Source organism: Chrysemys picta, chromosome 1 (genome assembly GCF_011386835.1).
Source record: "Chrysemys picta bellii isolate R12L10 chromosome 1, ASM1138683v2, whole genome shotgun sequence".
Lineage (NCBI taxonomy): Eukaryota > Metazoa > Chordata > Testudines > Emydidae > Chrysemys > Chrysemys picta.
In genome coordinates, this window is record NC_088791.1 from 58,356,750 (window position 1) to 58,428,838 (window position 72,089).

Genomic DNA, 72,089 nt, shown 5'->3' on the forward strand with positions numbered 1-72,089 from the left:
CCAAGCTAGTTTTAATCCAGCTAGCTCTGGTACTGGAGCAATGAAGCTGTGGCAGTGTGCACTTCAGGGCAGGATGTAAAAGCCTGCCTGGAGCCCTAGGGATTTACTTAGGTGGCTAGCCTGCACTGAAGCCCATACTTGGGACCCTGAGTAGGTGGAGGATCCTAGAGATCGGTCTCCAGCCCGAACCCCAGTGTTTACACAGCAATTTTTTGCCTGGCAGCCCGAGCCCCAGCAAGCCCAAGTCAGCTGACCCAGGCCAGCAGTGGCTGTGCCATGGGTCTTTTATCCCTATGTAGACACACCCCTAGACTCGTGTATGCTGGAAAAAATCGCTGCTTTACCTCTGCTGGTATAGGTAAAGCAGTACAATGCCCCAGCATGGACATAGTTATGTTAGTAGAGATGATTCCTGTTCAGGAACTGAAATAAATTATATTGGAATAAGGAATTCTTATACTGGTATAACTGCATTGACACTAGGGGTTTTACTTGTATAACTGTTTCAACATCATACCCCTAACAGACATATTTATGTAAAACTTTTAAGGGTAGATGAGACCCTGGAGCCACAGCCTAGGGGGATGGGATCTGTGGTGTCTGTAAGCCTTGTGACACTTGTGCCATCCTCCTGCTGGGCTTCTCCAGAGACTGAGAAGTCCTTACATAATTTAGCTCTGGGAGCCCGTTATGACAGTGTCCACCGGCTTGCAATGGGATCTTCAGAAGAGACACTCAGGCTGTTTTATTTTTGTTCCAGTCCCTGCACTAGGAGAATCCTTTGCAGTAACCAAACCAGTAACCCTTTACACCACTCTGGCCCCCTCACCCAGGATGTAGGTATCTGAGCAGGGTTGAGGATCTCATCTGGTTTCTGCTTTCTTGGTGAAACTTTTTTGATTGGCTTCTAGTAATTGCTAAACAGAAACCCAAACAAAACTTTTGACCACATTTCAGAGTCAATAACGCGTGTATATCAACTTGTCTGAACACACCTGCTTTGTTTTGTTTTTTCTATGCCCTTGAAACCACGTTACGGCCTGAGAAACTCAATAACTTGCACAGAGAAGCTTTGAACTCTCTCGCTACATTGGTGTTTGGAAGTGATCACACCTTCTAAACTAAGGGTTGATGTTATGGGATTGTAATCTTCTTGTGTCATGGTAAAACCCACAGGAGCATGAAAAGAGGGGAGGAGTTGAAGTCCAGGAGGTTCATTTTGCAGAATTTCCTTATAAAAGTCTCCTTGATGTGATGGGCTTACGGTTTGCAGAGAGAACTGGGTACAGAGAGAACAGCGAGCCTCTTGGGGCTCTTTTTATCTCTCTGAGGTGATGTTTACACTGCAATCACACTCACATGCAGACTCATCTGTAGATCATGTACCTGAGCTATTTTAATCTAGCTAGCTTGGATACTGGAGCAGTGAAGCCGCAGCACCATAGGCTTCAGTGCAGGCTAACCACCTGAGTAAATACCCAAGACTCCAGGCAGGTTTCTACATCCTGCCCTGAAACTTGTGCTGCCACAGCTCCACTTTACCCAAACTAGCTAGATTAAAGCAAGCTTGAGTATGTGTATACGGGCTGCATTCACACCCTGTGGCTGCGGTGTATACGTAGCCTAAAGTATCCTCTTATCATCACCACCCTAATATCAGAGGGCTTCACAATCTTGGACATATTTATCCTCCAACACCCCTGTGAGTTAGGAAAGCACTATTATCCTATATAGTGTTATTATTACTAATCTAGTATTATCTTATTAATTATTATTTATCAGCCTATTAAATCAATAGATTTAAAACCCATAGGCTTCTAATTTCAATTTATATTTCAATGGAAATACAGGCACAGATACTAAAAGAGCCAGAGAAACAGCAGTTAGAAGTGGTCTCCTTCATTCCCCTCTCATTTCCCTCACCCCCCTTCACATTCCATGCTGTATTCTGATACTTCACATCCTGGGGAGGGGGCCAGAGGCTGTTTCAGCAGCTAGTGTCCTTCTTTAGGCAGGCTGCTGACTGTGTTGCCTGCGTCACATGCTGCTCAGTTCTTGAAAACTCAAGTGAGCTTAGAGTGTCATGTAAAATTTGGATGCAAATGAAAATCCACAGGGACAAGCAAAGAGGATTCTGCCTTCTGTGCTTGCCGCCCACCACAAGGGACAAAGAGTAAAACTCTCTGAAAATAGAGGCTAAATTTAGTGATGAGAGATCTGCCAAGAGGCCTTTTTGAAAGCTTTAAAACAGAGAGGATCTAATAAAGCTGGATGGAGAGAAAGAGTTCTGTATGAGGAAAGCTTGAGACTGTTTGGTTTGGAGAGGACGTGAATAAGAGGGGGCCTGATATATGAATTCAAAATAATGAATGGTAGAGGGAGAGCAAACTGGGTTCTCCCATGTTCACTTTTTGCATCATACAAGTAGGAGGGGACATTGGGGGGAGGGATAACTCAGTAGTTTGAGCATTGGCCTGCTAAACCCACGGTTATGAGTTCAATCCTTGAGGGGGCCATTTAGGAAACTGGGGTAAAAATCTGTCTGGGGATCAGTCCTGCTCTGAGCAGGGGGTTGGACTAGATGGCCTCCTGAGGTCTCTTCCAACCCTGATATTCTATGAAAAGCAACAAATTTAATGACAAAAGGAAATACTTTGTACATAATGCACAATCAATCTCTGGAACTCATTGCCATTGGGTACCATTGAGGCCAACAGCTTAGCAGGATTCAAAAAAGTATTAGACATCTATGTAGATAATTAGAACAGCCACAGTTCAATAGATACATATATAAATAAACCCTCACATCAGGGCGTTAGCCAACTGCTCACAGGATGGGGGTAGGGTGACCAGACAGCAAGTGTGAAAAATCGGGACAGGTGGTGTGTGTGTGTGGGGGGGTAATAGAAACCTATATAAGAAAAAGACCCAAAAATCGGGACTGTCCCTATAAAATCGGGACATCTGGTCACCCTAGATGGGGGGGTTAGGAAGAAGAGTCTGCTGTGGGCAAGTTACTTCATAATTGTGCATTATGTGGTTTCTTACTCCACCTTCTGAAGCAGCTGGTATTAACAAGTGTCCAAGACAGGAGACTGGACCAGGTAGGCCATTGCTCTGATATAGTTTGACTAGTCCTATGTTAATGCTTGGCTAATTATGCACCTTAGAGCTAAACTGTGTCTTTTATGATGTTGGGAATGATGATGTGGTGCAATGTTCCAGCAAAGTCTCTGGAGAGCACTGAGCTTGATTCTTCACTCCCTTGTAAGTTTGGATATTGGCTGGGAGACACTTCCATTCCACAGAGTCCACTGCAACAAAGCAAAGCCAATTGCTGATCTGAGACATAACGACCACCTGTTTAAAAGAGGGATGGTGTCAGAGTTGTATTCTCCAAGACAGCCTGTCTGCATCATTTAGCAGTCTAAAAACCAATGGTGCCACTTTGCAGACTGCCATTGTAATGAAGGCTGGGCAGAAGTTATGGACATGGACATTGTGACCCAGATTATAATTCTATGATAGGTTAATTTATTGTTTTATCTGAACTTTATTTTATAGGCTTAGTATATTCAGGCCTCTCTTGCTTTAGTTGCATGTTTGTGCTTATGAACACGCATCTTAGACATTGTGTATTGTTTGCACAGATTGCTAGGTTTATAGGGCCGATCCAATTCCCACTGAAGATGACAGAGGTCTTTCTTGTGATTTTTTTTAAATTGAATTTTAATCAGGCCCATAATATTTTATCACTCTGTTCATTTGGGCTTAGAATGTGGGTTGTGGATTTAAGCCTGGTGAATTTTGCAAAGTCCAAATACAAACATGAGGAAACATTTCTTTTCTTCGCTTATGTGATCAGAGAATTATTGCTCAGCAGCTACACCCCTTAAAATATGCACTGGGAATCATGTTGAACATCGGGGAGCAGAGGAGAACTACAATCAGTCACTCTTTTCCTTATATCTCTTAGGAAAACAATCAAAGACTGCAAGGCATGTGTGTCTTAAAAGCATTATGGTAGTGAATTTTAAGTGCACAAAAATTCAAAGCCATAGTAACTTGGCCACATTGTACATAGCAGTACCATATATTTCTGCTTAGAAGCGGTGGCTTTTATTAAATTTAATTACTTTTCCATGCTGTGGCTTTAAATCAAGAGCAACTTCAAAACAAAGGTGGTTTATATTAATATAACAGTTCTCCCCTGTGGCTTGCATAGTAAAGGTGTAGCTATTAAATGAGGGTGGATTTTATTAAACAATGTGAAGAGCAACTACTCCATGAGAACAGTTAGTTACTGAAGGTGGCTTCTAGAGAGAGACTTTTTGGATTAAATTTAGAAGAAGTATCTGAGTCCATAACAAATGTGGTGGTGGTCCACTCCTTTCCAGTATGATTTAAGGCATACATTTTAACAATATGGATAGTAAAAGAAACTACACAAGTGGGTTGAATTACAATTGCTGTGGGAACCATAATTTTTAATTTCCTGACTTCTGTGGGTATGGATTCTCAGCCATAATGCTGCTTTGTGTTTGTTTTATTTTGCACTGATGTATCAAATATATGATATAACAATATTCCAGACTAAAAAGGGGTTATGTGGCTCTGGTCGAGTAAAGTGAAAAACGATGCTCTTTTTCATAAGTATGGGCATATGGCATCAGTATTGCTTCTTCATGTATAGTCAACTTGTTAAAACACTTTGGGCCAGCCCCTCAGCTAAATGGGTCTGGCTCCATTGACTTCAGTGGCACAAGGCCAGTTTTCAGCAGCTGAGGCTCTGTCCCTTTAGAGGAGGTCTGGGATTGGTGAGCAAAGCAGAGTCTAGTTGAATCAGTTCTAAACAACTAAAATCCTATTTTTAATCTGAAAGAACAGTTGGAATGACATGTTCTTTGCTATCATGGTCTCTTTTTTTTTTGTCTTTACTCCAACTCCTAATATCTAAGAACATGAGAATGGCCATACTGGGTCAGACCAAAGGTCCATCTAGCCCAGTATCCTGTCTACCGACAGTGACCAAAGCCAGGTGACCCAGAGGGAGTGAACCTAACAGGTAATGATCAAGTGATCTCTCTCCTGCCATCCATCTGGCCTGCATGCACCTCCTGTACGCACAGGGAATCAAAATGTAAACAAGCACAGAGAGTTTTAGATGCGAGTGTATTTGTATGAAGTATAGTTTAAAAATTAAAGTAAATGATTTTCCTTTTAAATTATGTGAAACTTGGTGATGACAACACAAAACAGGAAAAGCAATGGCTTTGTATGATGTAATTTAATATAGCTAGTTGTCATTTAAGAAATACAGATCTGATTGATACATCATTTTTAATGTTCAGACTTTAATTCACATAGTAGTAAAGTGTGAATGCACATATTTAATCTTGTCAGTGGCATTTTAAATGCTTTTCTATTTTAAGTAACATGCTTTAAAAGTTCTGCTCCCTTAGTTCACACTGTTATTGTCTGCTCCAGTTGTTGACTTAGTAGCTTTTCTGATGTAGTCTGGGAATGAGTTCCTTTGGACATTCACATTATCTTATTACAATATACACCACAGATTATTTATACTGGAGGTTAATGACATTAACTCAGAGGAATTCACTGGACAATGCATTTACAAGATATTATAAAAATGCTGTTTTCAGCTATGGAAATAAGAGTAAAATAGCATTAATTCTTAAGATACTTAAGCTCTATACCTTATTTATTTTTTGATACGCTTTATAACTGAGTTGGACTGCTGACTCTATCCAGCTAAAAAAGTATAATAAATAAATAAATAAATAAACTAAAATAGCACAAAGTGCTCTCCAGGGATCTGATGAGTGGTTCAGTACAAATATCCATGTTTAATATCCTTTGAACTCCCAATTGCCTTAATTTTGTTTTGTTTTGTTTTTAAAAATAAAATCTAGAGAAAGGAATAGAAATGGGGCCAGTATCTGAAATGACTAGCTAGACATGCAGATCTGACTAATATGAAAACCAAAAACAAACCAAGGCTCTAAGGACCAATTTTTCAAAAAACTAAAGCACCCTTGCTATTCCAGAGACTTGGTGGGTGAGGTAATATCTTTTATTGGACCAACTTTTGTTGGTGAAGAGACAAGCTTTTGAACTTATACATAGCGCTTCCTCGGGTCACATCTGTATAAAGCTCGTCTCTTTCACCAACAGAGGTTGGTCCAGTAAAAAAATATTCCCTCACCCACCTAGTTTTTTTTAATATCCTGGGACCAACATGGCTACAATAGGACTGCGAGCAACAATCTGATATGCCAAACATTTTTTAGATTAAAATACAAGAAGAAAAAAAAATCTCCCTACCCTCTCTCACCAAGAAAATACTATTAAGGCAATACAGAGCTTTTTTTAAAGCTAAAGAAGCAAAAAACTACATACTTTCCTCCCAGACAATGGAGCAGCAGTAGAATCACTCTATGGATACTATTGCTGCCTTGAGTCTGCAGTATTTATGTGGGTGCTGTGCTTCCTACACAGGGGAAATGGTTGGTTCATGTGCATATTTGTAAATCAACTGACCCTGTTCTATTCTTCCCTGTAGCTATGCCCAAAATGTCCTCTTCTTCTGTAATCTTTCCTTTTCTGCAGGAATGTGTTCATTTTGGAGCCTATTAAATGATAGCATTTTTTTTCTGACACATCATACCATTTAAAAAATTCATTTTTTCATACCACTTGTAGCATCCTGTATTACTTAAGGCCTCTAAACCAGAATGTAGAGAATGTATAGTATAAAGTATGAATACTGCAGTTTTAGCAAAATGTCAAATACCCTAACAAGGAAAGAGTTTTAGTTGGATGGCATATAGTCAGTCAAAAATGGGGCCTCTGGGGTCCCCAAAAATGATGCTGGAATCTGTGGTTATCACAGATTTTTGAAAACCAGTGGTTTGAAAACCATTTATAATGAAAATACTTGTCTGTTTCTGGAGACTTAATTAGAGGTGTCAAAATACTCTAATAATTTCTGTAACTCAGGGAATCTGTTCCTACATGGCAATCTTTATAGGAAGCAGCTGTGCTGTGTGAGGCCTTCAGGCTACTGCTTACATGTTTGAAAATGCCCACATTTTTGGCATATTTTTCACTTTACAATAGTTGGGGCCTTGAAGAAGAGAAACTATTATTCCAGCTCTTCAGCTTTATTTTTGAATATTTCCTCATAAAAGTCTGGAATGAATTGGGAACAAGTAAAACAAATCTATTGGCTAGCCAGGAAAGCTGTAAATGGTTAACTCCCCATTGTGCTGTTGAAGACTAGTGTAGACAAGAAGAAGGATTCTATCATTAAAAAAAGGGAGTGTCTGAATGCATTATATACACTGAAACTTAAAAAATCCCCAGAGAATTGGAAAATTACTTATGCATAGATATGAAACAAAAGTTGCCTGAGGCGACTCCACCTTTTGTTCTGGGAGAGTATTTAGTTAAAGCATGATTGGCATAGAAACACCAACATCATATGATACAGCATGCCAAATGTCCTTTAAACACACCCCTCCCCCATCAGCGTACAAAGCGTACAGGGTAATGTGTCTAATTATCCAGACGCAGCAACACAAAATTCACTAAAGGCCTGGATACCAATAAGTGTCTTTGGTTGAATTTCAGTTGATAAGAAAAAGGAGGGGGACTGCACTCCATAATATATTAACCCCCAAAGTTGTAGTGAAGTAAATAAGTTATTTTCCCCTCCATTTCTTTCTGTATTGCGTCTCTCCCGATGCTATTCACCACCAGAGCATCAACAGGTTCCCTCTAGAGGTGTGGCAGAACCATACCATCCCCTTTCCCCAACGGACAGGACTCTTTTGTGTCTATTCAGTGCTGGGGTCTCAGCAACTCTAGCAGGTTCCATCCAGGACAGGGGAAAGGCCACGTGTGAGTCACAGAGAGATTCTCAGGAGGCCACTCCTTTCTGAAGCAATAGTAGACTTTTATCCCAGAGTTGAGTAGAAGTTCATAGACAGCTACAAAATCAATATAGGAGGCTGAAAATGTTCAAATCTTTGACTAAAGATTTTCATAGAAAAATACTCTTTTAAAAAAAAATCAGCTCTAAAAACCAATCCCATTGCCAGAGCCATTCACCAACATGATGACAGCAGGTTCTGTCTGGGATCAGGGGACTTATACCATAAAACAAGACCCCTTACCTTACCCTCATAGCTCAGAAAGCACACTCCTTTTATCAGTCCCCAACACAGCTCCATAGATATGAGTAGGTTCTGTCCAGGAGTGGGGATGTGCCTTAAAACAAGCTGTCAAGGCTGTATCCCCACTTTGAACTTTAGGGTACAAATGTAGGGGCCTGCATGAAAACTTTTAAGCTTAACTACCAGCTTAGCTCTGGTCCGCTGCCACCATCCCAAGGCTAATTTCCTTCCCTGGGTAGCCTTGAGAGACCTTCACCAATTCCCTGGTGAATACAGATCCAAACCCCTTGGATCTAAAACAAGGAGAAATTAACCATTCCCCTCCTTCCTCTCACCAACTCCTGGTGAATCAAGATCCAAACCCCTTGGATCTTAAAACAAGGAAAAATTAATCAGGTTCTTAAAAAGAAGGCTTTTAATTAAAGAAAAAAAGTAAAAATCATCTCTGTAAAATCAGTATGGAAATTAACCTTACAGGGTAATTAAACTTAAAGAGCTCAGAGGACTCCTCTCTAGTCTCAGGTTCAAAGTACAGCAAACAGAGATAAACACTCTAGTAAAAGGTACATTTACAAGTTGAGAAAACAAAGGAAAACTAAGACGCCTTGCCTGGCTATTTACTTACAAGTTTGAAATAGGAGAGACTTGTTTAGAAAGATGTGGAGAACCTGGATTGATGTCTGGTCCCTCTCAGTCCCGAGAGCGAACACCTCACAAACAAAGAACACAAACAAAAGCCTTCCCCCCCCCCAAGATTCGAAAGTATCTTGTCCCCTTATTGGTCCTTTAGGTCAGATGCCCGCCAGGTTACCTGAGCTTCTTAACCCTTTACAGGGAAAAGGATTTTGGAGTCTCTGGCCAGGAGGGATTTTATAGTACTGTACACAGGACAGCTGTTACCCTTCCCTTTATAGTTATGACACAAGCACCTACCCCTCCCCCGTGGTACAGATCTTGTTGATTTGGGAGAATTTGGGGATGATTTTTGGAATTCTGTGGAAGGACACTGTAAGTTTTGGGAGCATTATGCTGAACTTGTATCTCCAGTCAGCCTCTCCCACCTGCCTGCAGTACCTTGCTAGATTGCCACTTCATTGCAACCCGGATTCCCAATGGAACACTTGTTCTGTGAAAGATGGGTGGGTGGGTTGGTCAGGTGCTAATTTGTGGTTTGTACGCTTCAGTGCAACACTGCTGGCTAATCAGGTTACCATTACCCAAGATTACTCATCGAGAAGGCCCCCCAGCTTGTCTTGTGTTGCTGAGACGTGTCTGGGTGATTCAACTGGCCTTTTATTGGCTAAATTCTCCCTAGTCAGGTTCTTGGTTCAGCATCCTTGAAGATTTACCTGCCCAGATCTCCTATGGTTTGAAACATGCCTGGTTGGGCCTAAATTAAAAGAGTTTCGTTGAGATGCTTTGCTGTCTCACTAATAAGAAATGGAGTTTAGTGAGCACACATGTTCTCTGAATGTCAGATATAGTCTACAACTTGCAAATACTAATCAAGTCAATCCAAATAATGCCAACATAGAAAGTGCCCTGAAAAGATGACTTTATGCATTCAAAGCAGTTGATTGGGTGAAATTATGCCATGATTTACAGCTCAGGTATTGATGTTAACAGGGTTACACAAGGAAGTTGCAGCACCAGTTAAGTATTTACTATACCCCTTTCATGCAGTGGGAACTGCTAATACTTTTTGATTTTGTCAAAGAGGCAATAACATTACCTGAGTTGAATGAGCAATTTGGAGTTCTACTCTCTGTTTCTTTTAAAGAGTCAAATGGGCCAGAATGAGAGAGAGAGAGAGAGAGAGAGAGAGAGCACAACCCTGGGAATGACTATAGCCTGGTGAATAGGGCACTCACCCAGAATGTGAGGGATCCAGTCCCTCTGCTCCAATGACTCTAATTATGTATTTACAGTCCAACAGCTTCAACAGGAGAGATTGAGTGAGGCTCCTCCCCCCCACGTGAGAGTAGACTTTAGCCTAATGGCTAAAACACTCATTCTGATTGGTGGCACATCCTAGGTTAGTACCCTAACCACTGGGCTAAAAGTTATGAAATCCTCCTCCTCACCTGTCCCAGGTAGTTTTGTGTGAACTCACCTGAGGAGCCTGATCCAGTAGGCTGCCTCTCAGCACACCTATGGATCAGGTCCCACCCACAACTTAGGTGGTCAAAAGTCTATCTTCTCTTGGTTTGTGAATCTCTTGGGCTTAGGCAGGGAGTAGGTGCCTAGAGGGAGGCAGCAGTGCACTTGCTCAGGCAGAAACAGACACGTAGGTAACTTTTACTGCAAAAAACTTAGGCACTGAGGAGTTTAGGTGCCTACAGGATTCAACAGGAGTTTTGTCCATTGCAGTGGAGCCTTAAAAAGGGACTTATGCACTTAACTCTTTTTAGGTCCATAGCTGTCAGTGTATCCCCCTCCAGCTTGCTGCTGTATAAAGGTGCTCTTTCTTCTTATATAATTGCTTGCAAACAGAAAGGGGGCAAGAGTGCTGACTTTGTGAATATTTTTTATAGCAGCATTGGGAATGTTGGTGCAGTCCAGACAGCAGAGTGAGCAGGCGTCTAGAAGAGTTATTGGGCAAGCAAATCAGTGTTGTGGCTCTGTATATGGTTTAGGTAGCTGAATTTTAAATTCGCTACCAAAAGTTTTACAGCAGACACAGCTTACTGAACTGAGCAATAAAACAGTTACAATGTGTAAAAGTCAGCTTGGGATAATAGCCTTTTTATTTATACACCTCTATCTCCCTGTGATTAATGGCAAATGAACTATTACATTTTGCTTAATCTTCATCCTGTTCTGCCCTTTTCTCCATATTATCAGAAGACTTGTTCTAGGCATACATAGTCTATAGGGAGAAGTTGCTTTTCATTTTCATTATTAGCTGAAGACCAAGAATTCAGGAGAGGTGACCACAGAACATTAAAAGCCCATTCACAATAAACACTTGAGGGTGGGCATTTGTAATAGTCCATATACAGCAAGTCAGCTCAATGAATGTACTTAGTGCTGGCCATCTGGCCATACCCTCTCCAGGGCTTTTCCATGTTAGGACAATCTGGAAGCATTTTTCTGCTCTGGTGCCAGGGCTACCAGCAATGGAACTTGTAGTGAAGACAGGAGGCAGATGGTATTATGACTGTTGCTTAACTCAGATCTCAGGCACCCCTACATCTGCTATAGTCAATAGAGTGATGAAAATGCCAGCAGCACCTTGTCTATACTACTGTCACCACCAGTGGAGATGCACTGTTGGTTGCTATTGTGAGAAATATTTTTAGGAACAATTCCCTAGTGTAGGCAAGATGAAAGAGGGTTTTTTTGTTTGTTTCCTTTTAAGGCACTTGGAATTCTCCACCTTCAGAGATTCTGGCAGAATCCACTTTACTGAGATCGAGGAAACTATGGACAATAATTTAAGAGGCGAGTGGTCTCTTAGCATGTTAGTGGGGATTACCTGTAATGATTCTTGCTGCTTATTATGGTGCTGTATTGCACAGCCCACCTTTGAACATTGTTCAGTGACACAGTGCTTGGTGCTGGTGGTGCCTGGCTATGAGGCTTACCCAATATTACAACGGTGGGTAATTTTAGAGCAGAAATGGCTGGTGTATTTAACTTAAACTTGTCTATTTTTAATTTTCTAGAGTAATCACACTTCTGTTGCTGCTTCGTTTGAATAGATTGTGACCTAAGTCTCTACAGTTTCCTTTCTGGTTTTCATACAGTGCAACAAGATCCCTTTCTGCAACCCCATACCTTTTCCCCCAACAGCTGCCTCTTATAGTATACGTACCTGTTAATATTTGCCTTTGTCTATGTCCCTCTGTGACTTGGGTTCTGGAAACTGTTATATTGAGTATGCTTCAACTCTGATTAATATTCTGCTCTCAGTCCCAGTTATGGGATTATGTTGGTTGCCAAAGTACAAACAAAGTTGGTTGATTTCAGTACAGTAACTCCTCATTTAACGTTGTAGTTATGTTCCTGAAAAATACAACTTTCAGTGAAACTATGTTAAATGAATCCAATTTTCCCATAAGATTTAATGTAAATGCGGGGGGTTAGGTTCCAAGGAAATTTTTGGGGCAGACAAAAGGCATTATATACTGTACTGTACTGAGGTTGGGAAGTGCCCCTGGCTTACCCCACAAAGGCACAGCCCACTGCAGGCAAGGACGCTAGGAAGCACCTTCGCAGCAGCAGCTTCCTTGGTGAAGAACAGACGTCGACTTTGCCGGGGGGTGCTCCTGGCCCACCTCTTCCTGTCCCTGCTCCTCTCCAGGCCCACCTCTTCCCACCCCCACTCCACCTCCTCTCTGGAACACGCCGCATCCCCGCTCCTTTTCCCCACCCCGAAAGTCCTAAGCTCCGCCAAACAGCTGTTTGGCGGTTCTTAGGACTTTCTGAGAGGGAGAGGGGGAGCGGAGACGTGGAACTTCCCCGCTCCTCCTCCTCCCTCCCAGCGCTTTGCGCTTAGGACTTTCTGGGAGGGAGGAGGAGGAGTGGAGACACAGCACTTCCCTGCTCTTCCCCCTCCCTCCCAGAAAGTCTTAAGCCTAGGAAGCAGTGGAAGGAAGGGGGAGGAGGTGGAGAAGAGGAACTTGTGCAATGCTCCCTTGTAAAGATGCTGCTCTTCCACAGAATCTTACAAGTAGTGGGCAGAGCAGGCAGCCAAACGACATTATGAGGGAGCATTGCACAACTTTAAACGAGCATGTTCCCTAATTGAGCAGCGACGTAACTTTGAAACAACGTGAAGTGGGAGGACGTTAAGTGAGGAGTTACTGTATAGGGACTTCCAGGTCTTGTGAGGCTGGTCTGTTTGCTTGATTGTTTGGTAAAATTTTAATATTATATTTCACTACTAAACCTTATTGGTCACAGATTTTTTCCCCCTGCCAGTAAGAACTGATAACTGCAAGTGTCAACAGCACAACCCCCACCATCAACTATGTTAGTACAGTGATGTAATCCAGAAAATTTGGTAAAGTTTAAATCCCCAATGATTGCATTCCAAAATGCTTGCTTTCCACTGCAGTTACTGTAATGCTAACATCACAGCTTGAAACTGTTCTCCAGGGTACAGCTTCCAGGAAGAAAAACAGGAACATGAGAGGCCCAGCAGAGCCAAATTCTGCCCACTGCTCCACCCTTACAACCCCACTGATGTCATTAGATGGACAATTAGTTTGTTCTGACTTTACGGGCATTGCATGTGAAAAACAGAGGGCAGAAATTTAACCAAGTTTTCACAGGCAGCCAAGTTCAAAATTCCAGACCTATCTTCAAAATTTGCCAAACAATTTCAGCTCCTTTTTAATTTAGATGAATTGGTTTGATCTTTCAGTTTTGGAAAATCAGTCTCTTTGCTTCACATATCTGTTCTATTTTACTTCATCAAATCACTCATTCTTCTGTGTGTAATTCATTGTCTGACTACACCAGTTTGGGCCGAGACCTGAACTCTATGGGCAAAATCCTGCTCCTTGCTATTGGCCTGATCCAGCTCCTATTAAAATCAATGGAAACATGATGGACAAAATGGATGAGTGCATAAGAGGGAACAGGGAATATAAAAGCCAGCCACCGCTCTCCATATCCTTCAAATGATGTTAAAACACCATGCTGTGCACTGTAGAGGGCATGGTGTATTGTTCTAGGAGAGGTTTCCAAACCCCCATATCACATGTGCTGTTGTTCATAGCAAGTGCCATCAGGGACACATACACACTGCTGCTATTTTGAGCAGCAGCAAAGTGGTTTCCAGAGCATGTACCCGTAGTGTGTTTGTAGACACCCTGTCCAGGTTGTTAGGATTACTGCAACTGAGGCTGCACTGAGCAACTTCTCTGCACTCTGAGTTGGCTGGCCAGGGCAGGGTTTGGCCCTAAATGTCTAGATGGGGTTAATCTGACTAGATTTTCTATCACATTTCAATAATGAGAATGTAGAGGCCCAAAAAAACCTGATGTAATCTCTGAGGGGTATTTTTGTTTTATGACAGTAGTTAAATATTTGTGCTTGAATGCATTCCTTAGAAAGGGCAACCACAGCTAATCCATATTTCTCAAGTTGGACATCGTCCATAAGTTTAAAGATTCTTTACCTCACTTAGTTTTACACAACATATAATTTATAGAATTGGATCTGATAGCTTAGTTGATGGGCATTTAAAAATCTCTTTATTCACAATACTCAAACCAGAACACAGTGTTATCTGTATTGTTTAGAATAGTCTGGGTAACAATGCCTCCAGTGTGAATAGTTCTCCTTCAGAGTGCCGGGAAAGGAATGCAGATATTGACTAACTCATAGCTTTGGATAGTAATGGTTAAAAGTAGTGGAAAAGTACATAATTGCTTGCAGCCCTAAAACACCACAAAAATTACTATCCTGCAGAAAAAAATTCTGCCCTTAGGCTACTGCTAATGCAGCTTCAAAAATGGTCATAAAAACTTACTGGTTCAGACATAACAGCTGCTTGTCTATCTTTCTGATGATGATGAAAAAATTAAGGCCAGATCCTCAGTGGGTGTCAATTGGCATAACTCTATTGGCTCCAATGAAGCTATTTGCTGAGTTACACCAGCTAAAGAGCTGACCCTGATTATATTTAAATCTTTCATCAATAATATTTACTTGTCAAGGCTATAGAATTTTGCAAAGTTGCAGTTGGTGGACAAAGTATGGATGGAAAATGTACTTTTCCAGTGTTAAGTATCTGAATCCAGTGACTAAATGCTGACATCAATTTTTACACAATAAACAAAAAACAAGCACTTTTCACCCAGCTATTTTGCATGTGTTTGTTTATGTAGCAATTAGTAGATTTCATGATTGAGGATCAGGAAGGAAACAAGGTTCTGTGCAGGGAACAGCTGTCCTTATTAGATCATAGAGGGGAGAGTGAGAGATTTTAGATCTCAGGAGAGTGCTATAAAGTTCAGTGGCTTTTGTTCTTGGATAAGTGTTGGGGCTTGTCTACACATGGAAATTTACCAAAATACCTATTCTGGAATAATTATTTTGGGAAATTTCCAAGTATAGACAAGACCTTAGGTAGGAAAAAATCCTTCATTTCATTTTGGAACAGAAAAGGTTCTCACTTTGGAAGCCCTTGCTTGTGTTCCATGACTTAACTAGTGCAGTGCTCTGTTACAAGATCACATAGCTGTCTCTTTTTATGAACCATGACTTCAGAAGGATGCCTAACTGATAAATCACAGCTTTGGGAAGCAGTGTTTTGGAGCACTGTGATGACACAGCAGTGATTGGAGGAAGAAGGATGGTCTTGTGGTTAAGACACAGGGCAGTGAGTCAAGAGTCCATGATTCTGTTCCTCGTTGTGCCCCGTGGCTGTGGGTTGGGGATATAACCTATCTGTGCTTCAGTCAGTTCTACAGCTGGGCACACTTGTTTTGGCTGAAAAATTCAGGTTCATTTCAACTGAAATATTTCACGAATTTCTGTCATGACTTTTACATAAAAGTGGAAGAGCTTCCGAGAGATCCCGCCTCACAATAGCCAATAGCCCAGTGGTTAGGGTAATCACTAAGGAAGAGCTGGGTTCAAGTCCCTGATCAAGAATGGGGATTCGGATCTGGGTCTCCTAAATGAGTTCCCTGGCTATTGGGTGTAAGGCAGCTGGTACTGATGTCACCACAACCACCTTCTTCTCCTCCTCAATTTTTGTGAACCTAGCTCTTAATTTCCTTTCCTTTTATTAAAAATACCTGAAACTAAACATTTTGTTCAACCCAAAACTGTGTTTTTCCTACTTTTAAATTCACCAAAAATTCTAAAAAGTTTCAGTTGAGGTTGAACCAAATTTTTTTACTAGTTTTTCAGAACTGCCAGCAAGCCAAACGATCAGTTATTTGCCCAGCTCTAGTTAGTTCCTCAGTGTAATGGGGATAATAATACTTCTCTTAGTCCTAGGGGTGCTGTGAGGCTAAATTCACTGATGTTTATAAAATCTGTTGAGATCCTTACACGGCAGATACTTCGCAAGTGAATATAATTAACTTAATAACATGTTAATAATGAAGAACAAAATATCCTTCAAATTTCTTCTCTCTCAAAAGTCTTCAACATTGCACACTGTGAGGAATGCCTGAAAGGGGCAAACCCTTACAAACAATAAAGTTCAGACAAACTAGCTATAGAAAAACACATACAAGAGTACCCCTGATTAGAACTGTGATTATGTCTGTCTTAAATGCTGACTGTGCTTTGTACTTTTTAGACTAAAACATAGGGCAATAATGAGACTGTACACTGCCCTGAAGACAACAGGTCTAGGCCTGCCCAAAACTAAAGACCTGCCCCCTCAACTAAGGTGTGTGTGCGCGTGTGCGCGTGGCTGTGCACGTAGAGTTGGGTGTGTACTGTTACTGAGGGCCTGCTGCTACATAGCTACCATTTGGACTATTATTATGTTTTGTTCAGACTTGCTGACTTAACTGGCTCATGGTTATTACATTTTTTGATTGGTCACCTACCTGCGTGTCTTACTTTGATTTTCTTGTGTTTTGGGATTGCTGTTCTGGGGTGCATTAGAGCATAACAGGGGAACCACTAGGTCCTGGCCACCAGTAAGGACATGGGACAACAAAAGAGAAAACAGGAATGGGAGTAAGATCAAAGGTTGAAAATCAGGGAACAAGAGAACCCCCAACAGTACCCACCGCTTCTCAAAGGCGTCTAAGGAGTCAGTAATGCTGCCCAGATAGGGTTGCCAACCCTCCAAGATTATCCTGGAGTCTCCAGGAATTAAAGATTAATCTCTAATTAAAGACAATGTCATGTGATGAAACCTTCAGGAATTCATCCAACCAAAGTTGGCAACCCTATGCCCAGAGGAACTCTGCCTGTAGAGGTGATTGGATAAGGGAGTAGAAATAGGCCCCACAGTCACAGAGTATCACCCCTTGTCCAGCTTCCTCCTCTTAACTACTACTTAACAGTTAAGAGCTACTGGATCCTCCCAGCACTCTGGAGCCACACCTGAGGAGAGTCTGCTTTCCTATATCAGGGAAGGAAGGAAGGCAATGTGTGGATTAGCATTTCGCACTGTTCCTTTTTAAAGAGATAGTGCTGCCAAAGGCCTGTGTTATCTACCTGATGAAGCCAGGTGACTCATGTAAGCAGAGAGCCATCAATATCCCTGCTGTGCTCAGGGCTGCCCGGGGGGTGGGGGGTGGGGGCAAGTGGGACAATTTGCCCTGGGCCCCACAGGGGCCCCTACAAGAATGTCGGAGGCTCCCCCCCAACCTCCGCCTTCGCCATCCCCCATCCCCCGGCGCCTCAGCGCGCCGCGTCCAGGAGCGGCCCTGGACAGCACTGCAGCGGCGTGGCTCGGACGGGGCCTGAGGTCCTCCCGCTTGGAGCTGCGTGGTAAGGGGGCGGGGCTGCGAGCTCCGGCAGGCCGAGTGGCAGGAGCTCCTGGACGCGACTCACTGAGGCTCTGGGAGAGGGAGGAGGTGGGGGCAAGTGGCATGGTAAGCCCCTCTGAGCTGGGCACCCCTCAACCCCCAGCTCCAAGCCCAGCCCCTCTGAACAGGACACTCCCCTGACCCCATCCCCCCCCAGCTCCGAGCCCAGCCCCTCTGAACCGGACACCCCCTAACCCCATCCCCCCTGCAGCCCTGACCCCCAGCTCTGAGCCCAGCTCCTCTGAGCCGGGCACTCCCCTGACTCTATCCCCCTGCAGCCCTGACTCCTAACTCCGAGCCCAGCCCCTCGGAACTGGACACTCCCCCAAACCCATTCCCCCCCCCCACCAGCTCCGAGCCCAGCCCCTCTGAGCCGGGCACCCCCCGACCCAGAGCCCAGCTCCCCACCCAGCCCTGGCAACAGTAGCGCCACCACCAGGCAGCGACAGCCCATTGGCACCAACCATCACCATCACCCAGCGACAGCCCATTATGTAATTGCAAATGTATACATACCATTAAAGCATTTAATGTTTTATATAATGTATTTCGTGTATTTTCAAATTATTAAAAATTAATTTTTGAATGTATTTCACTGGTTATTTTTTACATTTCCAAATACTTGTTACTATAGTATTGCAACTTTTTTTATGGAAGGGGCCCCAAAATTGCTTTGCCCCAGGCCCCCTGAATCCTCTGGGTGGCCCTGGCTGTGCTTGGATATGTAGAAGATCAATTCTTCTCTAGCAGTAAGGACAAAATTACATGCACAATAGTGTAGTTACTTTGAGCAGTCATTTGGGGGCAGCATAAATGAGAAAACATTATCAATGAGAATAATGCTGGGCTTTTACACAGAAACACATTGAACATGCCACAAGAGCATAGTTTACTACAACACAGGATTGTTACTGTGCTAAAAATAAATATAATATTGCAAGGAAAGTACATGGACTGAACCATTACAATTTGTAGTTATGGCCCTGGAAATTCTCTCTCTCAGTGCTGTGTTTGTACTAGTTCTCCACTTTTGCAATGGTGGACGGTGAAAACTGCTGATTGTAGACACAGCCTTATTGTATTCCCTCCACTCCACTAGCTTTGACAGCCCACATATCTGCTTTTCCCACAGCTCCCTCTGGCCTTCTTCCACTGTGCTCCCTAGGAATGGAACTTTTGCCATGATCTGATCTGTAAGGCCTTTGCCTTCTCCTCCTGAAGATCCCCTCCAAAAATCCACCTCATTCGTGATAAGAAATTGCCCAATTAATGCTGAATAGACTGAGAGGCAGTCAGGTATAGTTAATGTGCATTTATTTAATAATTATAATAGACTCCCCCACACCGCCAACCAATATATAGAGAATGTCTATAAAAATGGTCCCCATTTAGATTGTGTCCCCCTCTCCTCCTTTAGTATGTTGCTTGTCAGTTGTACAGTAAGTTTTTAAGGGGCAGGGACTGTTTTTCTGAGAGGTGGGGACATTGCCTAGCACATAGAATTTGAGTAAATCATCCTTTGGTACCAAAGTGACATTACTAATCTTTGTAATTGCAATTGAGATAGCATCTACGGTATTTCCTTCTTCCTTTTTTAAAAATCTGTGGTTTTAACAACTATTTCAAAAAGTCGTGAGTTAAAGGCCCTGTTAAGCACATGGTGGTACTGTAATTTGTCTGTTTATCCTCCCTCTAACTCTGACCTCTATTCTTCCTCTTAGCTGTCAGCACTTATGGATCTGAAGCAGGCCATGTGGATCTTCAAAGGATATTGAAATTGCATTGTAATAACCTGTATCTCTGGAATGAGCCAGGCGGGGGCTGCTGATGGAACTGCGTTCTGGTAAAACGATAAAAATAGAGGTGAGTAATTAAATTTTTCATAATGGACAGGTGGTTCAGATACCATTTCAATGACAATTTCCATTCAGTAAGGGAAAACCTTTTAAATAATAACAAGGAGTCCGGTGGCACCTTAAAGACTAACAGATTTATTTGGGCATAAGTTTTCGTGGGTAAAAAACCATGTTACCTAATTTCTTACAAATCCAGTTTGCTTTCCCTATAGTCCATAGCTGGGGGGGATTGAGCCATAATAAACAAACTATATATAAATCTATGGCTGAATTGGCTGGTATATTAATAATCACATACCTACATTTATTAGTTCTAAATCAGAAGACCAGAATAGGCTCTATGCTGCAAACATTTATGCACGTGCATACACGTTACTCATGTGAGCAATCCTGTTGTGATCAATAGACATGATTTTCTTTGTCCCTTGTGCAGTCATGTACAGACGCTATTCCGTACGATAGCTGTGCTATTCTGACTTGGTAACATTTTACATCCTTTTTGCACTCACTTTCCCCAGTGTAAATGATTGCACAATGGGTCAGGCAGTGGAGAACTGGGTCCAAAGGCAGTAATCATGTGTGTTAGGATTTGTGGCTCAAAGCAATAGTAACACAGGAACCTCGGTGAAACTAAACACTTTAAAAGGGATAGTTGAATAAAACACCGTCAAAAGCATTGTGCTGTACAAAAACATTACACTTCTTTTCTTGTTCTAAGTCTGACTCATCAGCTGGTGTGTGTATACATTGTACAAAGTTTGTATTCAACAGTACAGATTTCTACAACTGTACTTATAAAAAATGTCAAGGTTAGACCAGGTTGCTACTGTGCTTTCTCCAATAATGGGCATAATAGCCTTGCAGCTGATCTGCAGCTGTAATCATTTGGCAGTAAAAACCGATTGAGCCATGGTAGTATGAACTGTGATGCAAACCCCAAGATCTGTTTGCTGCTACTTGAACACTTGTCATAGGACTTTCAAATTGCAACCAGTAATCTCCATTATGGTTATTACAGCTGGTCAGAAATTGGGTTTTTCCATGGGAAAACTTTGACTTTTTGTTTTTATATTAAAAAAGAAAACTCGGTAATTTTTGGATGAAAGCTGCTGAAAACCAAATTTATTTGGTTTTCTGATGGAAATTGAAATTATTTTGAAGATGAAAATGTTTATTTAGTCAAATAACCAATTTTCTGTCACAAAAAAAAAGTTAAATGGAAAATTATCAACCAGCCCTAATCATTATTGTTTAAAGCCAAGAGTGTGACCTAATATTTTTGTGCAGTTGGTCTGTACACTGACTCTACTCACCAGAGTAATGAACCTGATCTTTGGCACCCCTACTCCAAAAACTGGTTCCTCCCACACACTGTTGTATTGGGCTGTCCAAGGTAATGTTTCAGTGTGTATTATGAATATCCACTTTACCAACTTCTCAAACACTAGCTTCTCTGTTTATCTAATGGCGCCTCGGCTGATTTGAAGCAGGAAAGGCTCCAATGTCCAAACAATGAGCATATTCATTTTTTGTGGTGCTGTGAGACGTAGCTGAACTGCTCACAGCTGTTGTCCTCTGTGTAAAATACACAGGGCTATATTCTCTTATCCACTAATGGGAGCAGAGTCAAACCTGGTCGAGTCTGCAGACATGGGGTCATGTTGCCTGAACTGTGCTTCCTTCTTATCCTATGGAGGGCTCTCCCAGGGCATGTTGTAGGGTTCAATTTCTGTAGGTCAGGAAGGGGTAAGGCCAGGGGGATGTCCCCCCAAAGCCCCACAGGGATTCCTGACTAATCAAATGCTGATTTTTGTCAACATTATTTTATGTAATGACTCCCCAGGTAGTGTAAAATCCAAGTAAAGTTCCTGGGCAGAGATTACAAGGGAACAGATCCTGAGGGAACCGTGCTGCCATGGAGGGGTTTGTGGTGACCTGGGCATCTGTGCACATGGTCCTGAGCCTCCATCAGTGTTTTAGGCCTTGTCTACACTACAGGAGAAATTCGATTTAAGCTACGCAATTTGAGTTACGTGAATAGCGTAACTCAAATCAACATAGCTTAGATTTATTTACCGCGGGGTCCACACTATGCGACTCCCCCTACTCTTCTTGATCCAATGGAGCATAGGTGTTGAAGGGAGAGTGATCTATGGTTGATTTAGTGGGTCTTCACTAGACCCTCTAAATTGACTGCCAATGCATCGATCACCACTCATCGATTTCCCCCCCGTAAGTGTAAACAAGCCCTTAAGGTCACACATCTGCTGCTTAAGAGGCTGGATGCCCTCTCTCTGCACCATTGTGGTGGTGGCAAATCTCCTTCCCGTAAAGAGGACAATCCAAGGGATCCTCCATGAGGTCAACCTCATGGAGTTTCCAGTGCAACGAATCCCTTTCTGGGATTTCTCCTCGAAAAAGACCAGTACAGCCCATGACGAGAGGCTAGCCTCTACATTTGCAATCAGTGAAAATTGCCTGAAATTCTAGACAATCTAGAGAAGTGCTTTTCAAGGATGAGTGGACAAAAAAATGTCAATTTCTGGATCTTGGGGCACCAGCTAGTGGTATTCCCCATGATACAAGTCCCTGTAACAGGGTAACAGTGGCTCTTGAAGATGGAACAGGGCCAGTGTTCCTTTGCCTTCTCAGTACACTCCAATTTGGCCAATTAATTGGGCTTAAAAGAGGGCACCTGGGCCCTAGGTGAGGAGACCAGTGAGAGAGAGAGCTGGTGAATCAGGGCCTTGCTCAGACAGAAGGGCAGGAGATGAGAATTGCCAGAGATTGTATCTTTTGGACCTCAGAGAAGGATGAAGGCAGGAGAGCAGTCAGAGGGGTTTGCTGGCTGGTTTTCCCCAAGCTGGAGAACTTGAGTCAAGGGCTGAAAGTAGGAGGAGCAGCAAAGAAACTTACTTGTTGACATCTCCAGGGCCAGAAACCTGGACCCTGAGGAATCATGGGAGGGCCAGAGAGAGTGAAGGATGCTTCCCTGGAAGGATGCTCCCAGCCGTGAGACTGTGGCTGTTCCCTCTGGGAAGAGTGGGATTGTGCTCCAGTTGGAAGGGCTGGGGTGGCTGTCCCAGGCCTGAAGAGGACTGACAGTATCTGGGCATGGATGAAGGTGACATGTGGTCAAAGGGTCTGGGGCATTGTGAGACAAATATGTCAATTGCTCATAGTGACTGTTTGCACTGGAGGTGATGAATGGCTTTTATGTTGGGTGGATTTCTTTTTTTTTTTTGTGGTGGATTATTTTACATAAGGCTTCTAATAATAAACAAACCAGCCCTGAGGAGGGGTATTATTGAGGCAAGAAAGCTTGTGTAAAGTTACTGGGACCGAGGGAAGGAAACTGAGGCAGGGCACACCTGTCATGCTGTGACTTGTTGCAGGAGGGTGCTCCAGGCCGGGTCATGCTATGATAGTCCCATACACTGGTACAGCAAGTGCACTTAAAGACCTCTAGGACTTACACACACCACATCTGACATAATGCATATCTATACTTAGCACTTACGTAGCCCTTTTCATCTTCCAAGCCCTTCACAAACATGACCTAGTGAATGTAAATATCAGTCAACATAACTGTGTCTTGTGTAATTCCCTGCACACTTATACAAAGTGGTGGAACAGGTTCCTTGCTGCAGCCAAAGGCTTCTCAATGTCGTGGGGATGGGGAGCAGAAAGGAAGTCAGGTGTGGCTCCATGATTATCTGCCTGTCCCCAGCACAAATTAGAGCATCACGGGGTTGTTCCTATCTGAACTAGCTGGTAATGGTACCCAAGGGGATGTTCACTAGCTGAGAAAAGATGGAATATACCCATGTCTCCTCCCCCCACTCCTCTCAGTCCCTGACTAACCCATGTGGCAAGGGCTGTGTGGGGAGAGAATGGTGTGGGAGATAGCTAGGACAGCTCTTCTTTAAGGGATGTCCCTGTGTGTGCTCCACTTCAGGTGATTATGCACCCCTGTGCGTCTAGTCGGAGAATTTCAACAACAGTGCCCGATTGGGCTGCACATGCACTCTTCCCGTCTCACACTGGCAGTCGTGGTTAATAGCGCTGTGCACCCAACCTCCCTCTTCAGTTCCTTCTCAACCACCCTTGGTCTGAGTCAGAGCTCCGGCCGTGCCTCTGCACAACTTACCTTTAGATATAGGATTAGCAGTACAGTTTGGTAGATAGATTAGTTAGTTAGGAAAAAAAAACTCTTCTTCTTCTTCTCCCCATAAAAAAAATATTTTTAATTTTACATTTTGTTCACCCCTCTTGCAGGCAACTTCACTCGAGAATGCTCGGGTCTCTGAGAGGCAACTCCAGTCTTGGACGGACAGTCCCAGTGTGTCTGCTGCTTGGGGGGAAGCTCACGTATCTCAGAAGTGCTTCCATTGCCACAACCTTAAGGTCTGCATCAGGACAGCGAGGGACTTTAAACTAAAACTAGTCCTTATGGAGAAGTCTCTCTGCCCGCTCTCCGACCCGGGACCACAAACTCCTCCTGGTCACTGGTCGCCTACCTCGGCTTCTGGCAGACCTGCCTCACCGACCCTGCACTGGAGGGACCAGCCTCCCAAAAGATGGGCAAAGAAGAGAGTTACCATCTCTCCTCCAAAGGGAAATCTGAAAAAGATGCATTCTCCAAGTCTCCACATCATCAGTACTGACTGTGACATGGCTGAGTATCTATGAGTCAGTAGGATCCTTGGGTATTGCTAAAGCCAAAGACCCTAAGTGGGCAAGCTCACAAAAGGACTGCAGAGACAAGACTGCCCCTTCTACCATGACACCGACTGCAGCAGCTAAACATTCGGTACTGAGCACCTCTGCAGCGCTCAGCTTATGGCTCCATCTTCTGGCTCTCTAGCACATAGCGCAGAGACATTGGCACCAAAGCCTGCTTTACCTCCTTCAGCACAGTCATCTTCGGCACTGATTCTCCCAGCGCTGCAACAACTCCCACTACCGTAACAATCCCGGTACTGTAGCAGTTACCGCTGATGCCATCCCGCATCGCTTCCCGGACCACAGCGTCCTCTTCTGGGCACAGTCCTTCAGCTGTGCCCCGACTCTGGTATCTCCCCCCTTCCGGGGGACCAGCAGTCCTTAGTCCTGCCACTTGCCTCAGTGGCCAACTGCAATCCAAGGTCCAGCCCCTAGCCTCAGGGGAAAACTGCAGTCTGGATACTGACCACTCTCCTCATTAGCAAGTGGGATACTAGGAGGGGGGGACCCAGGCCCACCTGCTACTCTGGGTCCCGACCTAGAGACCCTATAGCCGGCAGCCATCTACTGCCCTCCTCCAACCTGCTGTTTATTTTCCCTGGGACACTTCCCCCGTAACCCTAGCCCCTCTCAGCCTTTGTAGCAAGGCCCCAGCCTGGCAGTGGTCAGACAGCAGTTCACCCTCACACTCTGCTGCCCCTGCCCAGCACTGCTCTATCTATGGTGCTTCTTCAGGCAGCCAGTCCTCCTCCCTTGCCTTCCAGGGAGAGACTCCCTTCTGCTCTGCTGAGCAGCCCTTTATATATGGCCCTTGCTGGCCCTGATTGGTTGCTCCAGCAAGCCTTCCCCCATTGATGGGCTCAATAAGCCCTTTCCTGATTTGTGGGTTCTGCGCAGCCTCTCTGGTGCTGCTTTTAACTCCTTCTCCCTGTGTGGGGCAGCCACCCCACCACATACCCACAAGACATAGGCCACTCCCGTCTCAACCTCTTATGTCGCAACAATCTGGATAAAAACATCAAATTTGAGGGTTTGGTCGAGGGTCCGAGAGACTTCCCCCAATTCCAGGTGCTGAAACCACTTTCTACCAACCATCCCTTTACAGACTATTTGACACCATTCTAACCAGCATGGAGAATTATTACTTCAGATAAATGGGTGCTGGAAATTATCAAGACTGTTTATTCCATCCAGTTCACCTTCATTCCCCCCACGCACCCACCTGTCCCTCCTCCCAGGGACACTGGAACAATGTGTATAGTGGGGGTGCTGAGAGCCATTGAACCAAACTGTAAACCTTGTATATGATAGAAACCACTTCAAGCCAGGGGCCCAGCACCCCTAGTTCCAGCATCTATGCCCCCTCCCAGCCCTCTCACGAGCACCTTCTAAGACCGGAACTAGACCATCTCCTGCAATTGGGTGCAGTAGAACCAGTACCAATACAACACAGAGGGAAGGGCTTTTATTCCCATTATTTCTTAACCCAGAAAAAGAGCGGAGGTTGGAGGCCCGTTCTCGATTTGAGAAACCTCAACAAATTTGTCAAAACATAATGGTTCAGGATGGTTACTTTAGCAACTATAATCCCAGTGCTGGAACTGGGGACTGGTTTTTGGCCCTTGACCTGCAAGACACATACTTTCACGTTGCCATATATCCATCTCACAGGTGGTTCCTCCGATTTATTTTGGGGCAAGATCACTATCAATACCAGGAACTGCTATTTAGCCTGTCCATAGCCCCCTGATTTTTTCCCAAAGTTCTAGCAGTGGCAGCGGCCCCCCTGTGCAAATAAGGGGTCATGATATACCCATAGTTAGACTATCTACTCAAGGCCCCCACTCAAGAAGAGGCCATCGAAGCCACACCAAAGACAAAGTCACTTTTTACAAAACTTGGACTCCAAATAAACATTCAAAAGTCAATGATGACACCAGTACAAGAACTAGAATTCATTTGGGTTTATCTAAACTTATTGGAGGTGACAGCCTCACTACTGCCACACAGATATGCTGCCCTAATGAATCTGATCAACGCTACAGTGAACAGCCCACAGATATCTGCCAGGACTTACCTCCAAGTATTAGGCCACATGGCAACAACCACCTATGTTGTAAAACATGCCAGACTATGCATGTGCTGCCTACAAGGATGGCTCAGGACAGTGTGCATCCCATACAAACACAGTCTGAGCAAGCCTCTCAACACACCACAAAAGGTCAAAGACTCACTACAGTGGTGGACCCACTTACACAACATGTGAGCAGGAGGCCCCTCCGGAGTCAGCATTGCACATAAACATACTGGAACTGCAAGCAGTTTACAATGCATGTTCACACTTTCTGCCCATGATTAGATCCTATACAGATCCTGACAGACAACAGCACTTGCATATTCTATATAAACAAACAGGTAGGAGCGAGATCCCACTCCCTCTGCACTGAGGCATTAAGACTATGGAACTGGTGCATCCATCACAATATCACCATATCAGCCTCCTATCTACCAGGCTGTCAGAACATCACAGAGAACATGTTAAACAGAAAATTCTCCCACGATCATGAGTGGGAAATAAATAATTTGGAAATAAATACACAACATATTCCAACAATGGGGTTTCCCAACCATAAATCTATTCACCATGAGTCAGAACAGCAAATGTCCAACATTTTGCTGCAGAGCGGGCTTGGGACCAGGATCCCTGGGTAACACCTTCCTCTTCAAATGGGATGCACCTCTCCTTTATGCTTTCCCTCCTAGCCTGTTGTTGTCCAGGGTCATACAGAAGATCAAGGCCGATCAATCCAGGGTCATTTTGATAGCCCCCACGTGGCTCAGACAAACTTGGTTCCCACACCTGCAGCAGAGGTCAGCATGTTCACCGCACATTCTCCCACATCTCCTGTCACAAGATGCAGGCCAGATCTTGCACCTGAACCTGGTGATACTTCACCTGAGGGCATGGCTTCTCCATGGTTCCAAGGCGAGGAGATGACCTGCTCAGAAGAAGTGAAGGATATCTTGTTAAACAGTAGGCGATTGACTAAATGCTCTACTTATCTCCACAAATGGAAGAGATTCCACACATGGTGCCAGAACAAACAAATCAGAGCCACTAACTCCACTCTACCACTAGTCCTGGATTATATACCTGAACTAAAAAAAATTGGGTTTTTCACTGAGCTCACTTTGTGATAGCTGCAAGCTGCACTCTATCTTCTACCATAAAGTGGATGGTTTTTCAGTCTTTGCCCATCCAATTACAAAATGATTCTTACAAGGTGTATGGAACCTCTGTCCTGAACTCAGAGTCCCAATGGCTCCATGGAATCTTAACTTAGTACTTCATTCTCTTACTGGACCTCCATCTGAACTCTTGGCTACCTGTTCACTATTAAATCTATCAATGAAAGTAGCCTTCCTTGATGCCATCACATCTGCAAGATGCATAGGAGAACTTGGACCTCTCATGGCATACCCCCAATACGTGATCTTTTTCAAGAACAAGGTCACCCTAAGACCACATCCTTAATTTCTAAAGTACCCTCTTCATTCCACCTTAACCACCCCATCCATCTTCCCTAAATTCCATAAGTACAGGCAAAAAGCGGCACTCTCTACTTTGGATGTCAGAAGAGTACTAGACTTTTATTTCGAACAGACTAAACCATTCAGGAAGGCACCAAAACTGTTTCTCTCTACTACGGAGAGATCTAAAGGAGAAGCCATATCTAAGTAGAGACTCTCTAAATGGATTTCTGAGCGCATTCACCTCTGCTACTGTCAACACGAACTGCAACTCGCCACTGAGGGCTAGAATACATTCTACCAGGTCTCTCGCCACATCGGTAACCTTCCTTAATAATGTACCTGTGCCGTTGCACCCCATAATGCTTTATAGAAATATGCTTATGAGTGTAAATATGACATAACTGGAATATGTTTTATGCTAGATATACCATGTAACATATCTTCTGCAAAAGCACCTAAGGCGGATTTGGTCAACATAGTGTGAAGGGGTTATTCAAGTAATTGGGAGTACTTGGTTAACAATGGACCTTGATAGACGCCAATCCACCTTTGAGCTTTCCTGGGAACGTCCTGTAAAAAACTGAGTTATGCATGGACATGTGATTTGCCCATGTGACTCCAAAATTCCATTTTGTAGCTGGATTCGACACAGGGGAGAGAGGGGTTTCCACCCACAAGAGAAAGTCTGTTTAAGCCGCTGGAAACCCCTCCATTTTGTCTTCAGCTGGCTCAAGAGATAGCCTCTCCATCCCAAAGAGATGCCTGAAAGAAACTGGAACAAAGGACAGTAACCACAGGGGTGTGAGTGATTGCTGGACCCAGACTAGAAGGAGGCTAGTCTGTCAAAGAAGCTTATTGGAACATCTTTGAGGGTGAGATTTACCTGCATTTAGTTTCCTACTGTATTAGGTGTAGACTTGCATGTTTTATTTTATTTTGTTTGGTAATTTACTTTGTTCTGTCTGTTATTACTTGGAACCACTTAAATCCTACTTTTTGTATTTAAGAAAATCACTTTTACTTATTAATTAACCCAGAGTATGTATTAATATCTGGGGGTCAGGGGGCAAACAGCTGTGCATATCTTCCATCAGTGTTATAGAGGGCAAACAATTTATCAGTTTACCCTGTATAAGCTTTATACAGCGTAAAATGGATTTATTTGGGGTTTGGACCCCATTGGGAGTTGCGTATCTGAGCGCTGGAGACAGAAGCACTTCTTAAGCTGTTTTCAGGTAAGCCTGCAGCTTGTGGGGGACGTGGTTCAGACTTGGATCTGTGTTTGCAGCAGGCAAGCATGTCTGGCTCAAACAAGGCAAGGTACTGAAGTCCCAAGCTGGCAGGGAAAACTGGCTCAGAGGTAGTTTAGGCACATCAGGTAGCAGTCCCAAAGGAGTTTCTGTGATCCAACCCATCACAGTACCTATTAAGGACATATGTAAAGCAGCCACTTGGGCATCAGACCACACATTCATTCAGCACTACATAATCGAGCAAGACTTGACATCCAACACTTTATTAGGCCTCATGGTCCTAGCATTGATCACAAATCCAACTCCGAAGCCCCTCCTTTCCACTGAGGGGCACTGTTCTACACTCACCTGAAGTGGAGTACCCACAGGGACATCACTCGAAGAAGAAGAGAAGATTACTCAGTTTGTGCAGTAACTGAGGTTTTTTGAGATGTGTCTCCCTGTGGGTGCTCCACTACCCACCCTCCTCCCTTTTACTTCAGAGTTCTCAGAAGGATCTCTGTGATAGAGAAAGAACTGAGGGAGGTTGGTTGTAGAGCAGTAGTTAACCACGACTGCCAGCGCAAAATGGGGATAGTACATGTGTGGCCCAACTGGACTAGAGGCGCAGGGGCGCACAATTGCCTCAAGTGGAGCACCCACAGGGACACACATCTCGAAGAATCTCAGTTACAGCACAGGGTGAGTAACCTTCTCAACTATGCCTGCTAGGGATTCCCCCACAACATGGTAACTCTCTGCAGCGGGGAGAGGACCAGATTCCATCCCATTTGCACTGCCTGCCACAAATGGAGATCTTCTCCTGCCACAATAAGAGCTACATGACTCTCCCAGGGACATCTGAACATGTTTAGAAGAAGATGGGAGAGGGATGGTCACACAAAGGGCTTGTCTACACTACCCGTCAGATCTGTGGTCAGCTATCAATCCAGTGGGCGTCGATTTATCGCGTCTAGTATAGACGCGATAAATCAACTGCTGAGCACTCTCCCAGAACAAGAAGAGCAAGCGGAGTCGACGGGAGAGCATTAGCTGTCGACTTACCACAGTGAAGACACCGTGGTAAGCAGATCTAAGTATGTCAACTTCAGCTACGCTATTCACAGTGCTGAAGTTGCGTATCTTAGATCGACCCCGCATGGTAGTGTAGACAAGCCCCAAGACTATTTATCTGGTGGATTTGCTAGCTGAACAGTGAAGGTGAACAGTTACAATTGCATGTTAACTACTGTATATCTTTTTTTTTTTTTTGGCTTCAGTTGCTATTATATCAAGTGCACAGTTCCCTCTACCAATGACACCGCATACACCGTCTGCCAAGGTTGCTGTACTGACAGCCCAGTGTCAGGAACAAAGTGTGCTGTATGGGAGTGAAGGATCTCTGAATCAGCTTAGTTCCTGGAACATGTGTGTCTCAGATTACAATTTCTGTTATGTCTTTATGTTGTGGTAACCTGTTACAAAAACCAAACAAGCACCTTCCAAGTTACAGCTTGTAGTAGTTGCTTATGTGAAACAGTAAATTCAAACAACTATGTTCACTGTTTGTATCTATGCCATTTGTCTCTATGCATATCACTCCATCTTCTAAGTCTCAAAATCTAATACACAAAAATTAAATACATGTAAACTAAAGGACCTAAAAACTTTATACTGATTCTTCTGTACTCCCACATCTATTGTTAAAATACTTTTTTACAAATAGATGTATTGTACAGATACAGGCTTGATTTCCAACTATCAGCGTAATAATAGACTGTTACTTTTTCTGTGTTCATTTATCATTTACCTTTATTGATCCATGTGTCTTCTGCTTACTACATCATTTACCTTTATAATCTCTACCTGTAAAACCTATTGTGACAGACCCAGAGCAGTGGGGTACAGGAGTCTGGTAGAGGACAAATATACTGGTCACTGGATGAGTAGTTTTCTGTTCCCTGAGTGACCAGAGCAGGGGCTGCACTAGAGTAATCAGGAACCTGCTAGAACCAGTTAAGGCAGGCAGGCTAATTAGGACACCTGGAGCCAATTAAGAAGAAGCCGCTAGAATCAATTAAGGCAGGTTAATCAGGACACCTGGGTTTTAAAAGGAGCTCACTTCAGTTTGTGGTGTGAGTGCGAGGAGCTGGGAGCAAGAGGTGCAAGGAGCTGTGCTGCTGGAGGAATGAGGAGTACAAGTGTTATCAGACATCAGGAGGAAGGTCCTGTGGTGAGGATAAGGAAGGTGTTTGGAGGAGGCCATGGGGAAGTAGCCCAGGGAGTTGTAGCTGTCATGCAGCTGTTACAGGAGGCACTATAGACAGCTGCAATCCACAGGGCCCTGGGCTGGAACCTGGAGTAGAGGGCGGGCCTGGGTTCCCCCCAAACCTCCCAATTGACCTGGACAGTGGGTTCTTCCAGAGGGGAAGGTCTCTGGGCTGTTCCCCAACCCATATGGTGAATCTCTTGAGGCAAGAAAATCTGCCAATAAGTGCAGGACCCACCAAGATAGAGGAGGAATTTTGTCACACTATTCATTGTGCCTTCTTGAATATATCCCTTCAAAGCTTAGATAAATGGTTGTAAACAAACTGACTATTGAAAAATATAATATGAATATAGAAAACATGGGTCAACAGATCCTTATGTCAGGTGCAAGAGTAAAAATCTGCATCCCCTTGAACAATTGTTTAACTTACTCATATTTCTGAAGATTTAATTAAAACACACCTAAGTTAACTATTAAAGGAGCATTTTAAAATCTACATATAGTGTACTTCATTTAAAAATTGTTCTGCAGACTTGTATGTGATTTTATAGAAAATGTCTCCTTCTATATTTTATTTTTTTGTTAAATAATTGTATGTGTTAAATTTATTGCACATAAAACTGATTACACAACTGTGCTGATCATACTAATAGCACAGGCTTTGGGCAGAGAGGCACTTTGCAATCTTCCCCCATATAGTTCTTCTAGTATAGACTAGTCCTGGGGTAAAATCCTGGCCCACTGAAGTCAGTAGCAAAACTCCCATTGAATTCAAGAAGAGGGGTGAAATCCTGACCCTGTTATACACCCTTGCTATGTAATAACATGTCTACACTTAGGTTTTGCTACTTAACTATAACATAGTTACAGCAGAAACCTTTCTCTAGCATAGATGCAGGTATACTGGTATAAAAGTGCTTCTATTGACTCACGGATTCCAAAGCCAGAAAGAACCACTGTGATCCTCTAGTCACACAGGCCATAGAATGTCTCCAAAATAATTCCTAGAGCAGATCTTTTAGACAAAGATGCAATCTTGCTTTATAAATTGTCAATGATTAATTACCCTCACTGTTAAAAAATTACACCTTATTTCCAGACTGAACTGTTTAGCTTCAACTTACAACCATTAGATCCTATTATATCTTTTGCTGCTAGATTGAAGAGCCCATTATTAAATATTTGTTTCCCCATGTGTGTACTTAAAGACTGTGATCAGGTCTCCCCTTAACCTACTCTTTGTTTAAATTAAACATATTGAGCACCTTGTGTCTATCATTAATCCTTTAATCATTCTTGTGGCTCTTCTCTGAACCTTCTCCAGTTTTTCAACATCCTTCTTGAATTGTAGATACCTGAACTGAACGCAGTATTCCAGCAGAGCTTGCATCAGTGCCAAATACAGAAGTAAACTAACCTCTTTACTTCTACTTGAGACCACAGGGTCATTCTGGCAGCTCATGTTCAGCTGTTTATCCACCCTTACTCTTAAATCTTTTTCAGAGTTACTGCTTCCCAGGACAGAGTCCCCCATTCCATAAGTATGGCCTACATTCTTTGTCCAATTTACATATAGTCATGTTAAAACACACATTGTTTGCTTGCACCCAGCTTACCAAGCAATCTGGGTCTATAGCTTATTGTGGTTTGGTATAATTGCTTCTGTACTAGGTTGTTTACTGGCATAACTATATCAGAAAAGATCACCTCCCTAATTGACACAGTTATGTCATTAAAGTTTTGTAAGTGCAGCCCAGCACCAAGTCCTAGCCTCTTCGGGGCTCCCTTCTCCAGCAGGAGCGCTACAAGGAATTGTACCAAAAGGATTGGACCATCCTTACTCTGCCTAGCTGCAAGGACTCCTGCTGTGCCTGGCAGTAGGCTGAGAGTGGAGGGAACTGGGGAGTAACTCCTTGCATTTTCTCTTGCCCTGGTGCAACAGCACAGAGAGAGAGACAGGCTATTTCTTTAATTTTGTAGAGAATTTTTAATCTGAGAATTAATCCCTTTGTTTTCTCTGGATACACTATGAGAAATAAATTTCTAAAGACTAGCTCTTAAAATTATTTGCTTATACCCTGAAAATGTTGTTTCTGTCAAATACCCCAGGCTTGACTATGAATGTGAGCAGGCAACTGGGGAACAAGCGCCATTGCCAGCATATTGAAACGTCATCAACAGCTTTCACGTAGGACCTCCTATAGAAGTGAAGTGAGAGAGGTAAGAAGCAAGACTCTGTGTTGTCCAGTAGCATCAGACTGACACTTTGCTATTCTTCAGGAGTTGCTGTTTTGGCTGGCCAGTACCCTGCCAACAGCTGGAGAGATCGTATCAGCAACATCATGCTTGGTTAAATTGGCTTTGGATGAGACCATGCCGAGTCTGTGAAAATGGGAGCCATAGCAGGGGCGGTCAGTGGCCATTTATCTTCTCTCTGGTGATTCTGATCTGTTTTCATTGTTCTAGTCTGGTAGCCTCTGGCCATGGCTGAGTAGATAAAGCTGCATAGATATAGCACATGAAAGAGAGACATGTTGTAACGACAGTTTTGTGTTTGTAGCTGGTGCGGTCAGGCAGTGACATTATCCCTGCCCAGACAATATGGAGAAAATAAAGCTGTATTAGTTCACAGCAGAGTCTAAGTGCTCGGGATACAGCCAGACATACTTGGCTCCTAGGTCAAGAGAGCACAGGCAAGCTTAATTCTGTTTCACTTTTGCAATGATGGTAATATAACCACAGTGTGAACAATGGACTTTTTAGTGTAATTGCAGCTTGTGAATGCTTTGAAATGAGAAAAATCACTGATGACTGTGCCCAATGCCCAGCTGTTATACAGTAGCCCACATGCTCCCCTCTTTTCCACAGAGCAGTTGGGCATGAATCATGCTGCAACGGGGTTTGAGGAAGTGGTGTGCAAAGGGGGGAGAGGGTGTGTTGCCAGGGCACTGCATAGCTGCCACCAGTCCTTCTGCAGAAGAGCTGCTATGTGGCCAAAATTTGTGCACCTGAAGGAGGTGTGGGGAAAGTGAGGGAGCAGTTGCAAACCTTCCATTGACTTCAGGGGTAGTTGAGGTGGTGATTTAATTGTTTTGTACCCAGTCTCGTAATGTCCAGTTTCCTTTATCTTGAAGTCTGGGTTCCCAAGTCCGCTCCTGCAATAGGTTGTTACTCATGATGAAGGGACCATGTTCTGACACTGTGCAGCCACAGTTCAGAACAAGCACTTTAATGGCCCCAATCCCCCACTGATGTAAAACTGTGTAGCTGAGGATCTGGCCCTAATGTTTATAAAAAATCTGCATTTTTCAGCTAATTGTAACAGAAGGCACTTAGTGTCTGGTCCAATGTCCATTCACCTCAGTGGAAAGGCCCCCACTACCTTCACTGGGCTTTGGATTGGACTCTAACACATTGTTTTAAAGACATTGTCTTTTCTAATATTAAAATACCCAGTTAAAAGTGAAAAAATAAGGGTCAAGTGCACCCCCATTGTGACTGAACTTTGTTACCATCTGGTGTCTGTTTGGTAGCCTCAGTCCAGGTCCCAGTGGGCAGATAGCTAAATGTCTCTCAAAAAAGAACACCACAATGGGACCTAATTGGCCGCTGCCAGTGTCTGGAAAGAGGTCCTGGATTATACTGAGATGGAGATGAGCTACCCTCTGAAACCTAAAGATAGTACTGCAGTGTCAGATTTGAACCACATTAATGGAGTGGAAACTTGTACTGCTACTTCCCAAGCTGTACCTGTTTAGTGAGTAAATAATACCTAGCTCATGTACAGTGCTTTCCATCAGTAGATCTCAAAACAGATCAATAGATCTTTAGAAAGGAGACAGGCATCATCACCATTTTACAGTTAGAGAAACTTAGAGTGGCTGGTCTACTGTCAGCCAGTAGCAGAGCTGGGATTAGAACCCAGGTCTCCTGACTTTCAGTCAGATGATTTAGGCCCTAGGAAACACTGTCTAGAGCACTTCCTTTTCCCAGGCTGTCAAGCCAACCTATTGAACAAATGCTAAATTCACACACACACACACACACACACAAATTAAAACCTCTTTTAAAATGAAAGAATAAATAAATAAAAAACATAAATCTTTCACTAAGACCATATGTGAGCTCTGAAACTATTGATTTAAATAGAAGTTCGTCTCATGTATACTGGTTTAGGGCATGGGATGACTTTTAAAGCTTCTATTGAGTTAAAGTGTGATTTACATAAAGCAAACTAACTAAAAGCACATTATGTTCTGTTTGTTATGTACTTCACCTTTAAAGCTGGCTACTGGAGGGGCAACTGTGAAGCTACCGCTATTGTGCCTGAGGTAAACTTTTACAGAGTGAGTCACTGTGCGTGTGCTATCTCTGACACTTGGCATTTATTCATTCTTCAGTAATTTTCCTGCATGTTGAGATAAATCACCCCAAAATGGAAAACACAGATATAATGTAATTTGCTATTGGAGTTTGTGGAAAACAGTTCATGACAGAACATGATTGTAATGACTGGCAATGGCTATCTGTTTGGGGACAAGTTTAAAATTAAAATAGGATTTCTCATGATAGAGGACATTTCCCCCAGGTAGAATTAGTGAGATTTTCTTTCTTTTTTTTTTTTTTTTCTTTCCATGGGGCCAGATTCTACCACCCTTCCATATGGTGAGTAACACCAGCAGAAAGACAAATTAACACATTCCATCTCAAAAACCAAGAAGCCAAACATGAACTCAACCTCAGCTGGCTTGGAATGAAATCTACTCATTCCATAAATCCTGTATACCTTGCTGGTAGTCTTGTCAGAACACTCTCCTTCAGAGCCCACATCTAGAAGGTGAGCATATGAAACAACATTCTCAGCAAGTAGGGTGCAGACTTGTCCAGTGATGGAGTGGCATTGCATGGACAGTGGGTCTGGTGAGACTCTGTACCTTGTAAGGGGAAACCACATAGTGACCTGGCTGGAGGGTTGAGTCACAAAGAAGAAGCTGCAACTCCTGGAGTGAAAGAAGGGCTGCAGAGTGAGAAAGAGCAATGGGTTGAGAGACTGCAAGGGATGGTGTTGGACTTGGAAGAGAGCTAAGCCCCAGAACCAGGTGTTACCTGCAGTAGTCCTTGTGACAGGCATGCGGATCTTGCAAGTCTGAATTATCAAGTATATTGTGTAGCCAGTAAAATATATTGCTATTTGGCATGACTAATGTTGTGGTATAAATTATTAGTAGCAGACCCCTGGAACAGCACATGGGATTTTAAAATTTCCTAGTGGCTTATCTTTGCATATATATTTTTTGCATGGCAAAATTAGGGCTAGCTGAGAGATGGAAATGAGGTGGCATGGCAATAGATGAGGAAGGATTATGTGGCAGTGAGGATATCTCCATATATTAAAAAAAAAAATCCCATCTCCTAGAACTGGAAGGGACCCCAAAAAGTCATTGAGTCCAGCCCTCTGCTTTCACTAGCAGGACCAAGTACTGATTTTTGTCCCAGATCCCTAAGTGGGCCCCTTCAAGGATTGAACTCATAACCCTGGGTTTAGCAGGCCAATGATCAAACCACTGAACTATCCCTCCCTCTATCAGGGTGGCCCCCCGGGGCTAGGTATGCATTGTTTTATAAAAGTATAGAATTCTGTAGTATTGTTTTTCCAGGGTCTGGTCTATTTCAAAACAGCTTTTGAAACACTGATCTTTAAACCTTTCTTTGAGAATGAACGAACACACACACACGCACAATCACAACTGAAATACAGCAAGCTCTGGGGTGGCTTATGGGCAACAACCAGCAGATACCATAATGTACAGCAGTGGTTCTCAAACTTTTGTATTGGTGACCCCTTTCACATAGCAAGCCTCTGAGTGCAACCCCCCTTATAAATTGAAAACACTTTTTAATATATTTAACACCATTATAAATGCTGGAGACAAAGCAGGGTTTGGGGTGGAGGCTGACAACTTGTGACCCCACCCATGTAATAACCTTGTGACCCCCTGAGGGTTCCCAACCCCCAGTTTGAGAACCCCTGATGTACAGAAATTGGGGGATAGGAAAGTTTGACCGAAGACACCTTTTAAAATCTTTTACAAAGTTCCCACTTTTTTTTTTTTCTGTAATCATTAGGGGCCTAATCTTTCACCATTCAAATGACTTTGAGTCAGAACATCAGCTGGTATATATCAACATCACTCCATTAACTTCAATGGAGCCATGCCAACTTACCCCAAGTGAATATCTTTTTTGCTGTTGACATCCATCAGAATTGGGATGGTCCCCAAAAGGCTTCCTCTCAGTGTAACTTTGGAATTAGGGATTCTTGTTGGAAGCAATTTGTAAAATGATGTGTTGTGGATGAGATGGGAACAGGGAGATTTGAAAAGGGTGGGGTGTGAGAGAGAGACTGTGATACAGGAATATTTTAAAAATTCTTTCACATGGAAAGAAACTGTCTCTATCTGAGGAATGTAGAAAGTCATGGGATCTTTATAGCTGTGGAATTTACGAAGTCCTGAGGGCTTAGTTAAGAAGTTACTAATTACCTAAAAGTACTGGGACAAACCACAGCTACTGTAAATTGGCATAGCTCTTTTGACATCAATGGAGATATGCCAATTAACATTGGCTGAGGAGCTGGCCCACTATTTTTGCTTACCAAAAACTGTCTTTCACTTTTCCTTATGGTTCCATCCCATGTTCCTAAATAGGGTTATCAGATAGCAACTGTGGAAAAAACAAGACGGGGGTTGGGGGTAATAGGTGCCTATATAAGAAAAAGTTCCAAAAAACGGGACTGTCCCTTTAAAAATGGGACATCTGGTCACCCTATCTCTAAATTATCCACTCAGTATTGAGTGTGGAATATGTTTTGATCTCTTCTGAAAGCAAAGACCTGCAGATGAGTGTTGACTGGTTCCTTGGAGAGAAAACCAATTAAAAAGGGAGTTTGCTGAACCTAGAAGGATTTGCTGTTGCATTCATAACAGTAGGTGGATTAATCTTCCTTTTCCCCACCTCTTCAAACTCCTCTTCAAAACATTCTTTCACAGTTATTTAAAACCACTGCTACCGGTAGATTTTTACATCACCTCCATGCATACCTGAATGGTTGTGCACTACTTGTGTCTGATCTGTCCTGTCTGAAAACTAGACTGTAAGTTTGCTGGGGAAGGAACTTTGTGGACTTCTTTATTTTTGAATCATCAAACTTGCTGTAAGTAGTGCATGAATAATAACCTAGCCAAATTCCAAGCCAGGGCCACCCAGAGGATTCAGGGGGCCTGGGGTCTTCTGGAGCAGAAGACGTTCTGGGGGCCCAGGCCCCACGAGAATTTTCCAGGGCCCCTGGAGCGAGTGAAGGACCCCGCTCCAGGGCCCCCGAAAAACTGTTGTGGGGGCCCCTGCGGGGCCTGGGACCTGGGGCAAATTGCGCCACTTGCCCACTCTCTGGGCGGCCCTGTTCCAGGCTGGTAACTTAAATGGAATGCTGACCTCTGAATGGAGATTGGTATCTCTGTTTAGATGCACTAGCAACTGTTAGGTCAGGTCTACACTTAAATTAGATCAATGTAGTTGTGTTGCTCAGGGCTTTGAAAAATTTTGCGCCCTGTTCGATGTAGTTAGGTTGACTTCACCCCTTGTTACCAGAAATGAAGAACCCCACCTCCCAGATAGGCCCAAGCCCCCAAATTATGATCTGCCACCTATGGTTGCATTCAGAAATTACACTAATCACTCTTAAAGGGAGTTTACCACCAGCTTTGGGCTGCATTCCCAAGCAACCCGACTCCAAGAAGACCCGCTGCGCGGACCCCACCCGTTTACCTCTTAATGGTTTCTCTTAAAGGGGTAAGCCAACAGGATTTATTAACAAGGCAGGATAATAAAAATAGAATAGCTTGGTGGTGTAAACAAGTACAAGCAGGCTTAAAGCCTAGACCCAACTAGAAACCAAATGGGCTCAAATAATATAAAAAGCTTCAACGTTACTCCATCTGGAACATCTAGGGGCAGATGCTTCCGGCACCACACTCTTTACCCATGCATTCCAATCTGCCATGAGTGGAACTATGAAAGGTAAAAATTCTAAATGAACCGCAGCCAAAGTTAACTGTAGAGGCATGATGACTTTCTTAAGCAAGTAGACGGGATTGACTAGTAACAATCATTTAACATCCTGTTTCACTACTACAGGCCCAATATTTACATTCCTTACAAACTTGTTAGATATCAGGTGCCCGTGTCATTAGATCTTACATTTATATACACACTTTCATGACAGTTAACATGAAAGGTAACATTACTTTTATCACAAAATCTATATATAATAGGGTGTTTCTTGGAACAAGTCTTGGTGAATTTTGGCATTTCATGTTGATTACATACTTAGAAGATGGGGTATACAAATAAGCAGTAACATGATTCATTATGTATTCTAAACCCATTGTGATGTTGACATTGATTATTCCAATATGCACTTTAGTGAGGAGGTTAGATTGTATATAAGAGCACTTTGCTGGCTCCAGTACTTCTATTCTCTTGGAACAACTGTCCAGAAAATCATCATTGAACTGCCATATACAGCTATTGGCAAATTTATGGACCGAGGAAAGTTGCTCTTCCTTAGAGTCGTCATAAAAAGTAGCCTTAAGAGGTCCACCATTTGCCATAAAGGCCACTAATGACTTATGGCTTGTCTCTTTCTTCCATATTAAATGGCAATAATCATTCTCCTCATAGGTGTACACAGTAATTATTCCCCTTAACAACATATTTGGTCATTTGAAATCAGTGCCATGCACCGTTTCATTCCACATATAGTTTTGTGTTTCATTTCCTTTGCAATAGTAACAATCAAAGAATGGGCTATACAGATGGATATACTTAAATACAATATAAAAAGCATGGTACATTGAGCTTGAGCTTCCTGGAATAAAAGGGAGACAGGCTAACCTTTTCCTTCTTAAGTGACCAAATCCTTTCACTCTTTTTTTTTTTTTTTTAGTTGAGTGGAATGGAACCACTTTATGGTTCTTCTCCTTTTTCCCTTAATTTTCATCTGGTAGGTGGTTGGGCTCACTTTGTTTAAGATGACAACTGGCTCAACCCATTTAGGGCTCAGTAAGTGATTTTTGTCAATAAAAATGATAAAGAACCTTATCGCCCACTTTCCACTCTTTGAATTTTAATGTATCACCCAGTCTTTTATCCATTTGTCTGGCATTGCTTTTCAATTGAGTGGCAACCTGTTTCTGCACATTGCTGATGGTGTTTAACAGCCTTGTATCCTGGTGCTAATGGCAGCTACCATCTACGACCCACACATCCTTCTCGGACTCTGTTGCATGCTCAGATGAAGTCTCCAAGTCGAATGGTGATTCCAGCTTATAAGGGTCTTTGAACGGCACTTGACACTCGTATCCTCCGTGTGAGTTAGTAGAGTTTTTAATACAACAGGGGACATACCTATCAGGTTTTCCCAGTGCCTCAATACCCATGTTAGTGGCAGCACTTCTTTTTCACACGGCAAATATCGTTTTTCAATTTTGCGTAATGCCTTCGATACAAAGGCAACTGGTTTTAGTCCCACTCCATTGTCCTGCATCAAAACTGCACTCAGTTCCTTCTCTGTCGTTGCTAATTGGAGTTGAAAGGGTTTGCTGGGTTGAGGTTATGCCCAGTGCTTGGACAAGGGCTTGCTTCAGCTGGAAAAATGCATCCCTCTCCTTTTCACCCCAAGTCCTTCCTGGCCCTTTCTCAGCAAAGCAAAAGGGGTTGTGCAACTTCAGAATACCCCTCCATGAAGTCCCGGGAAAATCCAATGAGGCCCAGAAATGATCTCAACGCTGATATGTCTTGTGGGATAGGCAATCGGCAAATTAATTTGAACCTGTTGGCATCTGGTCGATGTCCATGTATGCCCAGTTCCATTCCGAACTATGGTACTTTTTGTTGCAGCATCTGAGCTTTGGTAGGACTAATAATAAAGCTATTTTCTTGTACCTTATTTAAGACAGCATCCAGGACTCCTAAATTTTTCTCTTTAGCTACAGTGGAAATTAAGATGTCATCCACATAACTTATAATTTTTTCTTTGTCTTTAAGCTATTCCCACATTTTGGACATGAACTTGTGACACAGTGAGGGTGCGTTATGGTACTGTTGCTGAAGGTAAGTTGACGATTACTGTATGTGAAGGTGAATTTGTACCATACGCTTGGGTGTAATGGGATAGAAAAGAAAGTGCTCGCTAAGTCTAGAATGGTGAACCATTGTGCACGTGCAGCAATGGCCACCATTATTTCATGAAACTTTGCTACTACTGGGACTAGCCTTGGTGTTACTCGCTTTAGTTCTCTATAATCGACTGTTAACCGTTCAAAACCTCCGCTTTTAAAACAGGCCAAATAGGAGAGTTGCAGATGCTTGGAGTCTCAACCAATACTCCTTGGTTCATGAGAGTACTGATGGTGTCCTTGATCCCCTCCTCAGCTTCCCAAGAATACTTGGATTGCTTCTGGGGTTTGGGATCCGGACCCACAGCCATCACCTCAGCCTCAGTTCTTCCACATTAGAGCTTATTGGTAGCAAAAGCTTTAGGGTACAGGTTTGTTACCTTCATGACTGCTTCCTCCCTCTGGGTATTTCCATCTTCTCCGGGGCCTTCAAGGCTGCAACCCTGTGAGATTTGGGGACAGTGAAGCCTCATTCTCTATCCTTAACTTGGGTTAGCATTCTGTTGGGTAGGTCAACCACCAAATTCAGCCTTTTCAAGATGTCAATGCCAACAATACTGTGCCCATCTAGAGCTTGAATTCTGAATGTAGCCTCGGTAATCAATTTGCCAATTGTACATGTAATGAGTTTCAAAAAGGGGACAACGCTTTCTTTCCCACTGTACCCTTCTAGACTCTTCTTCTTGTACAGGAGATTCTTTGGCCTTTGGAGCTGCTTTGGTACAGATGAGTGGCACCTGTATCAATTAATGCTACTTGATTAATCTTTCCAAATTTTCCCTGCATGGTGATATGTACCACTGGCCTCCCCCCCCCCATTACTGATGGGTGCCACATAAGAGGGAGGTGGTAGAGCTTGGCCCTGTCAGCGCAAACTTTCCTCTTGCTCCTGCAGCTTTGGTTGTCTGGATGTACTTGCTGCTGTATCCTGCTAACTGCCCTGGAACCTTCCTTTAATCTTGTCCAATCAAAAAGAGCACCAAACCAAGCAACAAGACAGCTAGTATAAATGGAGGGTAAAAGACAACAAGAAAACAAAATGGTAGAAATCCCCAACACACCGGAGTAGATGTGGCTGGGTCGATAGAAGAATTCCATCGACCTAGCTACTGCCTCTTGGAGAGGTATATCAATTACATTGATGGAAAAACCCTTTCTGTCTATGTGGGAAGCATCTACACCACAGTGCTACAGCTACAGTGCCATAGCTGTGCCACTGTGTGTAAACATATCCCTAGCCTGTGTATAGCTGAGATGGTAATTTAGTTCCAGGTACTCTAAAACTACTGAACTGGGAGCCTTTGAAGACTCTATATAAAGCCTGGTCTACATCTAACACTTAGGTCTACCTAGCACCGTAGCTCAAAGCTGTGAAAAATTCACACCACTGAGAGATGTAGTTAAGCTGCCCTAAGCCCTGTTATAGACACCGTTCGGTTAATGGAAAATTTCTTCCATTGACCCAGCTATTGTCTCTTATGGGAGTGGATTTACTACAGTGACAGAAAAACCTCTTCCATTGCTGGAGCAAGTGTCTACATCAGTGCTACGGCAGCATAGCTGAACCCCTGTGGCTGTAATGCTTGTACTGTAGACATATTCTTTGTCTACATTTTATTAAATAACAAAAGCAAAATCAGGAAATTGCACTGAAGTTATTTTTCTTCTGGGAAATAGTCTATTATGACTCAAAAAGAGAGTTGTATTGCCACAGCAAATGTGTGAAACTATTCATTTTTGCTTTGCCATTGTGTGCTTGCAAAAACTGAAATTTAGTCAAAGGTGACCAAAGGGGGCATCTCATTTTATTGTATTCGATTTTAAAAAGTCAGTAATTTAAACGAGAAACAAATTACAGATTTGTACATGAGGGCTCCCAGGAGAAAATGAAGAAAATAATTTTGGAAGAATTGTTACCTCTGAAACTGTACCACTTAATTTTTATTTCTTGCTGCCAAAAACCTTCATATTTGTGGATAGCATAAAATTAGAGGCAAAAAGGTGTTATGGAGCTAAAAATGTTCTTTGTATCTTAATGGGAATTCCAGAACACTTGTGCAGTTTAATGGTAATGCTTACTGGAAAGTGCTGTTACTGTAATGGCCTAGGATAACAAGGGCTTAATAGTTAGCCTTGCTGTAGTGAGACTTGCAGGAGCCAGTTACTTCCTAAGAGTGTATGTCAAAGGGATAACTCTTTAGATTTTGCTCCTAAATTTAGATCTTTTAGGAATCCCAGAAGTTCAGCAAGCGTGGAATGTTGTTGTTGGAGATGGCTGAGTGAGTCTTTGAGATATGTGAGTTACTCCAATTTAAACATCCTGAGATTCAGTGGGCCAAATACTAGAGGTGAGGTGTAGCTGGGAGGAGGGGGAGGATGTAAGTTGCATGTCGCCCAGCCAGGAGTTAACTCAACAGTCGAGGAATCTAGGGGAGTTTAATTTGATGTAACATGCATGTTGAGGGATGGGGGCTGCTGGAGAGGTAGAAGTAGGTATGTGTTATATCAGCTTAGGGTTTATCTAGACTCACCTCTGAACTTGGCCCCCAGTCTCTTGATTTTGGCCGCACATGGAAAAGGCATGCAGCTCCTCCTTGCATCCCCACTGTTCTACATACCATTCCCCTTCCTCGCTTAGAATGCTCCCATAGGCTCTGTGCAGCTGTGGTGGTCTTTAGCCAGATGAATCTTCAAGAAACTCACTCCCTAAAATCTTAAGTCTTACATTTAGGAAATAAAGTTCCTACCAGTTGTGTTTGAATTCAGTAGGGCATTAAGACCCAAATCCTATCCTAGCTCCTCCTCCTCCATGGGCACAGTGAGCACCTGACACAGCAGAATTGCATCCTGGAGCACAGCCTTGCAGGGTCTCCCACCTGGTCTGCACAGAGCAGTTGTTATGGGGAGTGGGCAGGAGGATACAGTGTGACTGGAGCTGGTTGAACATTTTTGACAAAGCTTTCTCCAGCCCTGTATTTGATGGGGGTTCAGGGAATGACTCACGCTAGAACATCCAATAGCCAGGTGGTTAGGGCTCACACCTGGGATGTGGAAGACCCTGTTGCAAGAATTGTGAATAAACAAACAGGAGAGATTGAGGGAGCCCCACATCAGACTACTCCCTCAGCCCACAGAAATATCCTGCAATGTGGGAGATACAAATTCAAATCCCTTTTCCACATCAGGCAGAGCAGGGACTCAATCTTAGGACACTCACATGGGGTGTAGGAGACCCAACTACCAGGTTATTGGCCATGCTGGGGTGGGTCTTTTTAATCCCATTTTTTGGTTATATTTTTCCAAAGGGTGGGTTTCATTCTGCACTGGAATGAAAACAAATTTCGAAACATAATTTTTTTTTTTTTTTGCATAACAGAATTGTTGTTTTACACCTAGTCCTAGTCATGACACAGAACTTCTGGCCTTCCTGCCCTGTAGCAAGGGACGGGAGCACCAATAAGTAGATCAGGAATGTGCAAAACATATTGACCAAGCAAGCAACAGTTAAAATTTGTCAGCGATTTTTTTTTTGAATATCTTAAATCAAATGCAATTAATCTCCACCTCTGCACCCCGATGTTTTCAATTTCACTGTTCCTGCTGCTCTTCCTTACAGCCTTCTTTTCTCCACTACTGATTTTATTGGCTATCTATAGTCCATATATGGTGCTGTTTACAAGTAGCAATATCAGGTGCATAGACTGTTGCACTCTGTTTAATAACAAAATAGAAACGGACTGTGCTCTAAAGTGAAGTGGATAGAGCTGTTTATTTGAGAGAAATAATGTGTCAAACTTTCCTAATAGAATTAGGAACTCAAAACTCAGCTCCTCTTCTCTGGGTAGTTCAGCACAGCTTGTGATTTCTCTACCAAACCTGGGCTGAGTTTAGGGCAAACCCCTTCTTCCCTGCTAGGTGACTGTGAGGGATTTGTGTTGCTCAGGTGGCTCTATTTCCAGTAGTGCCCACCATGTTGGCTAGAGCCATCCCAACCACAGATGAAAGCATGTACCTTGTCCCATGGAACTGACAGTCATTAAAAACTACTGAAATCCAAACCTGGGGTAGAAAACTCACTTCACTGTTACCAAACCAAGTGATTTGCTGAACACCCAACAAATCAAAGCATCCACATTTTACAGTGTTCATTAAACAAGAATGGATTGCAGTAACAAGGTGTTCTGCCTTTTTAAGGGCCAGAGACCCACTAATAAGACGCAGCCAAGAAGGGGACAGGTATTCCTTGTAAAGAGCTGCAAGAGAGAGGGGACTAGAAGCCATGCAATCTGCAATGGAGGATGGTCTCTCTTAGGGACACAGAGACTTAATTTTGTGGACTCTGAGATTGGGAGCTCTGAACCGGGGACTGGAAGTAAGGGCCTTATGAATTGTTATAGCTGATCCTTCTCTGAGACCTTATAAAAAGGTCTTATTATTCTGTGAGTTTGTTTTTAGCTTCCCCTTGTCCAAATCCTCTGAAGCTAACTTATTGATGCCCCATTTGGGGAATTAAGGCAGGGCTCACCTGCAGGGCCACACCTGGTTAAGGCAGTATGCAGGGATGGCAGATGCCTTTTATAGTCACTTATTCCACCAAGCAGAAGGCAGTGATATGAATGCACATAAGCCAGTTTGTTAGTGTCCATATTCCTGCCATTTATCATGTTGATTCAGTGTCCTCTAGTGGCAACTTCTTGTCACAGTCACAAATATATTTCCCAAAGTAATGGTAAATGTAGAGTAGTGCATTGGTCTCTTCTTTGCATATATCACAGGGGACCAATGTATTACTGATTGGATCAAATATGCTGGGGAGGTGACTAGGTTGAATGTGTGCATTATTGTGTATGCATATATTCAAATCATGCTCAAATGGCAACAGTTTATGGCATTTGGTGCTTAAGGTTCTAAAGAAACTGCTGGAAGTTGTTAGGACCAAGATAGTCTCATACCTAAGCAAGCTGACCAAGATCTTCAAGAGTGGTTTGCCATGCACAGCCCAGGTATCTACCTTAGAGCAGCTGGTTTTAGATAAAATAACTTTTTCTTTAAAACCTCTAAATTGGAGAAACATTGGAATTCAGTGGGGGGTAAGGGCTGGTGTATATTTTAATGGGAATGCCACCTGTTAGGTTATATGCAGCATTGATGTAGCTGGGTTGGTCCCAGGATATTAGAGAGACAAGGTAGGTGAGGTAATATCCCTTATTGGACAGACTTCTGTTGGTGAGAGAGACAAGCTTTCATGCTTATGCAGAGCTTTTCTGTGTTAGTGCAAAAGTTTGTCTGTCCCTGAATTAATTCCTATTTGAGCAAGAGCATCTCTCTTAGAAAAATATCCAGGCTTGATTTTAAAATTTTGAGTGATGGAGACTCCACCACAGCCCTCAGTAAATTATTCCAAGTGTTAATTACTCTGTTAAAAGTTTGTGCCTTATTTCCAGTCTAAACCTGTCTAGCCAGTAAAGGAAAGTCCATGATCCAAAAGAATGTATAGTCTGAATGAGGAAGACAGACAACAGGTAGAAGGGGAAACAGACACAGAGAGGTGAAATGATTTTCTCAAGGTCACATAGTAGTTCAGCAGTAGAACCAGGAATAGAACCCACATCTCCTGAATTCTCAGGTCAAACAGACAATCCGCTCAACCACACTGCCTCTGAAGAAGCAACTGTTTCTATTCTACTTCTCTCACCCATTTTTGTCTTTCTGCTACATGCTTTTTGAAATAGAGTAACTCACACTGAACTCAGCATTCTGAGTACAGCTCAGGGTACACTATTGATTCAAATATTATTGCAGCATAATAGTTTCAATAGTGCTCTCTGTCCCTTTCTAACATATTGTTTGATTTTTATCTTTAGTGTGCAATGACTAGATGTTTTCATTGAACCAGTCACAATGATATCTAGATTAGTTTCCTGAGTGGCTACATTTAATTTTTAACTCAAATTATCCTTCCCAAAATGCATTATCTTCCATGTGTCTATATTAAATTTAGTTTACTATCATGTCATCTAATTGACTAGCTTTGTTAGAGGTCCTATAAGTTCCTTAGTCAAAACTGGAAGTGACAGAGGCAGCGGCGGCTCCAGGCACCAGCGCTCCAAGCACGTGCCTGGGGCATCAAGCCCTGGGGGGGGGGGTGCCCTGCCGGTCCCTGCGAGGGTGGCAGTCAGGCAGCCTTCGGTGGCATGCCTGTGGGAGGTCTGCCGGTCCCACGGATTCAGTGGCAATTCGGTGGTGGGTACGCCAAAGCTGCGGGACCGGCAGACCTCCCGCAGGCATGCCGCCGAATCTGCAGGACCAGGGATCTCCCACAGGCATGCTGCTGAAGGCAGCCTGCCTGCCGTGCTTGGGGTGGCAAAAAAGCTAGAGCCGCCCCTGGACAGAGGATTATTAACATTAAACATCAGCCAAAGTATAGATCCTTGTGTTATCCCAGCAACCTCCTTTCATCTGGAAAACTGACCATTCATTCTTACCCTCTTTCCGAACCAGTTAAATAACCATGATGGAGAGTTCTCTCATGCCATATCACTTAATTTCCTCAATAGCTACTTGATATGGACTATATCAAAGGCTTTTTGTAGCAGTACTATCACAAGGCACAAGAATTGTCATTCACCACCACTGATCTAATATCAGAGAGACAGGATATCAAGGTCCTGCTATACTCTGGCTTAAACTTTTATTACTTTGTTATTCTTTTTCTTGTGCATTAAATTCCGTTTTTATCTGTCCCAGAATAAAGGAAGAAAGCCTCATGCCTTCTGTAAACAATCTTCGGGGTAAATAAGAGTTTTGATTAAATGTTTTAAATCACTATTTAGACTTCAGAAAATGTCACATTTTTGAACAAATGAGTATTTCACCTAAATCTTTAAAGTGACATCAAGTGAGGGGCAAAAGGATTCTTCACACTGAAAGTCTGGACTCTACCATGATAGCCAAAGTGCTTGCCTCAAGTAATTGAGAAATATTCCCATAAACTCCTTTGATTTTCCCCGTGTAAGGTGATGACTCATCCCTGAATGAGAGCCTGAGTAAGTCACATACACTGAGGAGTTGTTCCTGGGCTAGATTCCAGCCAATCCACAAGTCAGTAACTGGTCAGGTGACTCTCAGGGAAGGTACATAGTCCTCAGAGGAGGAACAGCAGCTCAGTCTGCTCCACATCACTTTAGGTCTTAGAACCATCCCCTGCCTGATGGTGGCAACAGACTTACCAAGCCTTAACCTGATCCAGCCTTGCCCTTGCTCTAGCCCTGTTCCTAATCCTGCTCCAGCCTTGCTTTAACTCTAGCTTTGCTCCAACCCTGCTCTGGACACTTGATTACAGCTCTAACTTCCTGGGTCCAACCACCAGATCTGACCATCCCCATCATAGTTTCTGACACCCTTTCCTTAGCAGATTGTCTCTCTTGGTCCAAGACAACCTTCAGGGTTAAAGAGACATTCAGAGCTCAGTTCAGCTCATACTTGTCCTACTCCACTTGTGCAGGCCATAACACAAGGACTGATCCACCCAACCCTCTAGGTCCATCACTTGTGAGCCTCCCCTTGGAAAACTGAGTGGCTGCTGTCTCAGGGACATGGTACTTCCTCACTGCCCCCACTCAGGCTGCTGAAGAGCTGAACATCATCCCACAATCTAAGCTCTGACAAGAGTAAAACTGTCACAACAGAACATCTTTGGGGCACTGATATTTTTCTAGATCATTTAACTTGCAACAGACAGCTTCTTTTGCAGCACAAGGAAACTCTTATTGCTATATTGGTATGTCTATTTTGGTCCTCATCAGGACTGGATCTCCTAAAAAACAACAACAAAAAATGAACCCTGACTGAAGGAAAAGTCTAAGGAGACTATGAATCGCTCCTGCCCAGAATAGACATAATTTATATTGTAGCCCTACGATGCTTGACCTTTTTGCATAGGACAGCTTATGGGACAGATCCTCAACTGATGCAAATTGGCATGTATCCATTGACTTTAGAGCTACGCCAACATACATCAGCTGAAGATCTGGCCCAATACATTCCCTCTTATGTTAAAAAGATACATCAAAAGATCTAAGGATACAAAGGCTGACATATACACCAGTATGTAGCACCTGTAGGACCCGGCCAGTCTATTAGAATCAAATATAGTATAGACTTGGATTAAATCCCACATGAAAGTTGCAGACACAAGTGTTTAGAAGATGTGTTCATCTGTGTAGGCTAGACAGCTGCAATTGCTATTTTTAATGCCGATGGTAACAGGTCATTATTTATTGGGGAAGGATTAATGGCACATTATTTTTCTCTTGACATTCTCCTTAACCTTTAAGAGAATTCTAGGTCATGGTCTGCTGTCTCTTCCTGACTGACACCAGAAGTCTGATACAGAAGTTTTACAGCATAGGGAAACATTTTGGGTCTTTATTTGCCGCCACAGAAATGAAGAACTACTTCAAGGAGAAACATGTTCCCTATTTATCTGCAAAATTAAATCATTCTGCTGCCTTATCAGTAGTATCATGAAATATTCTTTTTTAAATTGGAAGCTTGTGGTTATAGGAGATAAAAACACATTTTCTTCCAAGCTGGCTACCGTAGCCAGATAAAAAATACTAGGACTATTTTTAGAACAGTGACATGGCAGAGGAATGTGAAATATTGATAGGCACAGAGAGGTTCAGTCACTTGTATTTACCCTTTTCCATATTACAGAACAAGGGGACATTCACTAAGATTAAAAAAACCAGTGATACTAAAAAGTGTGGTTTTTACATATCCCATAATTAGCCCATGGAACTCACTGCCTCAAGGTATTATGGAGACAAAGAGCTTAGTAGGAAAAAAAGAACTTAGACTGTCTATATAGAGAATAAAAACATCATTCACAATTAAAATACTAATTATAAAAATTATATTGGCTCTCATACTTCATGAATTAAAACCAGCTGCCTGAAGCTAGGGTCTAGTGTTCCATAACATAGCATAGTTGTCCATTATGGAAGTATTACACTTTCATCTGAAACATCTAATATTGGATAAACATGCTTGAAGACTGACCAGTGGGCCTGTGGTCTGATCTGGTATGATTCATAAATTTCATGGGACAGAGGGGACCATTGTAATCTTTTAGTCTGACCTCTTGCATAATGCAAGTTGTAGAATTTCATGCAGTAATTCCAGCATTAGGCTTGATAACTTGTGATTGGCTGGAGCATAATGTGATGGGTTGGGTCACAGAGACAGCCTTGGGACTGCCACCTGATGTGCTGGGACTACCTCTGAGCCCATTTTCCCTGGCAGCTTGGGATTTCATTACCCTGTCTTGTTGAGTCAGACTTACTAGCCTGCTGCAAACACAGACCCAGGTCTGAACCACATCCCCCAAAAGCTGCAGATTTAACTGAAAACGGCTTAGAATGCTCCTGTCTCTAGCACCCAAATACCCAGTTCCCAATGGGATCCAAACCCCAAATAAATCTGTTTTATTCATATAAAGCATATACATAAATAAATTGTCTGACCTCTATAACACTGATAGAGAGATATGCACTACTGTTTTTATCTCCCAGGAATTAATTACTTGCTCTGGGCTAATTAATAAGCAAAAAGTGATTTTATTAAGTATAAAAAGTAGGATTTAAGTGGTTCCAAGTAATAACAGACAGAACAAAGTAAATTACCAAGCAAAATAAAACAAAAACATGCAAGTCTAAACCTAATACAGTAAGAAACTGATTACAGATGAAATCTCACCCTCAGAGATGTTTTAATAAGCTTCTTTCACAGACTAGACTCCTTCCTAGTCTGGGTCCAGCAATCACTCCGCCCCCCCCCCCCCATTCTTACTGTACTTTGTTCCAGTTTCTTTCAAGCATCTCTTTGGGGTGGAGAGACTATCTTTTGAGCCAGCTGAAGACCACAGTGGAGGGGTTTCCAGAGCCTTATATAGTCTTTCTCTTGTGGGTGGAAACTCCTTTGTTCTCCTGTGTAAAATCCCCTCAACAAGATGGAGTTTGCAGACACCTGGGCAAGTCACATGTCTATGAATGATTCAGCTTTTTGCAGGCTGATGCCTTTTGTTTACATGTTAGTTTGAACGTTCCCAGGAAAGCTCAGATGTGGATTGGCGTCTCCCAAAGTCCATTGTTAGTTAAATGTTTCTTGATTTGGCACTTAATGAGAATAGTCCTTTCTCAAGAAGCTGACCAAATGCTTCACTAAGGCTACTGAGAATCAAACAGATACACAGCCAATATTCATAACTTCAAATACAAAAATGATACATACATACAGACAGCATAATCATAACCAGCAAACTATAACCTTCCTATAGACACTCCACTTGGCCTCCTCTGTATAAGAACTGGTGCAACAAAAGGACCCTGGTTGCAACAATGTTCTATATGGTCACAGTTTATGTCAATAACGTCACACATAATTTGTAGAAAGACATCCAGTCTTGATTTAAACACTTTGAATGATGGAGATTCTAGAAACAAATAAATAATATTCCATCCCTTGTTACACTGTTCCAATGGCTAATTCTTATGTTCTTTCCTGATGTTTTCCTTTTTTGCAAAGAACCCCTTATTTCATAAAGGCTGCAGGAATGCTAACCAATCTTTTTTTTCCCACTTTTTAAACAGTGTATCATGCATTGCAATTCAAATTGGCATTTGAAGTTTATAACTATGTAGTTGGAGAATGTAATGTCTGTAGTAACTTTTCTCTTTGATACATTGTTTGGACCAAGCTCTGTCCTTGGATGCACATGCATAGCTCCCTCTGAAATCAATGAGAGCCCTGTGCAGGCAGCCCAGGGGCCTGGGTGTGTATGTTAATTCTTCAAGGATTACTTCCAAAACAAATTGTTCCCTATCAAAAGATCTTTATAAAGTAACACAGCTTTACTGCCAAACAAGTCTTAATTTTACGTGAAGTATTTTGTTTGGTATACTCTGCACAATTTATAAATGTCATGTGCAGTATTTGGTGCACTTGATAGAAAACTGGAAATCTACTTACAACTTTTGCAGTGATGTGACATATTGATCAATCAGCAATGTGAACACGCTGAAGATCAGTGCTCTTTATATAGTGGTTAATTTTGTTGGAATTCCATATTGTTCCACAATTTTCCACATTGTTTCTCTGTTTACACTATTGAATGCCTTTTGAAAGGCATGAAAAACATCTCTCTCAAGACAAAACTGAATGTGCACAAAGCAATTGTTATCACCATCACAACATAAAGCAGTGAGACATGGCAACTTACCAAGAAAGATATGCAAAAGCTGGATGCATTTCATCACGAATGTCTGAGAAGAATATTGGGAATAACATATAGAGATAGGAAGATGAATGAAGAAGTCAGAAAAATTACTGGACAAGGCACCCTCTCACAAAAAATCTACAAAAGAAGACATCACTGGCTGTGATGTCTGACAAAGGAAAACAAACGCTTATCAAATACTGCCCTTGAATGGAAGCCAGAAAATGCAAGAAGAAAGAGAGAGAGAGACCACAAATAACATGGAAATGAAGAGTTCTGAATGACATCAAGCACCTCAACATGAAATGGGAAGATTTGGAGAGAAGGGCAGTTGACAGGCAAGGATGGCAAATGTGGGTAGCCCAATGTGCAGCAAAGCACAGGATGGTCTAAGGTAATTTGTCTATTACAATATATGATACAGTGATTGCCAATAAAAATCAACTTTCCTTGCACTGTACTTATTAAATTTAACCACAATATTTCCTATAATTAAAACAGGATGTACTGTAGTGTGAAGCCAAATACCACAGAGTGGTTGCTGGTTTCTTCTTTAGCCGTGATTGCTATACCCTGAGCGTTGCATGGTGCTGGATTGCAGACTCTTTCCCCCATTCTCTAAATATCCATTTAAGCATGATGAATGCTATAGTTTATACCCAGACATGAGGTCTATAGCTGCAACGAATGAGATACAAAAGCCTTTAAAAATCATGTGTTATGTTGGTACAGTTCCTAGCAAAATGGGGCCCAACCTGGCAAGAGCCTTTAGGTGCTACTACAATATAAATGTTAAATAATATATTAAACTGATAAACAGCAGAGAGATTCCCTTTCTTTTGTGAATTGTTCAAAACAGGTGACTCCAGCCACACTGTTTGTGGGAATCTTGTGCTGTTTCCTCAGGAATAAAGTCCCTTTCTATGTGGCCATGGAGATGAAAATCTCAAGCCTCCACTCATCTAGGAAGATAATGTTCAGAAGGACTGCTGTGTTTCACCCCAGAGGTAGCAGCATTTCAGTGGTAGGTGAATGATCCCTTCTGATATACTCCATTTGAAGAACACTCTAGAACACTTCAGGATGAAAGGCTCTATATAAAATATTTGCAAATACTGAGCCAGACCATCTGATTTGCTTCCACATGTGGAATGGTTCCAAGCTGGGCATGGAAGTGAGGAGTCCTGGCTTTATTGCATCACATCTTCTCCCACCCCTTCTTCTGATTGTACAGAACCCCTTCAGAGGGCAGCGGAGGGTGCATCAAGGTCAGGAGAGACAAAGCTGGGAAGAGAGCCTCCCACATGAGGTCATTCCCCTCAAGATTGGGGGAATTGTTCAGCAGGATCCCTGTTGCCATAACCTTTCACTGGTAGCCTTTGCATACAGTGAAAGCTCCGCTAACTAGGAGGAGGGTTTGGGGCAACTCCCAGCAGGGATTGCCTGGCTACCCTGAAAGGGACACAGCACCACTGTAAGTATATACATCTCAAGACTTCCATGATTTTGGGGAAGGGAATTAACTCCTCCCCTCCCCCACCACAGGTTCTGCTGAAGATCAAAGCCTCTTCCCAAAAGAAAGATTAGGAGAAACTGAGGTACAGCCCTCAATTTTCCATCCCCTCCTTAGGCTTCTTCTGTATAGGGGATGATTTAGCTCTTTGTTGGTAAGTTTGAAAATAATGAATGTAATAAACATTGACACTAGCTAAACACTTGGGGTGGAGGATGAGAATTATACAAGAGCTTTGAAACTTTACAGTTCACCTGTTAAAATAAACAAACAAACTATAATAACTACAACCCCAGCAAAACTAGTTAAGATCTCAACATTTTAGGTATGTATGTAGCGTTGTAGCAGTGTCAGTCCCAGGATATTAGAGAGACAAAGTGGGTGAGGTAATATCTTTTGTAGGACGAACTTCTGTTGGTGAGAGAGACAAGCTTTCAAGCTACACAGAGCTCTTCTTCAGCTCTGGGAAACTTAGGCCAGATCTACATTACAAACTTACTTCGGTATAACTCTGCTGCTCTGGGGTGTGAAAAATCCACACCCCTGAGCAACCTAGTTATACCGACAATAACCCCCTGGGTAGACAGCACTATATTGTGAGGAGAGCTTCTCCCACTGACATAGCTGTCTCCGCTTGTGGGAGGTGGAGTAATAACCTGACAGGAGAGCTCTCTCCCATAGGCTTACAGCCTCTTCACCGGACGCGCTACAGCAGTGCAGCTGCATCAGTGTAAATTTGTAGTGTAGATCTGCCCTCTGAACAATTTCCCAGATGTGAAGAGCTGCGTGTAAGCTTGAACGTTTGTGTCTGTCACCAATAGACATTAATCCAACAAAAGATATTACCTCACCCATCTTCCCTCTAACATTTTATGGATATTTTGGGAGTACCAGAGCCTTCCAGTAGAGGGGAGTATTGTTTCAGCTGATTTGACTTTGAAAGGTTTTTCTAGCGAATTAGGCAAATATTCAAAGTGATGATCAATACCATATAAAAATAAACAAGAAGACTTAAAGAAATAACATCGGTCCTGATTCTGCAGCCATGTGTGCTGAACCTTATGCACATGAGTAGATAATGAAATTAAGCATGTGCATAACTGTTTGACAGATCAGGGACCAAATCTTTTTACTGTGCAAAGTTAAATTTAAACCAATTTGCCTGAATAAAAGTACAGCAATGGAAGTTGACAGTTCAGTTTAAAATTTTGTATGCCACTTCAGTGCTCTCTGGAATGACAGCCAATTACCTGGGCTTCCATTTGTTCCGTTACTGTTGCTAAAATGTATTCTGTTCAAACTTCCTCTTAACTGAAGAGAGACAAATAAAGACTGTCAGGTCACAGAGCCATTACGTCTAGTTCACCTACAGCCTTAGTAGTGTGTTTGATCACCTGAACTTCCCTGCCAATGGACAGAGGATGATCTGGAAAGACTCTCTTTCATTTCTGAATAACGGGTACCTGCAAAATGGTTAAAATGGTTAGTTTTAACTCTGAGTCTTGAGCTGAGTCCCTTAGCAATTCAAGGAGCTACAGTTTTGTCAGTGAAGGCAAAGTCAGGATTTTAATAGACTTGGATGTAGTTGTTCCATGCTTCACTCTCTTTGTGCTACTCACCACAGAAGCAGTTTGAAACAATACAACACAGAACTTCAACCTTCGGGCCAACAGAGGCCACCATAGTTCTGTATCTGAGATCGCCCATCTATAAGGCTCTTAGAACAGATTATTTTCCTTGTATCTCAATCAAACAACTGGAAACAGTTCAACAGTAGCAAGTCTGAATGCTACTCGTGACAAATGGGTGCTTCCTCTTTCTCCACCACAGACATTCAAGTTAGCTCAGTCAATGGTGGTCCTGAACATTGGTGGAGCCGGGTCTCTGTGCCCTAATATTGCTGGAGCACGGGCACCATGGGTCCATATAACTCACCGCCCCTGCTCTGGGGAAATTACAGTTTGTGTCAACTTTGGAGGCCCCTTGTTTCATGCTTTGTTTAAAGCCCACAGTTACACCCTAGTACCAAAACATTCTACCCCTGGTTCTATAATAGAACATCCTAAACACAGGATCTGGTCAAATCTCCTGCTTGCTGGAGTGCCTCTATCCTGGATGGAGTGCCTCTATCCTCTAACTCATGGTGATTGGTGGAGGTCCTGGATGATTGGAAAAAGGCAAATGTAGTGCCCATCTTTTTAAAAGGGAAGAAGGAGAATGCGGGGAACTACAGACTGGTAAGCCTCACCTCAGTCCCTGGAAAAATCATGGAGCAAGTCCTCAAGAAATCCATTTTGAAGCAGTTGAAGGAGAGGAAGGTGATCAGGAACAGTCAGCATGGATTCACCAAGGACAAGTCATTCCTGACCAACCTGATTGCCTTCTATGATGAGATAACTGTCTCTGTGGCTATGGGGAAAGTGGTGGACGTGATATACCTTGACTTTAGCAATGCTTTTGATGCTGACAAGAATACTGTGGGAGATCATCGGGCTCAACGGGTAGTGATCAATGGCTCCATGTTTAGTTGGCAGCCGGTTTCAAGCGGAGTGCCCCAAGGGTCGGTCCTGGGGCTGGTTTTGTTCAATATCTTCATTAATGATCTGGATGATGGGATGGATTGCACCCTCAGCAAGTTCGCAGATGACACTAAGCTTGGGGGAGTGGTAGATACGCTGGAGGATAAGGATAGGGTTCAGAGTGACCTAGACAAATTGGCGGATTGGGCCAAAAGAATTCTGATGAGGTTCAATAGGGACAAGTGCAGAGTTCTGCACTTAGGACGGAAGAATCCCATGCACTGCTACAGGCTGGGGACCGAGTGACTAAGCGGCAGTTCTGCAGCAAAGGACCTAGGGATTACAGTGGACGAGAAACTGGAATTGAGTCAACAGTGTGCCCTTGTTGCCAAGAAGGCTAACGGCATATTGGGCTGTATTAGTAGGAGCATTGCCAGCAGATCGAGGGAAGTGATTATTCCCCTCTATTTGGCACTGGTGAGGCCTCATCTGGAGTATTGAGTCCAGTTTTGGAGCCCCCCACTACAGAAAGGATGTGGACAAATTGGAGAGAGTCCAGCAAAGGGCAACGAAAATTATTAGGCGCCTGGGGGACATGACTTACGAGGAGAGGCTGAGAGAACTGGGCTTATTTAGTCTGCTGAAGAGAAGAGTGACGTGGGATTTGATAGCAGCCTTCAACTACCTGAATGCGGGTTTCAAAGAGGATGGAACTAGGCTGTTCTCAGTGGTGGCAGATGACAGAACAAGGAGCAATGGTCTGACGTCGAAGTGGGGGGAGGTCTAGGTTGGATATTAGGAAAAACTATTTCACTAGGAGGGTGGTGAAGCACTGGAATGGGTTACCTAGGGAGGTGGTAGAATCTCCATCCTTAGAGGTTTCTAAGGCCCGGCTTGACAAAGCTCTGGCTGGGATGATTTAGTTGGTGTTGGTCCTGCCTTGAGCAGGGGGTTGGATGAGATGACCTCCTGAGGTCTCTTCCAACCCTAATCTTCTATGATTCTATGATATAGCTGGACTCAAGGTAGGTTCCCCCCAAAATGGGAAGGGGTAGGGTAGTTACAACTCCCTGACACTTGTTTAGGACCTGTGTGTTACACAATTGCCTTCATTCTCCAACAGATACGATAGGTATGTACAGCAGGTCTCTTAAAAACAAACAAGTGGCATCTGACTATGGGGCCACCTATTGGTAAGATATTGCGGGGGATGACTTTTTTCATTAAAAGGAGGGTAGCATGTATCATCTAGCAAGACTAGGACCATTTGGTCTTTCCTTTTAGACTAGGAGACATGCAAATTCAGCTTCTATGTCAATCTACTTACTCTTTCCTTCAGCCTCACTGCAAGAGATCTCCCCTCCTTTTCCTCCTCCAGGCCAAAAGGTGCAATTTGACTCCCTGTTGAGTCTTGGATGCTCCCCAGCTTGAGAACTAAAAGATTAGGGGGCTAAAGACCTATCCATTTTGTCTGGCTCTTTCAAGGAATTACTATTTGCCTACTTATCTGATTACACAGAAAGTTCTAAGTGATGTGAATTCAAGTACAATCATGTATATTTATCCGTTGAAATAAACCTGCTGGGCTGTGTTCTAGCCATCAGGAACTGAACAGGCTCCATTCCATCTCAAGTACATTTTGTGAAACATTCAGAGGGCAAATTTACAGACAGCTGATTACCATGACCTGCTCTACTCATCATCAGATCAGCAACTGTGCTGGAGATTCTTAAACCCTCCACATGTCAACCAGACTTACAATAAACTAGAAGTGGTAGCTTTGATCATACAGCAAACATGCTCTAATGATTACTTCAAAATATCAAACTAGGGAAACAGATTTTGGCTCATCTTGTGCTCCCACACAGGGCACAAAGGGCTGCAAGGTGGGGCACTGAGAACTTGCCCTACACTCTCTATTTGATTCTCACAGGCAGGATATGGGTGCAGCTTTACTTTTCTTTTCCAGCCTCCCCCTCCCCGTGAATGGGGCTGAATAGTTGTGCTGGGATACCAGGGCATGTATGCGGCAGTAGGTATAGGGCTGGCACAGGTTACACATTGGAGCAGGGGAGAACTGGAGACTGCTTCCCAAGCTGTTCCTGGGTTAGCATAATGACACATTACCCATACACAGGGCTTCTGGCAAAGCCACAACTTGTCCTTAGTTAGAGATGGAAAAACCTATTGGATCAAATCTATGTCCCTGGAAATGCAACTGATTATCCCAGATAGAGAGCATAAGTGTCAGATATCAAGACTGACATTACATTTAATCTTACTTAAAAAAGCAAGGTGAAAGTGCTACAGCTTTTCAAACAATAAATCTGGATTTTGATATATATTGAGCTTAATTTCCAGATTTCATCTCATCTTGGCTAGTTTAGCAAACCCGCCTAGTGTTGACTGTATCAGATATAATGAAGTTGTTGTTGTTGAATTATTCTTTGATGCATTATACATCAATGTATTTATGGCCTCTCACTCATAACATGAGGATTCTTGATGTGTGTGCCAATGAGTTTGAGGACAGCTGCAGAAAAGAGGTCAAAACCAGGCTGGAAGGTGGCATCATGTTATGGAACAGTGTGAACTGTATCATTCATTCTGATACCCAGCTTTTTGTCAAGCAGTTTGAAAGGGACACTTAAAGGGACAGACGTACATGTGGTGGCTTACAAAAGAAATTTCTTGCTAGCTCCTTTTTATTGGATATTAGGATTAGATGTCATGTCCTGCAGGAATTCTCAAACTTGTCACTAGAGCTGTATGACTAACTGATTCTTTGTTTATCAGTTCCAAAATATTCAGGGAGGGAAAGAGATTTGATTCAGGGCAAACTGAAACTGAAAATTTTCAGCAAATCAAAAAGGTTGGAGAGGACATGTCTGGTCAAATGAAACATTTCGTCTAAATTTTAGGTGTTTTAGGTCTTTTGTTTAATAAAAGCAAGGAAATGAAGTTCTAAATTCAGAAAACACAAGAAGGTGGTGGGCACCTTCTTTTGCCCGATAGCCCAGTGGCTGGGCTTTCACTTGGGATGTGAGAGATCTGGATTTGAAGTCCTGTGCTGGAGCACGGACTTGAACGCAGGTCTGCACACTTCCAGGTAATTGTCTTAACCACCAGGCTATATTGGTGGGAGAGGGGAAGGGTGGCCTTTCGATTTGTCCTGTTAGTACATAGATCTGGCACTCTTTCCTCATGGTAGTGACACAGTAAGTTCTACCTGTAGAAAGAGACATACAGGTGTTGTGCAAAGGTCAGTTCCCCATTGAAGATACTGTGCAGCACAAGTTCAAGTGTTGCAGATTCTTTCGGTAGAAGATATCCTCTTGACTTTAGGAGGTTAATAGTTTAAATGGAAATATTGTGAGCAAGCAATGAGTATTATGAAAGAGCATGTATCACAAAGACCTAATCAGATTGCATAACTAAGAGAGACATCTTTCCTTATGTCAACAATTACATCTCACACAAGGATAAAATTTACTCCAAAATATGAAACAGCAAAATGATTTTCATAATGGCATAGAGAGTACACTTATAAAGTTTGCAGATGATGCCAATCTGGGAGGGGTTGCAAGTGCTTTGGAGGATAGGATTAAAATTGCAAATGATCTGGACAAACTGGAGAATTGATCTGAAGTAAATAGGATGAAATTCAATAAGGACAAATGCAAAGTACTCCACTTAGGAAGGAACAATCAATTGCACACCTACAAAATGGGAAATGACTGCCTAGGAAGGAGTAGTGCAGAAAGGGATCTGGGGATTATAGTGGATCATAAGCTAAATGAGAGTCAACAGCTAACACTGTTGCTGAATAAGTGACCAGCATTCTGGGACTCATCAGCATGAATGTTGTAATGAAGACGAGAAGTAATCCTTCCACTCTACTCTGTGCTGATAAGGCCTCAACTGGAGTATTGTGTCCAGTTCTGGGTAACACATTTCAGGAAAGATGTGGACAAATTGGAGAAAGTCCAGAGGAGAGCAACAAAAATTATTAAAGGACTAGAAAATGACTTATGAGGAAAGGTTGAAAAAAAGGCTTTGTTTAGTTTGGAGAAGAGAAGACCGAAGGGACAAAACAGCATTCAAGTACATAAAAGGTTGTTATGAGGAGGAAGGTGAAAAATTGTTCTGAGGATAGGACAAGAAGCATGGTCTTAAATTACAGCAAAGGAGTTTAGGTTGGATATTAGGGAAAATTTCCTAACTGTCCAACCTGTTCTTAAAAAGCTCCAATGACAGAGATTCCACAACCTCCCTAAGCAATTTGTTCCAGTGCTTAACCACTTGACAAACGGTGCTGTCAAGAATGGTCTATTATTACTTTGCCCTGCCTTGAATGCAGGGGACTGGACTAGATGACCTATCAAAGTCCCTTCCAGTCCTACACTTCTATGATTCTATATGCAAAGTTGCTTATGCTGTTCCTTCAGAGGCTGCTGGTGGTCTTGAAAATGCCATTTCTCTAAGGAGAGGATCATTAGATGAAAGACATTGTCAGATGAGGGATTCCCAGAATTGGGGAAGGGGTCCCATGTCCCAGCCACAGGCCACCACACAAACACCAACTCCCTCCTAGAGTTAACTCCTGGAACAAGTACAACATCTAACAATAGAAAAACACTTTTATCTAATCCAGGCAAAGAATCATAGAATCATAGAATATCAAGGTTGGTAGAGACCTCAGGAGGTCATCTAGTCCAACCCTCTGCTCAAACCAGGATCTAATCCGCAACTAGATCATCCCAGCCAGGGATTTGTCAAGCATGACCTTAAAAACCTCTAAGAAAGGAGATTCCACTACCTCCCTAGGTAACCCATTCCAGTGCTTCACCACCTTCCTAGTGAAAAAGTTTTTCCTAATATCCAACCTAAACCTCTCCCACTGCAACTTGAGACCATTACTCCTTGTTCTGTCATCTGGTACCACTGAGAACCGTCTAGATCCATCCTCTTTGGCACCCCCTTTCAGGTAGTTGAAAGCAGCTATCAAATCCCCCCTCATTCTTTTCCTCTGCAGACTAAATAATACCAGTTCCCTCAGCCTCTCCTCATAAATTATGTGCTCCAGCCCCTTATCATTTTTGTTGCCTTTTGCTGGACTCTTTCCAATTTTTCCACATCCTTCTTGTAGTGTGGGACCCAAAACTGGACACAGTACTCCAGATGAGGCCTCACCAATGCCGAATAGAGGGGAATGATCATGTCCCTTGATCTGCTGGCAATGCTCCTACTTATACAGCCCAAAATGCCATTAGCCTTCTTGGCAACAAGGGCACACTGTTGACTCATATCCAGCTTCTCGTCCACCCTAACCCCTAGGTCCTTTTCTATAGAACTGGTGCCTACCCACTTGGTCCCTAGTCTGTAGCAGTGCATGGGATTCTTCCATCCTAAGTGCAGGACTCGGCACTTGTCCTTGTTGAACCTCATCAGGTTTTTTTTGGCCCAATCCTCCAATTTGTCTAGGTCTCTCTGTATCCTATCCTTACCCTCCAGCATATCTACCACTTCTCCCAGTTTAGTGTCATCTGCAAACTTGCTGAGGGTGCAATCCACACCATCCTCCAGATCATTAATGAAGATATTGAACAAAACTGGCCCCAAGACTGACCCTTGGGGCACTCCGCTTGAAATCAGCTGCCAACTAGACATGGAGCCATTGATCACTACCCGTTGAGCCCTTGATGATTTAGCTAGCTTTCTATCCAACTTATAGTCCATTCATCCAGCACATCCTTCTTTAACTTGCTGGCAAGAATACTGTGGGAGACCATATCAAAAGCTTTGCTAAAGTTAAGGAATAACATGTCCACTGCTTTCCCCTCATCCATAGAGCCAGTTATCTCATCATAGAAGGCAATTAGGTTAGTCAGGCATAACTCTCGCCCTTGATGAATTCATGCTGACTGTTCCTGATCACTTTCCTCTCCTCAAAATACTTCAAAATTGATTCCTTGAGGGCCTGCTCCATGATTTTTCCAGGGACTGAGGTGAGGCTGACTGGCCTGTAGTTCCCTGGATCCTCCTCCTTTCCTTTTTTAAAGATGGGCACTACATTAGCCTTTTTCCAGTCATCCGGGACCTCGCCCGATCGCCATGAGTTTTCAAAGATAATGGCCAATGGCTCTGCAATCACATCTGCCAACTCCTTTAGCACCCTCGGATGCAGCGCATCCAGCCCCATGGATTTATACTTGTCCAGCTTTTCTATTTAGTCCCAAACCACTTCTTTCTCCACAGAGGGCTGGTCACCTTCTCCGCATACTGTGCTGTGCAGTGCAGTAGTCTGGGAGCTGACCTTGTTCGTGAAGATAGAGGCGAAGAAAGCATTGAGTACATTAGCTTTTTCCACATCCTCTGTCACTAGGTTGCCTCCCCCATTCATAAGGGGCCCACACTTTCCTGACCTTCTTGTTGTTGCTAACATACTTGTAGAAACCTTTCTTGTTACTCTTAACATCCCTTGCTAGCTGCAACTCCAACTGTGATTTGGTCTTCCTGATTTCACTCCTGCACGCCTGAGCAATATTTTTATATTCCTCCCAAGTCATTTGTCCAATCTTCCACTTCTTGTAAGCTTCTTTTTTGTGTATAAGATCAGCAAGGATTTCACTGTTAAGCCAAGCTGGCTGCTTGCCATATTTACTATTCTTTCTACACATCTGGATGGTTTGTTCCTGCAACCGCAATAAGGATTCTTTAAAATACAGCCAGCTCTCCTGGACTCCTTTCCCCCTCATGTTATTCTCCCAGGAGATCCTGCCCATCAGTTCCCTGAGGGAGTCAAAGTCTGCTTTTCTGAAGTCCAGGGTCCATATTCTGCTGCTCTCCTTTCTTCCTTGTGTTAGGATCCTGAACTCGACCATCTCATGGTCACTGCCTCCCAGGTTCCAATCCACTTTTGCTTCCCCTACTAATTCTTCCACGTTTGTGAGCAGCAGGTTGAGAAGAGCTCTGCACCGAGTTGATTATGTTGGATTAAAAGTAATAATTAATACGTTTATGTCGTGGAAAATGTAAGAAAGAATGATTCCAGAACAGACCCCAGATTTGGCCAGACCATTAGAAAGAAATGTGTCTCAGCCTGCTCTCTCAACCTGCTGAGTTTGTGCTAATTGAAACAGGCCTGCCAGTTTGCAAAGTCTGTGCTAATTGTAGAAAAACATCCAGAGACAAAAGAGTTTATTCTAAAAGTATGGCTGGTACAACTTTGTTTTCCTGAACTCCAGAATAAGATTTGTGAACCCTGCCCACACACACTCCTACATGCTTATCTTGTTTGTTTCCTTTAAGATGTAACAAGTGGGATTAATAGACTTATTGAAGTCTGCCATGTCCCACTGATTTTAGAATGGTTATGTTAAAGGATGGGTAGCTGATAAAATGCAGATGTGACAGGATATATGTTTGATTTTGAGTGCTATTGTATGTATGATTGAATGAGGAATGAAAGATTAAAGGTTGAGGTGCCAGCCTTAAAATAAGACCGCTTGGCTGAAGAAAACAGTGGACAAGATAGCCCAATAACCCTGAGGGCATACTTGCCTCAAGGACAGGAGGGCGGAAGAACCGAAGAACAAGATAACAACATACTGTCATTTCATCATTGCTGTGCCATCTGCGTGATTGACTATCACTTCAAACATGAGAACAGCCATTGATTATCAGTTCAAACATGAGAACAGCATGACAAGGCAAATACATGAGGCTGGATCCCTATAAGAACAGACCCTGAAGACTGAGGACTTTGGGTCTGATTCTGCAAACCAACTTCCAGGAGCATCAGATGTGCATCTGACAAGGCCCTGCTCCCTCCTTGTGTACCGTGGCTTGGCACGAGCAACTCTAAGGCTGGTAAATATGATAACAACCTTGCAGAACCTGTGTGTGTGTATGAATGAATGTGTAAATGAATGTGAAATGGAATGGAATGTTATAGCTATAACTGACTGCTTACTATGATTCTTTCTGTATTCACAATAAATGCGGCATATTGCCTTATACCCTTCAATAAGATCCTGCTGTTTTTTATTTTCTTGGTATAACAGTTCCTCCAGTACTTGCACCAGGAAATTGTCCCCTACACTTTCCAAAAGCTTCCTGGATTGTCTGTGTACTGCTGTATTGCTCTCCCAGCAGATATCGGGGTGATTGAAGTCCCCCATGAGAACCAGGGACTGCAATCTAGTAACTTCTGCTAGTTGCCAGAAGAAAGTCTCGTCCACCTCATCCCCCTGGTCTGGTGGTCTATAGTAGATTCCCACCACCACATCAGCCTTGTTGCTCACACTTCTAAACTTTATCCCGAGACTCTCAGGTTTTTCTGCAGTTTCATACTGGAGCACTGAGCAGTCATATTGCTCTCTTACATACAAGGCAACTCCCCCACGTTTTCTGTCCTGCCTGTCCTTCCTGAACAGTTTATATCCATCCATGACAGTACTCCAGTCATGTGAGTTATCCCACCAAGTCTCTGCTATTCCAATCACATCATAATTTCTTGACTGTGCCAGGACTTCCAGTTCTCCCTGTTTGTTTCCCAGGCTTCTTGCATTTGTGTATAGGCACTTAAGATAACTCACTGATCGTCCTGCTTTCTCAGTATGAGGCAGGAGTCCTCCCCTCTTGCATTCTCCTGCTCATTCTTCCTCCTGGTATCCCATTTCCCCACTTACCTCAGGGCTTTGGTCTCCTTCCCCTGGTGAATCTAGTTTAAAGCCCTCCTCACTAGGTTAGCTAGCCTGCTTGCGAAGATGCTCTTCCCTCTCTTTGTTAGGTGGAGCCTGTCTCTGCCTAGCAATCCTTCTTCTTGGAACACCATCCCATGGTCAAAGAATCCAAAGCCTTCTCTCCGACACCACCTGCGTAGCCATTCGTTGACTTCCACGATTTGACGGTCTCTACCTGGGCCTTTTCCTTCCACTGGGAGGATGGACGAGAACACCACTTGTGCCTCTAACTCCTTTATCCTTCTTCCCAGAGCCATGTAGTCTGCAGTGATCCGCTCAAGGTCATTCTTGGCAGTATCATTGGTGCCATAGAATACCAGCACATATTCTAAGGGACCATGAAAGGAGAAGTGGCCTGTTAACACCCCTGTAGTCATAGGACAAGAAGGGGGGTTAGTGAGTTACAGATTGTAAGACCATAAAGGCCATAAATCCAGTGCCTTTATTAAGACCATGATTTTTCGTGTCTCTAGCAAAGTTATGAATTTAAGTGCCCAGGTTCAGCTTTGGAAAGAGTTGTGCAGGTTTTCTTTGAGGATGAGTACTGAGAGGTCAGATATAGAGAGATTGCTTTGTGAAAAGTGTTTACCCATAGATGATAGGGTGTTCTTGTCTTTTATTATTATTATTATTATTATTATTTTATTTTATTATTCCCTATATCTCAGTGATAAAGTTAGTAGGATCACTTTATATGTTTATATATGTTTATATGCAGCTGCCATATTATACAGTTGATTAAGCCTTATGACCCAATACATTTTGGTGGGTTCAGCTTAAAAACTACTCACATTGGCTTCTCAACCTATGCCCTTAAATATATCAGCTTCTTAATATCAAACAAATACCTTGATATATCTACACACCTTTGTCACAGATCATTTCAGCATGGTTGAATGTAAAATAGAAGAAAAAGGTAAAAGAGTAAGCTACCTCACAACTTAGTAAGAAGTTCTGGTTAAGCCTAGCTTGTAAGCAGTTGTAGTTACTTAACCTGTGTAAAACACAAACAGCATCTGCTTTTAGGCCTAAGGCTTTAAAACATGTCTAAGTTATGCTAAGATTCTGGCCTGTGTATAACTGTGCGTGACATTAAGAGGTGCCATATTTTCTGTATTGTCACTACTAGAAATGGGGGGTGGGGGAGTGAGAACATGGATTTCCTGGCCTGCAAAAATTTGAGATTTCAAGAACTTTTACCATTCCACATCATGACAAACCTAAAAAATTACAAGACCTTCCAAAAAAAATTGGAAAAGTATTGCACCCCACTCCAGTTTCTCTGGCCCAATGAATATTTATACAAAATGGAACAGCTCCAATAGGAGTGAATGAGAAAGACCTACCCCAGGATAGCCAGGTGGTCAGGGCACTGACCTGGGAGATGCAGGGTCAAGTCCCTGCTCTGAATCAGGTAGACCAGAGTCTAGACTCTGCACCTCTCTTTTCCCAGGTGAGCACCATAACCAGGGGGGCATTGGCTATTCTGGATAGGGTTGCTAGTTTTGGTTGGACGTATTCCTGAAGGTTTCATCACATGGCATAATCTTTAATTACTGGAAACTCCAGGCAACCCTAATTCGGGGGTTGGGCCAATCTCTCTTATCTTGACCACGAATTCCATCATGGACCTGAGAAACCTTCCCGATGAAAGTTTGTCAACCATTTCAGTTCCTACAAAAAGTTTCAGTTCTGACAAATTGGCATCTTCTGATGAAAAGTCATTTTGTCAAAAAATTCCTGATCAGTTCTAGTTACTACATGATACTATTTTGGAGCAGGGATAGTCTGTTTTTTGCATACTATCCATCAAGGAGCTTGTGCATTTCCAAACAAATAGTCATAACTCTAGTAAATACATCTCCACATCAGCATTCCCAAGTGGAGACAGGTTCCCTTCACTCTGTATGCCTCCTTGTGGCTGGGTCTGGGAGTTAGCTCTCACCCCATCTGGCACACCTTTCTGTTCGTTGTTCACATTGCAGCCCCTCTTTCTATAACTCATGGTTCTTCCACTTCATGATTTAGCCCTCCAACCAGGTCACTTTATAGTCTTTTCCTTCCAGAGTAACGAAGTCCCACCAGACAAGCTGTCTGGACACTATTCCAGATGGCCTTTCATTCCACATATTCAGGTCCTGTAGCACGTCCCATTGGCTGGTAGGGGAACCTGGGCCCACTCACTACTCCAGGTTCCAGCTTAGGGACCCTATGACTAGCCACCTGGGTCTGAGACTGAGAAGACCTTGTTGCTGTTTCCCTGAGCTCCTTCCTACCCCACCTCTCTATCTGCTTACCAATCTTTGGAGTTGTCCTCAGAACTTCCTCTACTCCTCATGGCTATTTTACCCCTCTAAGCCTCTTCTAAGATGCCCCAGTCCTGGGCAGGACCCCAGGGCTTATTCTCCCTCTGGATCACCTCCTTGTCCCTGTCCTTGCCCTTGAGCGAGTGACAACAGACTTTATTTCTGCAGATGCTTCCTGGTTTATAATCCTATCCCAGCTTCTCCCCAAGCTGATCTTCATCTATAGTTAGGCTTTATCAAGCCCTGGCTTCCTACCAGGTGCAACATATACAGTTAATTGGTCCCTTGTGGCCCATATTAATCCACTCAGGGCTTGTGTCGGGTGGATAGAATTCTTGTGAACAAACAATTGCACTTTTGCAAACATTTGTAAAGCAAAGAAAAGGCATCATGAATACCACTGGAGCACATTTTTGATGTTTTTTTGAACAAATGTTTAAATACTTTCAGTAGTTGCCCAGCTTTATTCATTCTGACCTCTAAGCCGTCTAGCTGAAAGAGAACTGTTATTAAATAATGGGGGTAAAGAATTTTCAGATCTTGTCTCTAAACTAAGGGTCAGATTGTAGAATCCTTACTCATGTTGGTGAGTATTTAGTCCTGCAAGTAATCCCAATGATTTAACTGGGATTATTCATGGGAGTAACTATTCTCCAGCACAAGTTCAACAGTGTAGCCCTACGTATTAATAGTTCTAATAAAGCAAATATACAAAAGAACACGTTACTCATTTGGATTTTTCTTGTGGAAGCAGAGGTAAATACAGCCTTTTTAATTGTGGTTTTTTTGGAGACCTCTATTATAGACATGCTTTGAAATGCTGATTAGATGACTATGGTAAATGGCACGGACCTCAAATTAGAATGTTAGTTAATAACCAAGGGCAATGAAAGGCCAGGAGGAGCTAACAGAATAGTTTCAATTTCCATTACTTAGATGAAAGCTAGCTTGTTACTAGATAGTCTTATACCACAGTACACACAACCTGAAAAGCAAAACAATTGGAAGTCTTGGTTCCCACATATTTAATTCTAAACTACAGACTTTTGCATGAACTTAAAAATGTCCCCCAAAATCACTGACTATATTTTTTAAAATGTCCTCCCTATTTCACAATCCTGTAGTGTCTGTCTTACTGAACCAATTTGTAGAAAATTATTTTAAGCCTTTGGGGGTGGAGGGACAAGTAATTACAGGTCTCAGCTCACAGAAAGAGGAAGCCATTGTTTCTAGATTTAACTTACATTGCACTTCATTGCATCTCCCAGTAACCAGATGATGATAATACAACACCATGATAAGAGTGGAAATATACAACAGAAACAGGAGTAGGAATGTTCAGACATGCTGCCAGTGAGGCTGTGCTATTGAGCTCTTCTTGTAGGAGTACTGCCAGAGTGCTTGAAAGAGGAAGTTTTATAAAATGCCATTTTGAAGGCATTATGAATATTTTGCTTTGGTCACACATCACTTTTCATTTTTGGTTTTTGTTAGGTGATCCATGTTTATAAGCAATTTTAGGGACTAACTTGTAAAGCAGTGAATATATGACTAGTTGAAACATTAAAGGAGGTCTTCACTAAGCTGTGCAAATTAATCATGTAACAAAATCTGAAATCAGGGAAAACATTACAAACATTACAAACCTGAAAGTCAGGCCAATTTTACCAAATAGTTCCTTTAGTTTAACAAACTTTATGGTGAACCAGAGCTGAGTTTAGAATGAACCTGTGCTGATTTATAGTTTCATGTTCAGCTTCATTTGGTTTTGACTCCAAACCAGGCAAAACTTGACAGTTTCAGTTGGCAATAGTTTGAGATGACAAAATTAATTCCATGTGTGGATTCATGTTGCCAGAGGAGAATATTAGCACCACTTTTGGGCCCTTCTAATGATAAGGTTCGATGTCTAGTGTCATTTCACACTCGCTATTGAATTAATATTTTTCATTATTCATAAATCCTTAGAATGAAAACTGAAAGTAAAGATTAAATTTAAAATAATATTTCTGCATGGGTGCAAACAATCCAATTTAATTAGCCCATCTGTTATAGAAAACTCTTCTTTTCTTGTTTTAATTATTTGTTTTTTCCACAATTGAAGAAAATTGTCAAGCAACCACAAACTCTGTTAAACTGTTCTTACTATTGTAAAATCAATTATCTGGTATGCACATAATTGGTGGGTCTAGGGTGAGGGTGACCAGATAGCAAGTGTGAAAAATCGGGAAATGGGTTGAGGGGTAATAGGAGCCCATATAAAAAAAAAAGCCCCAAATATCGGGACTGTCCCTATAAAATCAGAACATCTGGTCACCCTAGGTGGGTCCTTCTCTGAGGATGTAGGAAGCTAGTATTGCATCAGAAATGAGATGCTAAATGAAGGGTTTTGTATACATGATTGGACTTCAGTGTTTTAGCAAGCAGGTTATTAGCTTGTCACTGTTTATTATTTGTCACAGAAAGATATATGTCTAGCTATTGTTATTAGTCAGTGGCCCAGGACTTCATGGTTATCACTATGCTGCACACCTTGGATGCTCAAACTTTATGGTGATAGTGTGGCATTAACTCAGATCTTGCTGGTCTAATACATGAGTTAAAGGACATGCTTACATAACTGTTAGTAGTACAGGGCCTAGAACATACAATTAACTAGTTCTGATTCCATCCAAGAGAGAGCAGTACTACATACTAATGAGAGAAGTACAATACTATTTTTAACAGGAACATAAGAATGGCCATACTGGATCAGATGAAAAGTCCATCTAGGCCAGTATCCTGTCTTCTGACAGTGGCCAATGTCAGATGCCCCAGAGGGAATGAACAGAACAGTTAATCATCAAGTGATCCATCCCCTGTTGCCCATTCCCAGCTTTTGGCAAAGAGAGGCTAGGAACACCATTCCTGCCCATCTCGGCTAATAGCCATTGATGGACCTATCGTTCATGAATTTATCTAATTCTTTTTTGAACCCTGTTATAGTCTTGGCCTTCACAACATCCCCTGGCAAAGAGTTCCACAGGTTGACTGTACATTGTGAAGAAATACTTCCTTTTGTTTGTTTTAAACCTGCTGCCTATTAATTTCATTTTGGTGACCCCTAATTTCTGTGTTATGAGAAGGAGTAAGTAATACTTCCTTATTTACTTTTTCCACACCACTCATGATTTTATAGACCTCTATCATATTCCCCCTTAGATGTTTCTTTTCCAAGCTGAAAAGTCCCAATCTTATTAATCTCTCCTTATATGGAAGCTGTTCCATATCCCTAAATATTTTTGTTGCCCTTTTTTGAACCTTTTCCAATTCCAATATATCTTTTTTGAGATGGGGTGACCAGATCTGGACACAGTAGTCAAGACGTGGGCGTACCATGGATTTATACAGAGGCAATATGATAGTTTCTGTCTTATTATCCATCCCTTTCTTAATGATTCCCACCATTCTATTAGCTTTGTTGACTGCTGCGTCACATTGAGTGGATGTTTTCAGAGAACTATCCACAATGTTTCAAAGATCTCTTTCTTGAGTGGTAACAGCTAATCTAGACCCCTTCGTTTTATATGTATAGTTGGGATTATGTTTTCCAATGTGCATTACTTTGCATTTATCAACACTGAATTTCATCGGCCATTTTGTTGCCCCGTTACTCAGTTTTGTGAGATCCCATTGTAGCTCTTCACAGTCTGCTTTGGACTTAACTATCTTGAGTACTTTTGTATCATCTGCAAATTTTGCCACCTCACTGTTTACTCCTTTTTCCAGATCATTTATGTATATGTTGAATAGGACTTATCCCAGTACAGAACCCTGGGGAACATCACTATTTATCTCCCTCCATTCTGAAAACTGACTATTTATTCCTATTCTTTCTTTCCTATCCTTTAACTAGTTACTGATCCGTGAGAGGACCCTCCCTCTTATCCCATGAGAGCATACTTTGTTTAAGAGCCTTTGGTGAGGGACCTTGTCAAAGGCTTTCTGAAAATCTAAGTACAGATGCTCCCCGACTTACGCAAGCGTTCCGTTCTGGAACGCCTTGCGTAACTCGAATTTTGCGTAAGTCGGAAACGTATCTCCAACCATTATGCAAAACAAAACAAAACAAAACAAAAAAACCCTCCTATTTCTAGCTTACGGAACTTTTTCCATAAGTGCGGATTTGCATAAGTCAGGTCTTGTGTAACCTGGGGAGTGTTTGTACACTATATCCACA

The 72,089-nt window shown here is 42.7% G+C and overlaps 4 long non-coding RNA genes across 5 annotated transcripts; 2 read left to right on the forward strand and 2 right to left on the reverse strand.

Annotated features, from left to right (window-relative positions):
* Positions 1–19,355: 19,355 nt before the first annotated feature.
* Positions 19,356–26,594, forward strand: LOC101936269 (uncharacterized). The gene is made up of 2 exons (XR_256049.4): positions 19,356–19,516; positions 23,788–26,594. It is a non-coding gene; the product is annotated as an uncharacterized LOC101936269 (long non-coding RNA).
* Positions 22,722–58,337, reverse strand: LOC135973642 (uncharacterized). The gene is made up of 2 exons (XR_010590582.1): positions 58,145–58,337; positions 22,722–27,233 (listed from the first exon to the last, which is right to left on the reverse strand). It is a non-coding gene; the product is annotated as an uncharacterized LOC135973642 (long non-coding RNA).
* On the forward strand, positions 31,097–41,614 carry LOC135973641 (uncharacterized). Of its 2 annotated transcripts, none has more exons than XR_010590580.1 (3): positions 31,097–31,233; positions 33,382–33,492; positions 41,377–41,614. It is a non-coding gene; the product is annotated as an uncharacterized LOC135973641 (long non-coding RNA). The 2 variants fall into 2 exon arrangements; XR_010590581.1 differs by lacking the exon at positions 41,377–41,614 and adding an exon at positions 35,917–36,577.
* Positions 33,491–37,654, reverse strand: LOC122174028 (uncharacterized). Its single transcript, XR_006175687.2, has 3 exons — positions 37,498–37,654; positions 34,321–34,427; positions 33,491–33,773 (listed from the first exon to the last, which is right to left on the reverse strand). It is a non-coding gene; the product is annotated as an uncharacterized LOC122174028 (long non-coding RNA).
* Positions 58,338–72,089: the final 13,752 nt, after the last annotated feature.